General features: G+C 50.4%; 6 protein-coding genes across 6 annotated transcripts; 4 read left to right on the top strand and 2 right to left on the bottom strand.

The window, feature by feature from the left end:
• Window positions 1-8,133: 8,133 nt before the first annotated feature.
• Window positions 8,134-23,151, top strand: C27H6orf132 (chromosome 27 C6orf132 homolog). The gene is given in 6 exon segments (XM_050911578.1): window positions 8,134-8,278; window positions 12,972-13,087; window positions 17,698-17,773; window positions 18,127-18,669; window positions 18,672-21,018; window positions 21,397-23,151. Coding segments are annotated over 6 exon segments (3,333 nt in total). The 3' UTR covers window positions 21,503-23,151.
• Window positions 23,152-28,006: 4,855 nt separating this feature from the next.
• WDR77 (WD repeat domain 77) lies at window positions 28,007-31,503 on the bottom strand. The gene is made up of 10 exons (XM_050911492.1): window positions 31,371-31,503; window positions 31,055-31,240; window positions 30,820-30,961; window positions 30,698-30,747; window positions 29,947-30,017; window positions 29,504-29,558; window positions 29,157-29,228; window positions 28,945-29,053; window positions 28,404-28,472; window positions 28,007-28,191 (listed from the first exon to the last, which is right to left on the bottom strand). The coding sequence occupies exons 1-10, from the start codon at window positions 31,501-31,503 to the stop codon at window positions 28,032-28,034; spliced, it is 1,047 nt and encodes a 348-aa protein (XP_050767449.1). The 3' UTR covers window positions 28,007-28,031.
• A 162-nt stretch (window positions 31,504-31,665) lies between these two features.
• On the top strand, window positions 31,666-35,575 carry ATP5PB (ATP synthase peripheral stalk-membrane subunit b). The gene is made up of 7 exons (XM_050911322.1): window positions 31,666-31,732; window positions 31,832-31,874; window positions 32,282-32,427; window positions 32,943-33,106; window positions 33,506-33,631; window positions 33,854-34,033; window positions 34,620-35,575. The coding sequence occupies exons 1-7, from the start codon at window positions 31,705-31,707 to the stop codon at window positions 34,689-34,691; spliced, it is 759 nt and encodes a 252-aa protein (XP_050767279.1). The 5' UTR covers window positions 31,666-31,704; the 3' UTR covers window positions 34,692-35,575.
• A 291-nt stretch (window positions 35,576-35,866) lies between these two features.
• LOC127026283 (transmembrane protein C1orf162 homolog) lies at window positions 35,867-39,301 on the top strand. Its single transcript, XM_050911456.1, has 6 exons — window positions 35,867-35,995; window positions 36,756-36,818; window positions 37,157-37,247; window positions 37,562-37,662; window positions 38,248-38,327; window positions 38,940-39,301. Exons 2-6 carry the CDS (start codon window positions 36,788-36,790, stop codon window positions 38,997-38,999), a joined length of 363 nt encoding a protein of 120 aa, XP_050767413.1. The 5' UTR covers window positions 35,867-35,995; window positions 36,756-36,787; the 3' UTR covers window positions 39,000-39,301.
• A 4,702-nt stretch (window positions 39,302-44,003) lies between these two features.
• Window positions 44,004-45,947, bottom strand: ADORA3 (adenosine A3 receptor). The gene is made up of 2 exons (XM_050911458.1): window positions 45,598-45,947; window positions 44,004-44,607 (listed from the first exon to the last, which is right to left on the bottom strand). Exons 1-2 carry the CDS (start codon window positions 45,945-45,947, stop codon window positions 44,004-44,006), a joined length of 954 nt encoding a protein of 317 aa, XP_050767415.1.
• A 2,501-nt stretch (window positions 45,948-48,448) lies between these two features.
• LOC127026097 (adenosine receptor A3-like) lies at window positions 48,449-49,770 on the top strand. The gene is made up of 2 exons (XM_050911167.1): window positions 48,449-48,786; window positions 49,155-49,770. The coding sequence occupies exons 1-2, from the start codon at window positions 48,452-48,454 to the stop codon at window positions 49,768-49,770; spliced, it is 951 nt and encodes a 316-aa protein (XP_050767124.1). The 5' UTR covers window positions 48,449-48,451.
• Window positions 49,771-55,139: the final 5,369 nt, after the last annotated feature.

Below are 55,139 nucleotides of genomic sequence, written 5' to 3'. Positions count from 1 at the left end.
TCCACCCAGCTGCTGGGTCCCGTGTTCAGCCGCTCTGGTCCTGCCAGTTGAGCGTTTCTTCCACAGAATCGCCCCGCACACGGCACGTCCCGGGAGCGCGTCCCGGCTGCTGCACTGCCAGAACCCAGCTGATGCCAGTGGAGTTGAATGCAGCTTCGGTTTTCATTTATGATGAATTACCATGAAAAATTCTCCATGTAAATACGACCAAAACCAATGTTGTTTTCATTCTGATGCACGGCATTCAGAGGACTGGGAGATAAAAAAGTATATCGTCGGAAAGTAGCATGGGCCAGATCCTCCACTGGTAATGAAATGGATGTGACTACTGGATCTCTACCCGCAGAGAGTCTGTCCTATAACACTTACTTTTTTACAGCTGACAACTTTAACACAAAGAGCCCAACTTTTATGCGTTGCAGAGCTCGGTATTGCTTCTGCACTGAAGCAAATTAGGAATAACTCTGCTAAAGCAGGTGGCATTACATAAGCGTAAAACAGTTATGAAAAAAGAATTAGATTGAGGAACGCTAATCGGATGTGCTAATCCTGCACTCGCCAGCAGCAGCAGGCACAGGTCCCCACTGTGCACAGCACCTGCGAACAAGGTGAGCCTTCAGCGGGTGCCCTGGGCTCTGACCCACCCACCCAAGGGGACAGGGCTGGGATAGCCTGTTCTGAAGCACAGAGAGGGGTTGCAATATTGAGGCATTCATTAATAGCAGAAGGGCTGCGTATTAAACGTGGATACAGGCTCGCCAACTGTTTCAAGAAGTACTTGCTAACGGTGCATCCAGTTCTCCAGAATGGGCAATGCAAAAGCTGAACCGTTTTATGCTGCCTTCTGGAGAAGAGCTGCAGGGACGTGCCGCCTGAATTTCAGCTCCAATTACTATCTCATTTCTGAGTGCCACAAATGAACCGTGCTTTTCCATTCACTAAGAACAACACTTTGCCTGTGTCTAGGGAAGCCTAGTGAAAGAAGATGTCCTTTCAAAGAAGGAGCAGAATTTAGGCTCAGCCGAAGAAGCTGGCGAAACCTTCCCAGGTTTTGCAGCGTGTGCTGAGGCCAGGCTTGTGCAGACGAGCCTGGCTGAGCGGCCATTTATGCAGTGCTGTGCGCTGCTGACAGGCAGTGCCTCCGTGTAAGCAGTTGGCAATAAATGACAGGACAAGTTTGACCGGGTTTTTAGAGCAAAATCCACGCTGCTTGTTTTTCTGGGGAGCACTGACACAACCTCACCACCCATTCCTCGGCTCATGTGCTCACGGCCGGTCATAACTCAGACACTCGATGGGAACCTGAAGTCACACCGGTCGCTGGTTTCATTGCTTGGGCTTTATTGTTCTCGACTACGGCTTTGTGCCCAGGATGGGTCTCCATTTCACAATGTTTGCACTCGGGACGTCCATCGCCTTCCTGGTGTGATCGGTGTCACGGTGGTAGCGGTACCCGCAGGTTGGCTTCTGCGCAGTGTAGAAGGGGCTGTACGAGTTGGAGCAACTTGGTTTGTAGAAGAGAAACTTGAAGGAGTTGGGCTGACGGCCCCCAAAATGGGCGACAAAAGGAATGAAGTGAGCGGCCAAAGGCTGGTCCCTGTGGTGACATGCTGGAGACTGTGGGCTCGTTGGGATGGGCGGCGGGCAAGAGACCTCCTGCATCGCTTTGGTCTCCTCCACTCCCTTTGGTCTCTTGCGGTCTTGGCCAGGGGCTTCGGGTGGTTTAGTCACCTGTGGAGCAAAAGAGCCAGACAAATGCATTGCAATTGCCCCCACACTTTGCCATCCTCATCAGCGCTTAAGGCCCCAATGCAAGAGTTGTGTCCTGGTGACCAAAAAGCAGCAAGTTAAACAAATCAGGAGAGCTTAGGGAGTGCCAGCCTGCTGACACTCGTTGCAAGGGCAGTCAATATGCAGTATAAATGCTGAGAAGTCAGGTATTTACATTTCTTTAGCTAAAAATCTAAGGTGGTGTTACTTAAAGAGAAAGTGAGTTTAAAATCAAATGATGTCCTGGAAACATGGAAGCGACTTAGTGAAAATAAAACAAAGTATAGCGAGGGAATGCACATGAGGAGACTCGAAGGACTTGATTCTCTCTTGACTTGCATTTCAGCTGGTTATTTGTAACAGTGCAGAGTGAATATAAAGTGCTACCGAGTTTCTGATGTTCCTGCTGTCAGTCTGACCTGGCTCACCCTTCCATCACTTTTCAGGGATACTACATTTTCCTTCTGTGTTTGGCACAGGGGAGCCCCGGTCCCAGATCAGGATCTCAATTATAACAGCTATAAATGACAGCAATACACGGCTCCTTGTAAAGTCGTCACCAAACCACAGCCATGGCAAACCAGCCATGAAAATGGTTGAACCCAGTCTGACCCACAAGACGCAACGGGGTGTATCAGTGATGACAGAAACGTAACACTGTCCTTTACAAACACAGCCTGCGGCATCCGCTCAGCAGGCTCCAGGTCCCTCTGCAGGTACCTAACACCACCCTGCGCCTCGTACTGCTGTGCTAATTGCTCTTGCCGAATCTCTAAGTGGGTTTTTTCCCCCCAGAAATGTGAAGGGAAAAACAGGGTTGTTGAATCTTGTGAGGCAAGCTCTTCCTCGTCATCACTTGGGTCACATTTCTGAAGTCTCGGAGCAAAGTCAGTGCCATCACCTGTACGCACGGCGCGGGGGACCACGGACCGCAGAAACAGCCCGTTCTGCCTGTGCATTTGCAGGAACCCTTTGCAGAGGAGGTGGTGTGGATGTGTGCCCCAACACACACACGGGGCTGACTTGTCACCCACGGCTGCTCCAAGGCTGTGCTTGACTGAGAAAGTATTTCTGCTCCTGCTATTTAACCATGACTCAGTTATCCTGTTTTCATTGACGACACCTCTGTGCTAATGGAAACTGGCTCTTCCCCCAGCAATTAGCTGCTTTACTCCTGGGCGTCCTAAATAAACGCTTTGCTGTCTGGCTTTATTTTTAACATTGTAAAGAGGTTTCCTAGTTTCTGTGACACCCTGGCTTACTTGGTGCTCTATTTCTGTTCCCTGTAGCTGGCTCTGAACACTGGTTCCTAAACCTATTAGGAGGGGGACACCCGCAAATTGTTTAGAAATCTCCTTAAAGGCTTTGAGGGAAACGACCAGATCCCCACAAGTTCACCACCTCTTTTTGTCACTCATTTCCCCAGTACAGCCACCTGCCAGATGCTTGAAAGGCTCTGTTGCTGGAGCTCAGGACAAGTGTTATTTCAGCCATCGCTGCCGCAAGGAAACGTCAGTCCATTTTTTCTGCACGGGATAAAATAATGGGATTTTGACTCCTGAAGAGCAGATTTTGTACCACTACAGTCATTTCAGTGTCGTTTGTGTATCCCTGCTCTGAGCACACTTAGATTTGTTCAGAAATGATTATATTCACATGCATGCATGATTATAGCTCATGGCCTTTCTCGCTTTGGAAGATAAGAGACAAGTATGCACACGACTGCGCTGCTGCAACTGCATCCACCCAGCAGGGAGGCATTAATGTTATTAAAGCAGTGCATTTGGGGTGTGGAGGTGAGGCCATAGTTACTTTGCAAACCCAACTGCTAGGTCACGTAGATGCTTTCGAGATGTGCAAGCCTTGCATGCACTCGGCGATAGAGGGCTGACGGTCATTTCCAGTGACGGGCAGGATACCATGCCAGGGAGTGCTGAGCTTTGGGCTTTGCTCTTGCGATGGGGTTTGTCTGCCCTGGGGGTTCCTGCTCATCCTCTGGGGCATCTAAAGCTTGGCAGAAACACCCTTCGTGCCCGGGTGACTGCACTTGCTTACGTGACCACTGTCTTTGAGGGGAAGCACCAGCTCGATGTGCACAGCGCTATTCCTGGCACTGGCAGAGCTCTGTGCCTGAATTGAGAGTCCCACATAATCCTATTGCATCCAGTCATATGTTTAGAGATCCCTAATCCCTCCTAAATTGTCAGTTGTCCCTCAAAGAAGATCCTCACAGGTGGGGTCACAGAGAGAAGACTGACTTCAGTGATCAAGAAAGCACGAAGGGTTCAAACGTCCACCCCAGATGAAGCGTTCCCCTGGGCGGCTACCGAAGCCCTGCCTGGCTGCCGGCGCTGCCCGTCCTGCCCCTGCACCGCTGCCGCCCCCCTCGCTCTGCAGCGGGGAGTCCCCACTCCTGCAGCTCCTCGCTTGTCCCCGCAGAGCCGTCCCAGGGCTATCACGTGCGGTTTGCTCTGAGCTCTCAGCGGCCACGGGGGCAAAGCCGGCTGACGGCGGTGCAGCCGGGATTTGTGCGGCAGGGGAGGGATGATGCATCACACCGACACCACCAGGACCCTTTTGTCCCGGCCACCCTCAGGGCAAGGGTCTTCCAGCCCCTTAGCCCACAGGAAGGGGACATGGCAAGCGGGAGTCCCTCCTGCCAAACCGTGAGCCCGGGGCTCCCACCTGCGAGGTCATCTTCCCGGCGGGGACCCCGGCATGCAGGGCCGTCTGGGGTGGAGGCTGGAGGCAGCGCTGCCGGGGTGGGCAGTGCCGGCCGTCAGGGCCGTCGGGGTCATCGGGGCCATTGTGACCACCGGGGTGTCACCGGGGTGGTGGCTGTCACAGGGCTGCCCAGGCTGAGCAGGGCTGCTCGGGCAGAGGGTGCGGAGGAGCGCAGGGGCTCAGCCATGGAGATCAGGAGGGTGCTGTTTCTCCTGGCCTGATGGGACAGGGGAGGAGTTGCACCCGACAGGAACCACCGCTGCTGCCCGTCCAGCCGGAGCATGGCTGGGGCTGCTGCGGGCTGCTGTGCTGGCCCTGCCACCCCCACCGAAACATGGCCTTGGCAGTGTGGATCTGCTCCCACCTATAGACACAAGCTGTTTCTCTTTCCATGGGTGCAGTTTGCTGTTCTGCAGCCACGCATGAGGGTTTCTCCTCCCGTCCCTCCTGTCCGCCCCCCCCCCGCCTTTGGGTCCGGCTGGCGAGCTGTGCTGCACAAGCACTTCGCACACCTGCGAGTGCGGCAGGGAAAGATCTGCATCTGCAGGGTGCAGCTCCTCACGCTGATGCGAAGGCAGATTGTTCTGGGGTGTTTACCCACATTAGGATCAAAGGCAGCCTCACACTGCGGTGCGTTACATCAGAGCAGTGCTCACATGGCTATTTCTATGCCATAAAATCTGCTGGCGATCTTCCCAGTGCTTTCCCGTGCCCGGCCCGGCCCGGCCCACCTGTCCCTGTAGCTGTGTGGCCTCTGTCGCTCAGGAGATCACGGCGAGTGGCAGTCGTCCTCCCTTAAAAATACAGCCATGCCACCAAACTGGGCGTCTTTTCTGTGTCTTTTCAGTTTGCACTCTGCAGAAGCCAGCCTGCCCAGCAGCATACCTAGCACGCTCTTCTTGCTAGTCCTGAGCTTTTTCTGGTCTTCTGGGGGAGGTCCGTGCTTTACTGGGAGGTGGAAGGTAAAGAACAAATATTTTTCATCTGGAACAAACATATGGGAGTGTGCCCATGAGCTCTTGCAGGCTTGTTTAGCAGCTTGCGTTCACTGGGACAATAAACTCACCTCAAAACACACAGCCCTTCATGTTGTGAGGAATATGTTTTCCTACGCTCACCACCCAGGGTGAGGCAAAACCATCGTTGGTGGGGTGGCATGGGTACAGCTCACCACCCCTGGAGCTCACGGGTGCTGCTCTGGAGTCGCCCCTGCCCCTGGGGCAGAGGAACACCTCGGGAGCTGAATCACACTTTCCTGTTCCTGCAGAGCATCACTGCAGCCCCGCGGCCCCTCTGAAGTCTCTTCGGTGTAACGACATTTTGTGGGACGCCTTCGTGCACGAGCCCAGGCTTTCTCATTCCACGAGATTTTATTGGCTTCTTAAAATAGTTCCTCTTCTCCTCCCCCTTTTCCTTGACTTTGTCTCTCTGTATATCCTGTTCAATTTGTTCAGTCAAAGACTGTGAATATCAGCGAGCACATATGTCTCGCCTATCTTGCAAAGATATTGTGTCCTTTGTTGTTCCAGCAGTGAGTGGGTCCTTCATTTCATCTGATTTCTGCTTTCGAGAGGTGCCAGTGAATTTTCTTTAAGTGTCTGCGGCTCAGCTAGATGGGTTCCCGTGAAGAGCTGGCTCCAGCACCGCTCTCTCAGGAGGAATGTTGTTTCCCAGTTTCCATCCTATTACTGCTTTTATCTGCAGGCAGGACTATGCCTTTCCCTGCGATCTCGGCTAAAACACGACTGCAGGTCCCTGCGGTGTGTTCCCTGCACAGCGAGCTCAGGGCATGCACGGGTCACACGCGTGCAGATGTTTGCAGGATTGCGGGATTGTTTCCTCTCCCGTCTCACGCAGGCGGCAGTTAAGATAACTGTCAGAAAGGGTGCGAGTCCCACTAATTGCAGGCCTTGTGCACGGCACAGAGCCGTCCCTTCGGCATCACCCGCTGCTCCTAGAGTGGATCTCGGGAGGGCGGCAGGAGCCGGCTGCCCACGGAGCCTCCCCGCTCCCGGCCAGGAAAAGGAGTCTGACCAGCTGGATGGAGCTGCACGTCTGCAGACCAGGCTAAATTCTCTGAAAACTGTCTTAAATAATTATAACCCCTGTGCTACAACCACGGTATTGGATCCACGTGGTACGACATTGTAACTCTCCTTTTCTTTCCCCATTTGCCATTCACGTTAGTTCACTTTATTTAAGCGCTGCCTGACAATTTATGCCTTGATTAGATTTTCCTTTTGAAATATCGTAACAGCGCTCATATTTCATTGTTCACGGGTGATTTAATGTGTTGCTCTAATTTGTACTTTGCAGCAAAAAAAGGTTGTGAAAAGCATAATTTCAAAGTGATTAAATAAGTGATATTTATCACTGAAAAAAGAAATCTATATCATTTTGACTCTCAAGATGTGGTGGAAATAGAAATAGATATAAGACAGGATGACCTTACCCTGAAGCTGTGAGCTGTGTTTCAGAGTTAATGTTTCGACAGCTATTTTGGGTTTAAAGTTCTCCAGAAATCCCAGCATTTATTAATAACCCATGTTACTCATTAACTCTCAATTTTTACTTGTATGACACAGAAAATTGTTGGCAACGCTAGACACCTGCTTTTGTACCTGAAACAAGAAATGATTTGGGGTCAAGTCCCACTGTCTTCAAGATTTTGCATCAAAAATATCCCAAACCCTAATAACATGCAGGTTGCACTGGGGAGGGAGATGTTTCTGGCGGTGCACAGGGCCACCGAAGCCGGTAGGGATCTGCAGAGGGGCTCATGTGCGTGGAGGACGGGGAGTTTAATGCTTAGTAAGACGCTTCCTAAAAACTCAGTGCTAATTTCCTTCCTAGCACGCAGACAGCAGAGGGAAAGGATTACACTTCAGCTTCCCCTGACTCCGGCTGACATTTCCTTGTATTGCAAGGACACCTGCAGATCTCAGACGGGGACTTCGGGTCCCACGGCACTGCGCAAGCGGGTACGCAGAAAGTCTGGGGGCAGGGGAGCCCAGCGCTCGGGTCAGGACTACAGCAGCAGGCGAATGAACAGATGGAACACGGGAGACAGTGCGAGAAAGATCAGAACCCTCAAACCTCAATGCTCAGTATACGACCAGCTTGCAATGACTGATAGTTCGTGCTGGGTTGGGTTTTTTGAAGGGGAACCCGATGTTCAGCTACATCAAGAGTGCGGACCCCGCTGACCCTCGAGGTTATCTTGTCTCATCCACGCTCCCCAGCAGCAGCAAGGGGCTGACGACCCGCCCCGCTCCTGCCAGCGGCCCGGAGACCCCCAGCCCCTTCGCGACTGCAGAAGCCCCTGGGGCTGGGACGCGAGCTCAGCTCCAGGGAAACCCCCCCCCCCCCGCCCGGGGCTTCCTCCGCCGGGCTGGAGCGGGCTGCGGGGTCCCGGGCCGGGCCGGGGCGGGGTGCGGCGCGGCCGGCGGCTGCCGGTGCGGCGGGAGGCAGCCCGGAGGGAGGAAGGAGGGACCGGGGGAGGGTGGGGCCCGGCCGAAGGTGGGGCCCGGGCCGCCCCCGCCCCGCAGCCGCTGTGGCAGCGGCCCCGGCCCCGCTCCCGCCTGCCGCGGCGGGGATGCCCGGCTGGGAGCGCGGCGGGCAGCGCCAGGCTCCGCCAGGATGAAGAAGCATCACTCCGTGCAGGGCACCTTCAGCCGCCTCTTCGGGAAGCGCCACGCCAGCCCCGCCGCCGCTTCCCTCTTCGCTACCAACCCGCCCTGGATCTTCACGCAGGAGGTGACCTCGGAGAGCGCGGGAGGCACCGGTCAGTGTCTCCCCCTCCGCCTCCGGTCTGCCCCCGTGGGAGCTCTGTGCGCGGCCACGCGTGATGGGGGGGGTGGTGTCCGGGAACGGGCCGGTCCCGGCGGGGTCGGACGGGGCCGGGGAGCGGCGGCGGCGGCGGCTTATTCACCGCCTGGTTGGGAAACTCCGGGAGGCGTTTGGTAGGGCTGGGTTACAACAGCGCAAGTTTAAACTTGCGCTCCTGCGGGCTCGCAGCCGGAGCGAAGCCGCTGAGGAGGGCGCGGAGGCTCCGCACCAGCGGCTTAAGACCAGCTCGCCGCTCTCACGGGGCCGTAATCCGCTCCGGGAAGTTAAACTTGAGTAAAGCAGGCTGATAAATAGTTGCGAAGCTGTTTTATTGCTTCCAGTAGCTCTTTCCCACGCCGTGTTTCATCTGCTCCTTCCCCGGTTTTAGTTATTTACTTGCAAACCTGTTTCTTGAAGGACTGTGTGCGAGGGGGGAGTTGAGGGTTGCATATTCCTCACGATTTATTTGTATTTCTTTGTGGTTTTAATTGCAATACTGTGCCCTGGAGGCTCATGTAGGAGGGAGCCAAATTAATAGTAATGGAGCCAGGCAGATAAAAGATAGCAGTTTGTGGATGAAGTTTGGTGGCTGTAAGATTCCAACAAACGCTTCCAAGCTCAAAAATGGAAGCGCTGCTTGCTGAGCTGTGCGGTGTGAAGCACTGTCCATTAAAGCTATTGCAAGGTGGTTACACCCTGCAGGCCAAACTGGTGAAACTAAGATAAAATGAAAATGTGACGGAGAGTTTCACGCAGCTCCTAAACACAAAAGGAAAATTGCTGATTTCTAACTGTCGTAAATCTGGGGAGGACTCAAGCTGCTCTCTGATGTGGTTTGGATTTGGAAAACAAAAAAAAGAAAGTCGCTGTGTCTGCTTATTACCAGACTGATTTCCGTGGCTGCAATTGCAGTACAAAGGTATTCCTTTCAGGTGTGGGGAACTGCTGTGCGGATCAGCTTGCAAAGTAAAAGTCAGGAGTCCTTGAAATTTGATCATAAGTAAAAGCTGTTGAATCACTCCTTAGCATCCTCTTGGCATTTATATCATTAATTTAATTTGTGTAGGGCAGTGTGACACACAGAAGCTGAGTGACCATGTTCAGAGTAAAGCGTGCTGAGGTGTGGGCTCGTCACGAGGGATGGCACACTCACAGCTGAGCAGTGAAGGGGCAGATTTTATTGCACCTTGCTTGCCACAGTGCCACGGTCTCACTCAGTGCAGCCCCATCCCTGGCCCTGTTTCTTGAATGTTTGCTGCATAGCTTCATGCCATTGCTGCTGCCAGAAGGGGTCCACTGCTTCTGCTAATCCCCACCTTAGTTTTTCGTACAAAGTAAACACAAGTTAAGCAATGTGGAATGGGTGTAGGTTTGTGTGTCACTGACTCAGAGATTCCTGAATATAGTGACTGATGCCGCCTCCTCGCTGTGAGCTGTGGATACCCCAGTGTCAAACCTGCTACGCCTACTCCAGGTGATGCAACCCCGAAGTAGGAAGAAGTTCCATTACAGGTGTTGCAGATTGCTTATGTTATTTCACATGACTGAGAGGACAGAAATGTCTCCAGGACAGGCTGAGTGTCAAAAAGTGGCCAAAGCGTAGTTGGGGCCAGCCGCTTCCGACAGCCTCCGAAGGCGTGTTTCCTGATCCCTCCTTCCAGGAAATGAAGCTGGCAGAGCACAGGTCTTACTGGTGACAGGCCCTTAGCAGGCAAGTCCTGTTTATCTAGCAAAGAAAACACAACTACAAGCACTTCATTTTACTTTAATTAAATGCATTCAGGTTAGCGATGCTTAGTAATCTAGGATCAAAGACCTTGTGATCTTTAATACAGTTTCTCACTGAGTTTACCTAGTGTCTTGTTTAATATAAAACTCTCATCGTTTCAAGTCTCTGAACTACTCTATCACTGCTCCACAAAGCTGTCTGAATCCAAACTCTCATGTTGTATTGGCCTTAATTCTTGCTGCTTACTCGCCGAATGTGGGGTCACCCAGGGGTTATGCAAAAACAATAATAATTTGCTGGCATCTCTGCTGTCCTCGGGACTCCAGCAGCTCCTCCTTTGCACTTGGGCCCCTCGCAGGCAGGGAAGTGTTAAACTGTTGGTAGGACCACACTAACTGAAGTGCAGGCTGATTAGTATTTTGAAAGCTGAAGAAAATGTCCTTCTTGTAAAGAATCCCCTGTAGTGGGAGAAGTCTGGGATAAGGGAGAGGAAGTCGTGACTGACTGTAAGGACAGTGATAGCATGGATGGATACTCCTGGGTGTATCCCAGGGTAACTTGTGGTGTAGTGGGTGGGAGAAAGGAAAAGCTTACATGCTTGCTGGACTCATTGGCATGTTTCAAGGTTGTGCGGAATTCATCTGCCTCCAAACCCATAACTTAAGCAGAGGCTGTGGTAGCTCATGCCCAGCCCCTGGCGTGGTCAGGTTCTTCATTCCAGGTGTTCATGCAAGTGCTTTTCTTCTGTGGGAATACACACACAAGTATTTGCTCTCCTCTCTTTTCACTAAACTCAGTGGAAAAGCTCCGTTTCCTTGGGAGCTTCTTGCCTGATCTCTGCCTGTCCAAGGAGGGCAGAGACTTAGTGACAACCACAGCTACGTGCCATGGCACTCCATGATGTGTTGGGGACCCCAGTCATCGGGTCCGGCCGTGTGTGGAGGGCACAGGCTGTGCCTCAGGCCAGCGAGGGGCCGTGCGGGAGCAGGGACACGCAGGAGGGAGCGGGGACACTGGCCGGGGCCGTGGCAGCGGCCGGTTGCTTGCACAGTCTCAGTCAGGGACTCCGGGGTGCAGCCGGCTCCTCGGGCAGGCAGTCCTGCTTCGGCGAGCGCTGCCCTCGGGTTTCAGAGGCTTAGAAATGCAGCCCAGCCCCTTTGCCTGTGTGCGGAGCTTACACAACCTTCACCCTTCTGCTCCTTGGCTTTTAATTGCTGTACGATACTTGACAGAAACTGTTCCTGTGCTTCACACTTTAGCATGGGGTCAGGTTTGAGGACTGCTTCCAAACTTTTTAGAGGGGTGGGAAAAAAAAAAAGCTTTTAACTTCTTGGAGTTTGTGTTTTGGGGCAGAGGGGGAGGTTGTTTGCTTCTTCCTTCTCACTGAAATCACTATCGAAATCTGTTAGGTGGGAACACTCCTGCAGAGTTTTCTCTCTGATCACAGCCATTTTGCTCGCTTTCCCCCTCCTTCCTCAAACCCTCGTATTTTCTCTAATGTTGGTCTCCTTGGCTACGAATTATTTGTGTATCTCCTTCCAGCCAAGGTGGGGTTTACATGCTTCAGTGCTTCTGCTTGTTAATTCCTGCTGTTAATCAGACACAAAGAACGTAATTAAACTAGCTTTATGAGCTTTATTCACTGTTAGAAATAAACTGGCCCAAAAGGTGTGGTTCAAGGTAAAAGCACAGGGCTGGGAACCAGGAGTACCTGATGGCTTCTCCTGCTTGCAACACCAGGGCTCTGCGACTGCTTTCTGCCGTAGCATCTCCATTCATAGTAGTATTTCATGGGAAGACATTCAGAGCACTTCTCTGTAAGGCAGGCTGAAGTGTCAAAGTGTTGTGGCAAGCACGATTTGTCCCCCAGTGCCAACTGCATCAGAGGTCAGAAACAAATTGTTCCAGCAGCATGCCGAAGGATGCTGCGGGCGCTGGTGGTGTCCATCCACAGCAGGGAGAAGAGCTGTGGCACCTCGCTCCTGCTGCCCTCAGCCGCTGGCAGCAAAACATGGAGGGGGAAAAACCTCCTTGGGAAGCCCCTGCGTGTCCCGTTTCCATGGCTGTGTCCGAGCGGTGCAGCGAGGCATTCCCCTCCGCTTGGCACAAGCCAGCGGGCAGCCAGGGGTCAGGGACACCTCCGCTGTCCCTCTGTGCTGCAGAAGTGACAGGGACCTGTTGTTGTGATAGGGCTGAGCAAAGAACCCGTAATCAGCTCTGCACTTTGATGTGACTGCTCTGCCCACAGAGCCGTCGGCAGGCGAGGAAGCGCAGGAGCTCTCTCCCTCCGGTTGGCGTGGTTGGTGGTCAGACTCTGCTGCTGCCTCCCCCTCAATTCCAGCCACTGACGGATCGGCCACGATCAGATCCTGCCCGTGCTTACGAGCTGGTTTGTGTCGCCTCTGTGGGCACCTGCCCGGGACCCACCTCCTGCTCTCCTGGGGGTCGGAGCCTCGCGACACTATAAAGAGACGATCCAGTTGCTCCTGAAGCATTTTCCTTCCCTAAAAGTGATCTGGGTGGGGAGTGAATTGAGTGCTTGTGCTAACTTTTGACCCTCCTGAGGTAAATTTAAGTTAGCTACTGTTAGAAATAAGCCTTTCAGAATAGACTTTGACATCTGTGCTCATTAAACTCCAGTGTCTGGAGCTCTGGGAAGGCGCTCTGCACCTTGCGGGTGTGTGCCAGGGCTGCCAGCGCCTGCCTGGGGGTCCTGCTCACATGGGACCTTTCTCCCTCCATCTCCAGCTCAGCTCCAAAACACCCAGATATTCATCAGAATCTGATGGGGTTTGCCCATTCCTGGGAGCTGATACAGCAAATGCTTCACAGCGCTTTTTAAAATTAGGTGGTGTCCAATGTTGTTTTTCCTGTTGCCTCAAACGCAGTGCTGCTGCTAACAGTCTTCTCTTCCCCTCAGGTGATGTGATTGAAGTGTACTATGGTGACAATCGCTTTGGGACAACGACCGACTCTGGCACAGCAACGCTCAAACCTCGTCCGAGAGTCCGGCCGCTGCTGACTTTCTTACCCCTTGTGAGTATCCGGCTTGCCGCTGGGATTTGTTATGGCAGCGTGTGTAACTGGTGCCCAGAACCAGCTGGGCTGGCTGCTGCTCTCATCCTCTACCCGAGGGAAGAAAATAAATGAAAAGCAAAACCACTCTATAATAATGCTGGATACGAGGGATTAGGAGGTGATCTGAGTTCAAGGCTTGTGTTGGACATAGACAAGATACTCAGGCGAGAGACGTAAGCATCATCAGACTTGTATTTTCAATTAATAAAAAAAATTGCTGAGCATGTAGATGATAGATCTGGCTTGCGCTGCATTTTATCTAACCGCTACTGGCAGTATCTCTCTCTGGATCAGGCGTGTTGCTGGAGAGAGCAATAGCAAAACTGTGCCCTGTTTACAGCAGGGGAAGGAGGAGGCGATGCAGCAGGTGTCTGTGCAGGGGCTGGTTTTCCAATCTCTGTATGAGGGAAACTGTTCCCTGCAGAGCTACCAGTGCTCCAGCAGTAGCTGGGTGCAGGGACCGAAGCCGCACGTGCCAACACAGCTGGACCCAGAGGTGGCTTTAACCCAGCTGGGACGCCCACCGCTGCCTCCGGAAGCCACACACGGTCGTTGCTGGCTTCGATGCTCCGCTGCTGTGTGCGCTGAGCAAGCTTTCCTCCCCCGTGTAGCACACCCTTCCAAAGGTCTTATCCCCTAAAGAGTACAGTGAAGCGCATGATTGCTCAGAGGTGTTTTGGAGATGGCAATAGCTAAATCTGAAGTGATACACACAGGTCAGTGAAGACAGTAAAACACTTAAAAGCCTTGGGTCTCGACAAGGAAATCTTCTCTGAGTGCAAGGGATGTTTTTCCTCGTACATCCTCGTCCTTTAGAGCAGCCACCACCTTCAGCAGAAATTGAGCTGCTCTGCTGTCAGTTGGTTGCAATTAGGAGTTAATGGGGTCGTGCACGTGGCGTTTGGAGGACAGCTGGGGGGAGAGGGAGGTTACGTATCTATTTAGAGCATGATTAGGAAGCTATGGGGTTACACAGGTTCTACAAAAGGGTTGTGCCTTCTGTGATGCCTTCCAAAAGATCACAGCAGGTGAAAAATCTCACCTGGGCTCTGAGTCGAGTGACCGTAGGACTGGTGCCTGAGAAACTCCTCCCAGTAGCACAGGCTTGGGTGTGTGACCATAGCTGGCACCCCATATCACCAGGTTTTTAGAGTGCAACTGGCCTTTTGCATGTTTTTAGAGCTTTCAAATGTTTTACTAGTGGAAGTGTAGGTGGTAGAGGAATAAACAGCACAAATGTCCCTGGGATAAATGCTAAGGGCTGTCACCCTAGCCATGGTGCTCTCCTGCTGCCCGCAGAGGCACAGCTGGCCCTGGGGCTTTTTTTCTCTCGATTGCCCTTGTGAGGGTCCCTCTCACTGTGCTTCTCTTCCAAGAGTAACAGGTTTAACTGAAGAAATTAGTAGGAATAAGCAACGCTTTTGAAGGACCAGTCTGTGTTGGGTATTTGCATTGTTTTGATTAGGTTTGATTATGATTTGATTTGGCACAGACGCTTCTGCTGCCACGCACATACTTGCGCTGGGCTGTTCTGCAGCTCCCGCCTTAACCCTTTCTTTCCACCCACCCACTCTCCTGCGTGGGAGGAGGCTGAGAAGCAGCTGCCTGCGTAGCTGTGAGTCAGGAGGATGCACACACCCTGCCCCGCAGCCGGGCCCGCCGGGCTTCGCTCCTCGCATGGAGCAGCTTCCTTCCCCCAGAACCGCCTGGCCCTTGGCTCTCCCGAGCTGAGTCGCAGCAGGGACTGCAGGAGAGGGAGCTTCGCTGCCTGCCTCTCGGGTACCACCACGTCCCCCTGCCCACCCAGCTTCCCAGGCACTGCAGGTGCAGGCAGAGCTTTGGCATCCTGGGGGAATAAATTCCTTTAGTTAACCACCAAACTGCCCTAGCTCTGCTTCAAAACAAGGAGTTTGGGGGTAGCTCTTCACATTCGGGGAAGTCTTTGGCCTCTCTGAGACCCCAGGATGCTAAGCAGCTGTATTTTGGTGCGTTTTTTGTAACGGGCAGCCTCAAACCTAGTTCATGTAATGGGTGGGAAATGTGGGCACCCGCGAGACTGGGGGAGCTGGGGACCATGAGAACAGGCGGGCTCCCCTTCACTGGGGACAGGGGATATCTAACGCTGTTCCAGCGCTGAAAAGCAATTCCCGGTGGTTACAGTGAAAGCTCCCCTCAACGGGATCCTCGGCACACGTAAATCTGATGCAGGTACCACAAACTGGAAAGGCAGGTTCCTCCCGTACCACCCTGAGCGCAGCAGCCTGCTCTGAATCAGCTGGAGGTTTGCTGGGCCCGTCACACCCCTAGCAAACACAGCAGAGGGAAACAATCTTTCTAGTCATCTCTGGAGACTGGCAGCGTACTGGAGATGCTTTCCATTTTAGAAGCCAGCTCATGACGTGAGGATGAGTGGTTTTTGAGAGAGATGCTGAGCATTAGCAGCTGCCACAGAAATTTTTGGTGTGAAACAGGCTTGTCCGGTTTTTAGGACCTGTTGAAATGACATGTCCAAAATTACTACTCGTTTATGAAATGCGGACTGTTCCCTCCAGCTTTGCATAGATCTCTTCTGACCGCCATTCCCTTTCTACTCCTATCCAAACATGTGATGCATGTGTTGCTTTTAATTCAGCGCTCAGACATCTTTGTTTCCCTGTAAATGAGCAGGTATCCTCACTGTGCTCTGGAGACTGGCAGCAATGAATTTCCATAGCAAATGGGAACTGCTGGGTTTTTTTCTTTGTGGTTTTTGGTATCTCATTGCTCTGGACAATTTCATTATCGGCTCTTGAGGTGCCTCTGTTAGCCTTTGTCTTCCCTCTGGCTTTCAGCTGAAGTTAAGGATCTTTCCTCTGCCTTGTACTGTATCTTTGGGACCAGTAAAGAGGTCTTAGATGAGGCTATGAGGCTCACCTAGTCTGATGTTTTGCCACTAGCAGATCTGTCCTAATGCCTTAGCAGACCTTGGCTTCTCCATCAGCACAAAGTTGTCTGATCAGTTGTTGCAATCCCAGGAATGTGAATTCCCACTCACTCTCTCCTGGCTCGCCAATAACCGGCTCATTCCCTTGTGGTTATAGAGGATCTTTGGTCATCTGCAGGGTGATGGGCTTTGCAAGCGAAGCATGTGTCTTTCCTTCTTATTTTGTCAAAAGCTGGGGGATTCCAGGGCTCTTCTGAAGGAGCCCAGGCTGCTGCTGTTAAAGTCAGCTCTGCTCCGGCAGCTCCTGTGTTCCTGAACTCCCTACGCCCAGGGCAGTGTGTAACGTTAATGTGCTGTCTGAGCCCTGGATGGGCTGGCTGTATAAAGCCAGCTTGACCTTTGATCAAGGAGACTTTGGAATCCTACAGCAATCTCTTGTAAAAATAGTGATAATGCCAGTGAAAGGCAACGGGCACGGGCTCAATCCTTATCTAGGCTTTTGTATGCAGCAAACCACCGCACTGAGCGGTGCAGGCTGATGGTAGGATAACGTTTGCTTTGCGCAAGGGGCTGTTAACAGCTAATGCAAACAGCTGCCTGGGGTGAGCAGGAGTGCAACAGGGTGAACCCTGGAGCCTGGGAATGGGGCGGTAAGTCCCTGACCACTGCCCATGGAGTCTGCAAGCTTCTGCTGCTCATGGAATTTATTTCCTTGCTATGGGTCTCTCCCAACGCTGGTATGTGAAAGTCCAGTCCGCTGCCTCAGTCACTTACATCCGTGCCGACAGCCTGATTCAGCACCAGTTTGTGTTTCGGACATGGGTGCGTTAGTGTACGTTTCATGAGCAACTCCAGTCCCTCTGCAGAGCAATCTTAGCAGTGAGTCACTGGAGGAAGGCGAGGCTTTCTGCTTCTGGCAGGTGTACGAGGCAGGAGCCCTGGTCAGCACTCTAGGTGAGTCACTGTGCCGTGAATATCTCATGGTGGGTGGCTGTAATTATCCAAACTGCCCTAGCTGTAAGCATCCTCGCAAATGTGTAGGCTGCTAAATTGCATGGTCCTGTACCGGCTAAATGCACTGCTGAGTTTCCAGCATGAATGTGAAGGGAGTAATTGAGTGAAAGACAAACCACACAGTAGCAGTTTTCCCCAGAGTGTGTTCAGATATGCTGGTGCCAGTTTCCCAAAAAGCTGAAAGTCTGTCTGCGACTTCAGTGCGGTGTGTACGTGACTGCGACGTGACCTGGCAGTGCTTGCTGGAGAGCAATACCCACACAACCCGTGGGAACTATTAAATTTGCCCGGTACCTGAATGGTGAGAAACTAGTGCTGCTGATTGTGGGCTGGGGAGCCCTAAGCTTGGATGTGAAATAGCCGTGCGCCTTTCCAGCCCCTCTGCACCTGACTAGCACAGGGGAATTGTGTCCATGGCTTGTGCAACCTTGATCACTTCACTCATCCCCTTAAACCCTGTCAACAGCAGCTACCGCAGTGACCTCCATGTCTCGGAAATGGCCCTGGATCCCATCAGGCTCCTGTTTGTGTAGACAAATTACCAGCTATACAGGCTAGGGCCTGCTTGTCAGCGCTTTGCTCTGATACCCTGGGCATAAAACTAACAGCTCCGTTTTCTCAACTGTTGCAGAATGCCCAAGAATCCCACGGAGTGGCTGTGCCAACGCCGTCGGTGCCAGAAGACTTTGAGGAAAAAGCAGCTCTTGGTAAGGGATCTTCTCTGCTGAGTCTTGGACGGTGCTAAGTGCTCAGCAGTACCGTGCCTTCGGGGAGGGAAGCGTGCATATACCGAGCTCTGGAGCAGACAGTCTGATCATGAGATTTTCATGCTAAAATAGAGTCTACTATTAATTATTTTTTGAAGTCATTGAATTCATTGAAAATGAATTCATTTCTAAGGGGGGAGGCATAATGGCTGTTACAGTTCAGCAAGCTTTAGACAGCTGCTGGGCAAAATAAACTGGCTTCCTAGGAGGATAGTTGGCCAGAGGCGATGCTGGCCGTCGCAGTGCTGACGGAGAAGGTGCTGACACCGCCATCCTCTCGCTCTTCCTTGCAGGCTCTGGCTCCCAGATCAATGGAAACTACCGAATGTACAGCTCAGTGGGGGACCTGCGCCCGCAGGCTCTCGAGGGGGATGACCTGGACGAAGACATCCCTCCACCGCCGTCGGTACCCCCACCACCCCCTCCAACGGCACCGGCACCTGCGCCACCACCTCCAGCCTCGCCAGTCCCTCCACCACCCGAAATGCTGCCTCCGCCACCACCGCCGCCACCACCTGAGGTGGTGCCGCCACCTCCTGCCATGGCACCTCCGCCACCTCCAGCCTCTGCCCTCTCCTCCCCCAGCACACCGGCTCCTCCAGACTTCATCCCACCAGCCCCACCGGGTGCCTCGCCGCTCAGCCGGGCCCTGGCACCCTTCACCACCGGCATCTCCAAGTGGAAGTCCGAGACAGTGCTGAACACGAGGCAGGCAGATGCTGAGGGGCCGCTCTCCCCTGCCGAGGCTGGGGTGCCGGCTGTCCCCAGCCCAAAGGAGAGTCTGCAGCCCAAGCACTGCCCCGAGCCCCACCTCACCTTCCCCAGGTCCTTCAAGGTGCCCCCCCAGCCCCAGCCCGGTCCTCCTCCATCCCCGTGCAGGAGAGCCAGCCCACCCGGCAGGAGCCCTTCCCCAGGCAGCCTCACACCCGGCCTCCTCTCCCACCCTGCTTCACCATAAGACCCGCGGCCAAGGCTTACGCAGGAGGAGAAGCCGAACAAAGAAATTCCCCACAGAGACAGGCCATCACAAAGCCGGCTGTGCCAAAACCCCCACCGCTGAGCCCCAAGCCGGATCCAGGGCTCAGCCAAGGGACGAATCCTGCTGGTCACCGGTCCCCACTGCCAGGCTCTGAGATGGAGAAGGTTCCCCAGCCAAAAAGAGCCGAGAGAGACTCTCCTCCAAAATCTGAATCTCTCTCTGCAAACGACCTGGACCTTCCCCCTCCAGACTACCCGACCTGCGAGGATGACTGGAGGGACGCCAGCAACCTGAGCAGGCTGCGGCACGAGCTCTCGGCCCTCCTGTGCTCCCCACGGAGGGAGGAAAGGCCACCAGAGAAGCCGGCTGCTCCCTGGCCTGCGGACAGCGGTGTTGACCGTGCCGGCAGCCATGAGCCCAGTCTTAATGGGCCCCAACTCGCCGGACCTGCCGGGAAGGACATGCGGTTACCCGCAGGAGGGGAGAGTGAGAAAAAAGAGGTGCCCAGCAGTCCCCCCAGTGCCAAGGGGGGCTCTCCCAGCGCGGTGCTCCCCACTCTGGAGAGCAACCCCACCACGCAGACCCGCAGCGTGATGAAAATCAGGAACGAGCTGGAGGCTGTGCTGTCCCTGAAGAAAGAAGGGAAACCTGCTCTGGGGCTCTGCAGCCAGAAGCAGGGTGCCGAGGATGGCGGCAGCACCCCACGTATGAGGAAGAGCCCCCCTGACCCGAGGAAGAGCCCCTCTGACCCAGGTGACTCGGTGCTGCCGAAACTGGCCCCGAGCCCGCTGCCAGCACCAGTGGAGAAGGATGAGGTGGGGCACGAGGACCATCCTGCTCCTGCTGCTAGCAAGGCCACAGAGAACTTGACCCCTGCTCCCGGGTCCCTCGACAGCAGTGCGAGCCCCCCAGACCCACCTCAAGGACCGGTGGAGGAGCCCCCTGCTCCCACCTCCCCCTCGCCCCCCATTTCTCCCACACAGAGCCCAGCACCACAGCCCAACACGGCCATCTTCCAGTACAAAGTGCACCAGGCTGGGGCCAGCTCGGCTGAACCGCCCTGCGCCTTGAGCTCAGCTGAACCGCCCTGCCCCACGAGCTTGGCCAGGAGCCCGCCGGGCGCCTCGGGAGCAGGACGAGAGGAAGTGCTGATCCACCCCGTGACGGGCGAGCGGGTGGAGCGGGGCTCCCCCATGGCGCTGCTCCTGGCAGCCCGGCAGCGTGCCCAGCGGGGCCGGCAGGGTGGTGAGGTGGGAGCCGCGCCGCGGGTGAAGCCGCCCCTGAAACTCGGCAGCGCCTCGTCGGACACCACCTCCACCAGCTTCTACCGCCACGAGTCCAAGCCCTACTCCTTCACTGTGGTGCCCCGGCTGACTGCGGCGGGTACAGCAGAGTCAGGACGGAGCAAACTTCCATCCTTCTCCAGCTCCTCGGAGCAGGGCCGGGATGTGCGGGCAGTGAGTGAGGCGCAGCCCTCGAGCCTCACTGGGCACCGGCGGGCCACCGCCTCCAGCCTGCTGCGGGGCCTCCTTGAGTCTGGGCAGCCAAACCAGCCTGGCCTGCCCCGCCATGGCGTACCCAGGGAGGAGGAGAACGGGGAGACGGTGCTGGACTACGGGATTATCCCTCCGCCCCCCGAATTCAGCAATGAGGTGGACGAGACTGAGGGGCCCCTCCCAAGTCGGGAGGAGAACCCCAAGTGCCCCAGCTTCCCTGACTGCAGCCGGGGCTCGGAGGCACCGCGGTATTTCAGGTGGCCCGGCTACGGCCGCGGCTATGGGAGCAGCCATGAGCCACCAGCCCCGCTGCCCTCGGAGAAGAGCAGGAGGAGCGTTGACTTCACGCCCCAGTACCCAGATTACAGCAGCTCTGCCGGTTACTTCAGCCGCTGCCCGAACCCCCGCCCACTGATCAAGAAGCGCCTGTACGTCTCTGAGCCCGACAGCTCCTACCCCCGGGCAGCTGCAGCCCCCCGGGGCACGGGCACCCTCTCCTCCTACGGCCCCGGGGGATACAGCTCCCCGGCCGGGGAGGGGGTCCGCCGCCTCGGCTCTGGCCACAGGAACGGCCCCACGAGCGCGCAGGGCAGGCGGACGTCCATCGATGCTGCTGGGAAAGCCGTGCCGTACGGCAGCACCGGGGCTGATGCCAAGTACAAGGGGCAGAATGGGGATTTCTCACCCACCAGCGTGGTGGCAGCCAGCAGGTACGTGCCCCCCCATAGGTGACCCCTTCCCTGTCCTCCGTGTCCCTTTGATTTGAAGAAGAGGAGGGCTGGGCCCTGGGCTGGCCCCAGAGCAGCACAGAGGCCCGAGAGAAGACGTTGCCCCTGGCTGTACTTGCTCCCGGCTGGGGTCTCCTCCTGCCACCTTGGTCCGGGGCCGCGGCTGCAGCATGGCTCCTCCCTGGTCCCAGCTGTAACCCTGGCGCCCATCGCCCTTTCCTCCCCGTGTTGCTGAATGGAGATGCGAGGCGACAAAAGTCGCTCTGCTCCACTAGAAAAAAAAATTATATAATTGCAATATTGAATAAAACCAAAGGGTTTCCGTGGCTTTCAGTGACTTTCCCTCTGTTTTCCCTCCAGACCTGCCCACGGCAGCTTGCAGTACAGCGGACCTACCAACACCTTCACGGTCAGGCCCGGGGCACGGCAGCCCATCTCCTATGCCTACCAGAGCGGCCACCGATAGGCCTGTCCGCAGGGCTGCTCCGCCACCTTCATCCGGCTGGGAAGGAGCGAGAAGGCGCCTGGGTTGGTCATCTCCTTCTCCGCGGGCACCAGGGACGGTCCCAACCCAGCCAGCAAACACACTGCTTGAAACTACTGATGGAGAAGGCGGGGAGTGAACCTGGGACTGGGACTCTTCTCAAAAGACTGTCATGGAGCGTGGTTACTACAGAGGACAGGCTCCTGTCTTGTTACGTGAGCAAACACATTTTTCCTTCTCCTATTTCCCCCCCTATATTATTTTCAAAATTGCAGCCTGATAGGTCTTCTAAGAAAGCCAAAAAGCATCCTTGGTTCTCTTTAAAGAGCAGCACCACTGGAGAGATTGTTTTCAGTTTGTTTTTTAATTGGTTTAAATCCAGCACGTTTGGGGGTAGGGAGAAACCAACTGGGAGATGTGCATAATGGAAGCAAGCCAGTGTATAGCTAAATGTAGGGGAATTAAAAGAAGAATGTGAGGCCAATGGGATAGAGTTTAGGATGTCTAGATCCTAACCTCTTCTGTCCTCACCTCCTTCAACAGCCTTGAGCAAATCAATTGTGCCGATGCCTTAAAAACAGCTCCTGGCTTTCAGTGCCTGTCCTGCCAAACCAGGGGCAGCTCTGCCACGAAGGTCGGGCTCCCCTTCTCCAGGGAGCAACTGGGGGGCGGGCAGCAGCTTTGGGAGCATGGGCCCTCGCTTTCCTGCTCCTTTTGGTCACTGTAAATGTTTCTGTTGGTAGTTATTCCTCATGGAAGAAGGCTGTGAGGCCTGGATGGATGGCTGTAGAGCACTTTGGAGACTTAAGACATTATGCAATCCTTTTCCTTTATCAGCTGGTGGGTGTCAGCGACTCACCAAGGTGCTGTGCCGGTGGTGCTTTCCTCGAGGGGTCTCTTGCCACTTCATACCCACGTGAACCCCACCTCTAAAAGCTAAGCCACAGAGTCCTTATAAACCGTTATACTGAGACTTGGCATTAGTTTGTCTGATCTGGGGGACTAAGAAGCTAAATTTCGCTGTGATTGTAGAGTATTTGATGCTCCTGGTGTGTGGAATGCCTGCAGTGACATACCTAAGGGAGCTGGCTCCCGCTGTTTCCATAAGCGCTTGTCTGGGTGCTGGGCGTGTGTGCAAGCCTGTCCCTGCTTCCTGCCAGTGCCTCTCTGAAGGAGCTAGTGATGGCTATGCGGTGGGGTAGGAGATACGAGTAGCCTTAAAGAGGGTATTTTATACTACAGAGCAAGCAATACAGTCTCACGATAGCTGACCAAAGTTTTGTATAGCCAACACCCTGAAATTAGAAATACAGAATCTTCCTCATAGGTAAACTTGCTGAAAATCACTGTAAGATAAGTGTAAAAACTTGTAGAGAATGTTTTCTAATCACCGACAAACTAAAAGCACTTTGAGACATTAGTCTACTTTTATGGAAAGCACTTTCTATTTTCAATACTATACAATATCATTAGTTCCACTCCAGCTTATCCTGCATTGCACGCACGTAGGTATGTGTGCACGTAAGCAGATTTTACTCTACAATTCAACTCAAAATTCAGTGATAAATTTTCCTTCACGGTGGAATTTTCAAAAGAGTTATCTTGATATTAAAGTTATGTTGTTGACGTTCTATGTTTCATGTTATTTCCAACTTTACCTAATAATTTAACAGCTGTTCCAAATATTGCAGCAGCTTCAAAGTATTCTGAACTTTACTTTGCTGTGAATAAAATGAAAACGCAAATACCATAATCGGTCTAATAGCTAATTCAAATGGCATTTTTATGCCAGTAAGTCGCAGTGACTTGGAAGATTTCCGGACATGCTTACCCAGCCAGTATTGAAATAACACGTTTTAAATATCTGGGTGTTGGGTTTTAAAAAAATGTTTACCGATAAAAGTGACTACGGAGTAACAATCTGGGTATTTAAGTGTGCTAGTGTCATGTAGAATAGCCCTTCGCCCCCCCTTAAAACATGGAAGTTTCTCCATGCAAGGAGCATCTTGAGGATTCTTATTTATCTATGGAAGTAAAGCCGTGATCCTGTTTGAGTGGCTTCAGGGTCATGTTTTAGTATTGGATGAAGTTTCACCAGTTTAACTTGAAACAAAACAAAGAAGCCTCTCTGATAAGATTGCAACCCAATTGTTTTTTCTTCCTGATACTTTTTTTTTTTTTCAAAATAATAAGTTACAACTGCAAATTAATTCTCAAAAGCGGATTTAAATTTAAAGGCTTGTTGGGAGACTTCGGCCTTCAAGATTGACTTTGCCCAGAAATGGGGGGTGGGGTGCGTGTGCAATTCTCCCCCTCAAGAATTCTGTTAAATTTGAGCGTATCACCAAGATTTTTTTTTTTTTAGAGCAAAATGTGACACTCCAATGGTGGCACTTGCTTTGAATTTCACATTTACTATTTCACCCAGACACACAATTCATATGTAGTTGTTCTATGGTGTTATATAGTGTGGAGTGTCTTGTTTCTAGCAGACGTCTATTTGTTTATATTAAATATTAGAAGCATGATAATGTAAGTCAGTCAGTTTTATGAAACAGCCATTATTCATTCAAAGAACACCCATTCTGGGAATGCACAGTGGACTAAGCTGTAACTAAATCAGGTAGGACTCTGCTCACAGTTGTAAAACTGGTTAGCAGGAATGTTTTAAGCAGTGGAACTATTCTATTCTTTCAACACTTTGGGCTATCCCTGCTTCTTTTGAATGCATTAAGCAAAATTCTAGTATTTCAGTAACAACTAGACACTTATGCAGGGGCCATTGGGAACTGTTTGTGTTACAAAGAAACCACTGTCAGAGCTGTTGGCAGCCAAAGCACCTAGGGAGAAAGCTAAATCCATAATGAAGAGCACGGGCCTCTCGGCTGCAGGGATGGGGAAGAGCTCCCTCTTCCTTGGTCAGGTAATTTTGTCAGGACAGCATGTAGATAAACTGTACTCCAATTCCTGTTTCTGCTCCTCCCAGCTCTGTTTCACTATAGAAATCTAGCAACAGAAGAGGAAGAAACTAAGGGGTAGTAATGGAGCAAAGCAACCTACCTTATAGCCCAGTCTTAGTGCTGAAAGCTATCTTGAAGCCTGACAATGGAATTATTCTCACGTTAACCCTCTCTGATGCAGTTTGGTCATCACATCTTGATACAACTTAAAATATCCCCTGCAGCTGCCTCATCCTCAAAAGTGCCTGCTAATGTAATATAACTGAGAGCTTTACTTGTAAAGTGTTGAACAAAGTCTCTTATTTATGAGTGCCATTGAACGCCAACCTTCTTGCATTAAATATGTCTGGACGTATTGTTTTATTACTTGTGTGGTCTGACTTTTTTTTTTTAGTGTTGCTGAAGTGGTCTGTCTGCTGTAAGATTGAGATCTTTGCATGTAAGATTAAAAGGACAGGAAAATGTAGCTCAAACTGGCCTCAGCAACAGTCTGAATTTCAGCTTACCTAGGGCTTGGTCCAACTTCTACTTACCAGTTGTTGATATAAACCCTGTGGCAATTTAAGTGTTTTTAGAAGCCCCATCAAGGAATGAACGGGCAGCTAGCCCTAACTGCCCTTGTCACTCTAGAAACACCCCTCACATCCAGCTGGTTAGGCAGGCTGGCAAAGGAGCTTGTGCAGTTCAGCCTGTGCTGCTTCTATAAATAGTTCTTGGTTTTGAGCTGTTCATGAGTAATGAAACTTGCATACTTATTTGCAAGTCCTAACTAGAATGTTGTACTTAAAATTGAAAACGCAGTGTGAGCAATGCAAGCAGCAACATAAAAGGCAGGCTGTCTTCACAGTGGCTTATTCTCTCCACTCCGCAAAATTAAACTTATTTGCATTCTCATCTCTTTAATCCTGCTCTGGCTACAGAACCAGGCTCTTTGTGAGGGAAGTGTGCAATGTGTACCTTGGAAGCTTTTACTCTAGCCACAATGTATTTATAGAAGTGTCCCCAAACCTGAACAGCATGTAGTCCAGAACAGTGTGAGCATACCACAAACCCCAGGGAATTCGCTCCAATTCCTCTGCAGATAGTTACAAAGTCAACAAGCATTGATGTGGTATCGCCAGTGTTTCTGCCACGCTGCCTGTGTGTTGGTGTGACTATTTAATATAGCCTGCTAGCAATGTACACTCAACGAGGAGCCAAGCTAACACAACACGAGTGACTCCTAGATAAACTGTCGCTCTTCTGTGCTTCTCTTATGATGGTGAAAAGTGGTGGGAAAAAAAAATAAGTAGTAGATACTCTTTAAAGAAACATGCAGGTGGTTTGGGGGGATGCTGCCTTGCCACTTGCCAAGCCGGCAGCTGCTGCCCTCCTGTGGCAGAACATAAAGCTTCACCCAAAGGTTTGCCAGATGCTGAAGCATTTATTTTTTTTTTTTTTGTGCTGCCACACTAGAAGTCCTTAGGCAATTGTAAAAACAGGATTAATATATCAATAATGACCTGTAGTCCATATAGGCTTTACCTTCTACTGTTGTGTTTTGCTCACAGGGTGGCAACTTAAATTGGTTTAATACTTGACATTTGAAACTTTTCTTTTTAGCTATGCACAATGGAAACCTTCTGGAAAGAAAAGCTTCCTGAAAACAAGCAGGACTTACAGCCTGCCTTGCACTAGTGCTGAAGAATCATAGTACCCTAGCATTAAACAGTAATACGGTGCGCACTTATTTAAGAACGGTTTTAATTTCAGGGACTGAAATCACAACTTCACTTTAACTGTGTGAATGATCTCAGCTGGCTCTTCAATACTACAGAAGTGGCCCGGTGAGACTTATACCCAGTTACAAATGAGAACTATGGTTTATTTAAAAACTGTCTTCCACTTTTTCCAAAATAACTTTTTCCACAAACAGCACAAGAACTGTTTCAGTTTTCGGTACACCATCAGAGGTCTGTAACAGGTAACTTTTTCAGTTGTTCGAGGGGTACTTTAGAGGAAACCTGTCAGTTTTTATAATAATTTACCTTTTCCTTGTCATACACTGCTCTAGATCAGGAAGTCTGCTCTGTAAACACCTGTATGACATGGGAATTAAAAAAGCAGCAAACGAGGTTTAAAAAGAATACGAGAAAAGTACAGAGCCTGGGAAAGCTTAGTCTGCCTAAAAATTAATTGTGGGCTCTGTATAATTTGGATCAACTAAAACCTATGTTTATGCAGCAATAAGCCCACTGGAAGTGATGTACATTTTAGTGTTGCTATCGTGCTAAAGAAACAGGAGTAGCATTCATTTCAATAGTATTTTTTTCATTTGTCAGGACCTGCTTTATTCTGTCTAGGCAATATTAGGCCAGACCAAGCCATACCTAGAGCAGTGGCAATACTTGCAGAGCAATGATTTTTTTTCCGTTAAATATGTTCCAGGGAAACAGTTTAGTTTGAAAAGTATGTGGTATACTACAAAAAACACCTCTAAGGATTATGTGGAGTCTGTTTGGGGGATTATGGGAATGCTTGGTTCCCTCAGACGCCGGCACAAAGTCACTCATCACAAGTGTGTAAGGAGTCTCATTTATCACTAAGCAGAGTCTGTTTATAGGAGCAAGCAAATGAAAACTGAAGCCCTTAGTCCAGTTTTTCCCTTACATAACTTTTGTTCACAGGTCTTATCTTAGAATAAGTTGTCTTCAGCACAGAGGAGATGAAACGTGGTGTCAAACAGCAGAGCAACTGCTAACTTCTCTTGGCTTTCAGCATGCTACAGTAACAGCCCCTTTGAGCTGGCCTCAGCTGCTAAGCCAATGTTGAGCATCACAGGTTTTTCAGTATTTTTTTCAGTATTTCAGCGTGTCATGCACTATCACAAAGATGTTTAATTACAGGGCTACAGCTGGGATCCTTATCATACAGCATACAAGACTCCTCACAGCAAGCACTGGTATTCCAATACCAGCGCATAAACAGCGTATGCCGTAGGATCCACGCTAGTAGATATTGAAGACCAACCCTCTAAACCACACGCTGCATTAGGGACAACAGTGGAACCCTTCTAGTCTTTAAATGCTAACATGTCTTCCCATTTGGTGGGAAGAACTGATTTACATAGCAAATAACTTTGCTCAAGGGTGAGGCTCTCACATCCAGCTAACAAGAGGTGTTGTTTTTAACCTCCACAAAAAAATGTTTCTATTAATTCCATGGACGGTTTGGAGAACTGAGGGAGGAATTGAGTCTTTTTTTTTTTTTTTTTATTTTTTTTTAAATGATACCTAATTCCCTGTCTCTCCAAGTCTCCTCTGTGTCTGAAGTCAATTTTTTTCTGGGTAAAATACTGAAGTCTTATCAGAGGTGAAGCCAACTCCTGAGGAGAGGGTAAAGCTTGGTTTGTAACTAACTTATGCCTACTTCAAAATTACTACAGGAACCTTCTTAGTCACGAGCTTCAAGGCAGACAACAGACCATACCCGCTCCAGTTCACGCACACACCTTTGACTTCAGCAGAATCAAAGTAATACCAGGAAGGAATTTGGACCATGAGTTTATAAAACTATTCTTTCACACAGTTGACTCCAGAAGCTTCACCAGTTGGTATGGGGACAGCGTGATGTAAAACCTGATGATCCCATCCAACTGTAGTGAGCAAGGCATTGTCTGAAGGAGACCACGATAAGCCTTTTACAAAGTCTCGATGAGAACGGTTTCTGAACCTGGAAAACATGAACACTCCATTAGCCATAAAGCGTCGTCACTAAGACTTTATGGGCTTGTGCAATTCCTAACAGCTAGTTTGTTAGGATGATGCTCCCCTATTTAAGGGGTATTTTCCTCTTCCACTCAGCATATAGATAAATCATTAACTTAATGAGAAGTCAACAAGACAAACAGCCACAGTAGTGAATACATTCTGTCTAGTACTTACACCTCTGAGAGGTCTGAGTCAAGAACAGCTACAGAACAGTCTTCACTGATGGAAGCCAGTAAGGGTGAACTAGAGGACAGAGATGAGACCACAGTTAGAACAATCAAATACAAGAAAGCTTCTTCCTAGGGATAAACTTGTAAAAAGCACACTTCTTAGTGAGCCTGACCCAGGTACAGCAAATTAACAGACACCAAATCTTACAAAAATGTTTTCATCATCATTTGGCAGGTTGCCAGCACACTAAGCGAGAATATTCTATCAGTGTCGGAAAGCAAGTAATCCTTCTTCAAGCAGAGGTGACTGTAATTAGAAAAATCCCCACAGTGAGTGGGTCAATAATTCTGAACACTGCAAAAGCGTTCTCATGTACATTCACACTCATCAAAAGCGAGACATTGTTCGGTTTACTCTATTCTTCACTATCGATCTTCTTGATAAAAAGACCAAAATTAGTACTCTCGTACATTTTACTCTAAAAACAAATAAGGCTTTCAAGTGTATGTAGTCACACATTCGATGCCAGTATATCAGACTGTACCTATGTGTAGAAAATGCAAACCCCGTGATACTTCGGGCATGCACAGTGGAGCTGAGGGCAGAATCAGGATTCTTTGTGTCTACTAGTGCAACTGTTCCATTTTCATCACCTTTAAGAGAGGAAGGGAGAATGAAGTTATTAGCAAAATTGTCATGTGAAAAGAAAGACCTTGATTTGTCTGGTGAAAGTCAAATAATAAGATCACTTCTTACCCAAAGCAAAGATGTCACTTTTCTGTGGATGCCACATGACTGAGGTAGGGAGGTGATTACAGGCACTGCAAACTGCGAGTAAATAAATTGGGATGAGTGTGAGAAGAGTCAGTACAAAGATATTCCTACGCTATCTCATTTAGCACTGCTACTGCACTAAGACAAATATTTAAAAGTTTATTGCACTTCTGTGATAGTGTTAGACTTCCTTAAGTTTTAATAGGCTTTTCTGCCCAAATGGTCACATCGCTAGATTTGAAGTTAGACATACTGAAGTCAGGCATAAAATAATTTATGTCTTCCAACAAAAACTCATACACAAGCAGTGATTGCATACAGAAACATACCAATTCGAGTAGCTGGTTTGGGGCATCTGGTGTCCCAGAGTAAAGTTCTGCTGTCCTATAAATCCAAAGGGAATGAGAAGGCTTTTACAATTTTTTATTGGCAGGGGGTAGGCATAAACCCAGATTCACTGCAGAACTGCTACTGACCCACATTCAAAACCACACCACCTCTTCCTTTGTGTTAAAATGATGCTGTCATTAACTGCAAGTTAGCTCCTTCAGTCATCCCCAGGACAGACCTAGGAGCTCCCACATTTTAATACAAGCCTGTAGAAATCAGCTTGGTAAGCTGATTGTCAGCTTATCAGACTGCAACACTGAAATAACACAGGTATGCAGCTTGTAACACAATAGGTGCTTTCTCAGTAAGTGCATTTAACTGTAAATAACTAAAGTTAAATCTCATTTTTATCAGGTAGATTTAGACAGAGAGTGAGCTTTACCTCAGCACAGGACAGGAACACAGTGTCCTTACCAGGACAGGAAGCCACACATGTCACTGAACCGGAGTGAGCTACCAAAAGCACAAAAGGATAAAGAGCCTCAAAGATTGTATCCAACCTTCCCACATATTCCCAAGGACCTCTGAAGGCACAGCAGTATAATAAAGAATAGTTTATGCCCAGATACAGGGTAACTTCTACTCAGCAATAGCCAACTGCTTCCTACCAAACTGATGAGCTGCCAAATCCAACCAGAGCCACTGCAGTCAAGTCCCTGTGACATGCATAAGCTAGAGGAAGCCTCTCCAGACAAGAGGCCGGTTACAAAGGGGCTGGGGGGGGAGAGGACCAAACACAGAATGGCCTCTGCTGTGGCTAGAGATCACAATGCTACATCTCCAGAGATCGGCATCTCGAATGAGCTGCTGTTCAAAAAAAATACGGGTTAGGAGATCACACGATCATATGCAGGCGGAAGAAAGATTTCAGTACAGAAGAAATACTCTAAAATAAGCTTAGAGATGCAAGGCAAACTAAGCCTTATAGCATTCATTTTGCGGGGAGAAATGAACAACAGACAAAGAAATAAGGCTGTGCCAGAAACTTCACAGACTGGCAAACATTAGATCACGGCCCCAAGTATGGTTTGGCAGACGGGAGATAACCAGCGATGCTGCAGGAGTAAGCTCAGCCTGCAGCAACCAGCGAGGGGCCAGGAGGAGCCGGGCGATGGGGCCGGCGTGGCACTCACCTCTGTAGGAGTGCAGCACCGTTTGCTGTGGGAGGTCCCAGACCTTCACGCTGTGGACGAGAGCGAGCAGTCAGCACCCGGCACCGGCCCTGGCGCACGGCAGCTGGGCTGGGGACACTCACCAGAAGTCCCTGCCGCCGCTGACAGCCTGGGTGCTGCTGGCCAGGATGGCCACCGTCATCACGATGTCATCGTGCTCGTATTTACAGAACTTGTTGACGATGAGAGTTTCATTCTCGTCCAGCTCCCACAGCTCCACGGCACCTGGGGGGAAGCGGCGGGGGGGGGCCCACCTCAGCATCGGGGGGCCCCCACCTCAGCCGGGGGGGGGGGGTCCGGGGGATCCCCGTTGCTTACCGGAGTCGGAGGCCACCAGGATGCCCCTGTCAGCCACCCAGCACAGGTTGGCGACGCCCGCCTCGGTCTGTACGCCGGCGGTGCAGAAGCCCTCGCTGGGGGCGCGGCGGGGGTCGGCGAAGACCCAGAGGGAGCCGGCCCAGCAGCGCCCGCTCAGCCCCGAGGCGCCCAGCAGCAGGGCCCCGTCTGCGGGAGAGGCGACAGGAGAGGCCCGGTGAGCGCCCGCCGCCGCTCCCCGAGGGGCCGGGCGGCCCCCCCCCCCCCCCCCCCCCCCCCCACCCCGCTCCGCTCCGCTCCCCGCCCGCGGCCCCGCTACCTGCGCGGTAGTGCGCGCCCTCCAGGTGCCGCTCCATGCAGGCGGGCGCGTTGGGCGGGATGTTCCACTCGGGGCCGGCCGCAGCCGCGGCCTCCCCGCCCGCCGGGGGCTGCTCGGGCGGCGGCTCCTCCATGGCGGCGGCAGCGGCGGCGGCGGGAGCGGGGCCGGCGGCGCCCCCACGTGCTCCCGCGCCGCCGCCTCTCGCGAGAGCGCCCGCCCTGCCCCGCCGCGCAGCGTCTCGCGAGACCGTCTCTGCCGCCATCTTGGTGCGGAGGCGGCCGGCGGTCACCGGGACGAAGGGGGTCGTGCCGCCGCTTGCCCTGTCCCGCCCGCCATGCTCTCCCGCCTCGTCCTCCGCGCCGGTGAGCCGGGGGGGAGCGCCGTCTCCCTGGGGTTGGGGGGGCGGGTTGTCCTGGCTGAGCTCTGTCCTGACGCGCTCTCTGCCCCTCTTCTTCCCTCAGCCCCGGCCGCGCTGAGGAGCCTGCCGCCTCCCGTCACCGTGGGGTGAGTACCGCGGGGGGCGGGCGGGCCGGGGCGGGCGGCCCGGGGGCCTCGGCAGGCAGCTCTGAGGGCTTTGACCTCTGGCTGAGGCCTAGCGGCGCCTCCGGTGTGCCGGGCTGCCTGAGGAGGCCTGGGAGCACCTCAGAAACCTACCAGTCGTTGCTTTTTAATAACGTTATTCTGGGGTTTTGTCTTTATCTTTCTAATTGAGGTCGTAGGCTTATAGAATAGTTACGGTCGGAAGGAACCTCTGGAGGTTATCGAGTCCCACCCACTTCCTCAGAGGAGGCGTGTCTAATGAATGCCTACCCATTTAATTGGAAATGTGTTTGAGCCTCGTCTAAGGGTGGTTTGTTGTTGGTTTTTTTTTTAAATAAGAAGCTTAATGGAAACTTTCTCATTATTTATAGTGTATTGCACACCACAAGACCACTGCATACAACTCAGCAGTGTTTGGCTCCTTTGCCACCTCTGCCTGAGAAAGGAGGAGAAGTACGTTATGGTTTGATCCCTGAGGAGTTTTTCCAGTTTCTCTATCCTAAAACAGGAGTTACAGGTTAATATATATTTTTTTTTTTTTTTAAATGTGTGTTTAGTCATGCTTATTTAGTTCTGTCCACCACTTCTGGCTGCTGAAAAGGTAAAATATTAGGGAAAATTATTTCTTGCATATGCAGAAGGAGGTTGTGAAGAATGAGCCAGTGCAGCACTTCCTGGCTCTAAAGCTAGGCACCTGTGCTTTAATAAAGGCTAAAAGAATGTCACGAGCTTGATCTTGTAGGAAGATTTATTTGCCTGCTGACCCTCAAAACCTTTAAACAGAGATTTTTGCCTGTTTCTGAATGAGCAGAAGCAGCAGGTCCCGTGCAAGGTGCAGGTTGCTTCCACTTCTGGTGAGCACCCTCATGGTACCCTTCCCCTTGGTGGTGTTGGGTTCCTACTTTTTATAACGGTAAAAGAGAACACTTCCTGATCTTCTTGTAAGCCTTAAACTAGCTACCTCTTAGGTGTTTGACTTTAGTGAGCCTCTTTATGCTTTGTACAAATAATGCTGCTTTATTTTTTCTTTAGGGCCTTATATGTTGGGAACTGGGCTCCTGCTTTACTTTCTCTCTAAGGAAATCTATGTAATTAACCACGAGACAGTTGCAGCTGCCTGCATATTATCAGTCATCATTTATGGCGTAAAAAAATACGGGTCTGATGTAGCAGCTTTTGCTGACAAACTTAATGAGGTAACAAAACCATAATCTAACTTTGTAGTAGTTAATAACTGTTCAAAGTTATCCGCTTAAATATTTAAAAGAATACTGTGTCCAGGCTGTCATAAAAATCTGAGTCTAATATCTTCAGAATGTTGCTTAAATAAGGTATGTTTTAGATCTTAGGTTGGTATTGTTACATAAGTCTTCACAAATAAAACACCTCATACCGGCACAAATGATTTTTTTTAAAGTACGATTGATTGTGAACCCTGATTCTTCTGTCTTGCCATCCTTTAACCTCAACCCTTGCACAATCCAGTTTACGCAGACATTTCTCAAATCTTAATGCAGAACTTTTAATTACAGATCACTTGTTTTCCTTGCGTCTTACTTTCATACTGAAGCATATTTTTTTGTTTCTTCTTTCAGGAGAAAGTTGCTAAAGCTTTAGCTGTGAAAAACGAGGCTATTAAAGATCTTGAGACTGCCATTGAACAGGAGAAGAAGGAGCAATGGCGGGCTGAAGGCCACAATTACCTCTTTGACGCTAAGCGGGTACGCAGTTACAGCTCTTCCGTTCACTTCCAGTGCAATCTCCACTACATAATCTGGGTGCCTCTTAAATTGCTAACAAGCAACAAACCATTTACCCTCTGTGCGTTGCAGACAGGGCCAGTTCCACTGCCTGATCCAGTGACTTTTGCTATAGAACGTGTTCTGCTGCTGTCTTGTATTCTTGCTAAATGTTAACCCTTTGATTTCATCTTCTGTGTCTAGAATAATATTGCAATGTTGCTGGAAACTAACTATCGAGAAAGATTACTGACAGTGTACAATGAAGTAAAGAAAAGGCTGGACTATCAAGTGGCTATGCAGAATTTAAAGCGTCAGAAAGAACAAGATCACATGATTCAGTGGGTGGAGAAAAATGTTGTTCAGAGCATCACACCTCAACAGGTACTTGCTTTTTTAAATCTGCTTTACATTTTAGTCTATACAAATATTTGCTGTCCAGTGATTCTGGCTTAAGGCAGAAGATGATAGGTCATCTTTGAGTGACATCCAAACATGGCTGCAATGCATTCTTGCTGCTGAGTAAGAGCTAAGGAGCCCAGTACTAGGTACCAGATGCTTGTGTTGCTGGTGATTTAAGCTAGAATCACGTGTGGTGTTTGTAGTTGCAGCATAAAGCTAAGCTTGTGATAAGATGTATAGCTAATGGGTCAGGGAACTTACTTGTAAAATTCTCTGTGTAAGACCGTGGCAGCTTAAGATCTGCAGATGGGCTCTAAATGTCCTTTCTTTTAAGGAATGAAGCTGAGAACAAAAAAAGAAAACATGTTCCTAGCACTGCATGCAGATGCTTTAATGCAGGTCACTTTAGTCTCTGACTTCATGAGCTGTAATTATATCCCTTTTAATCTGTAACTCATTTTATGGGTCTAAAAAGGAGTATCTAAAATGCATTAGAATGTGTATTTTGCTTGTTTAAATGTCTTCCATAAAGTCTTTCTTCTGAAAGCTGTTTTCCTGTCTTTTGCAGCAGAAGGAGAGTATTGCAAAGTGCATTTTGGACCTGAAGGCATTATCGAAGAGTGCACAGGCAGCAGTGTAACCACGTCTGATTCCACTGACGTGTGTCTCTACTTACTGTTGGAAACTGTATGATTCTAAAGTATCATTAAACAAACAAACAAAACACTCTGCTGTCTTTCACTAGCAGTAGCAACAGCAATTTCCTTTTTGTGTTTGAAGTAGCTAGATTGGTCACATAAACCACTGGTTTGTTTATAGTGGGGAATTACTTGCAACCACAGTATGTGCAATTGTGTTTGGTTCCTTGTTTGGTTGTGAACGCTTCCGGAGATAAGATACAGAACTTCACAGTGAAAAATTTTGGTGCTAATAGAGGGATCAGTTTTTGGTTTAGAATTCTGTGTGATAATGACCTGTAGATATCTACTGTAACTGTAAACATGTTCTAAAATCAAAATGAGTGCCAGTGCTCCCATTCACCTAGTCCAGTGCTTGGAGGTACTCTGAATGAATGTCCTCGTTTTAAAAATGAACTAAAAAACCACTTCCATAACAAAGCTTAAAGAGTGACAAAAAGCGTCTTTCCTTTGGTGGAAAAGAGGATGTAGCTGGCAGAAGACGTATCAAAAGCTACCAGAAAACTTGGCTCCAACTGAACTCGTCGATAGTAAGTTTAAAACAGTGAAATGGATAAGTTTATTCTAGAGGGTGTTTTTTTCCTGAATTTTCATAGAAAAAAAAGTTGCTTGCTTTTTTTTTCTTTTTTGTGTGACAAGGAAAATAGTTTTATGTGTATTATGAAAATACACAGTGTAAGCCTTTTCATTTTCTTTTTATAGGAAACTTTGTCCCTGAAGGATTTTGTTACATCGCAAATGTCCCAACTGAGCAAAGCACTTACCTATGTGTAATCTCATCGTTTCTGTCTTGGGAAGTGATAGTAAATAAACTTAAGTAAGCAGACTAGGGTGTGCTTACGTGCCTCTCTTATATGGATTGGTACTACGGTAGGGAAATACTTATTTTTAGTGGAGTTGGTAAAATAGCATAGTTTTCTACACTTTTCAATACAACAGTTCAGCAAAACAGGTGTTCTTTAGAGGTAAGAACCTTACTTAAAAGTAAGCTAGCTGAAGCTGACTTACTTTTTTAGATGAACAGATCCTGAGAATGCAGATGTCTTTCATAGTTTCCTGTTTTTTTGATTTAAAAAAAAAAAAAGTGAAGTTGCTCAACTTCCACATTTGTGTAACCCCACGTTTGAATGACACTTGAGCTTTAACTAATTTGACAGATTCTTTTCACAAAGCAAGCGATTAAACTGCCGTGCTAACGCTTCAGGAGTCTTCTACCATCAGGTGGGCAGCAGTCCTATGGTGCGAGGTAAGGTGGAGCTGTACCGCTTATTGTCGTTACTTTTACTACTGCGAGCACAACGCACTTCTCGACTTGGCGTAGGAAACTGGGAGGTCTTCGCCGTTTGACTCTCCTGGAATGTGGGCAGCAACGGGCATGCCGTAGGAAAAGGTGACAGCGGCAAGAACAGGATGTTTACTTTCACGTTGTCAGCAATGCTTTCGTGTTGCTCACGATGTGCAGTTTGCAAGCCATGTAGTGAGAAATACCAGGGCAGGAATTCTGTAGTAGACTGGTATTTCTCTGTCTTTAAGATTCCACCCCCAAATTTGAGAAGAAAGTTATTCCTGCTTTGGTGGAAAAAGACAATGTAACTTGAAAAAGGAAAAGGGGCATTTTTTCAAAGCTGCTTCTGATTATGAAAATGTTCATAAAGTTCACTCAGTTCTAGCTGCTGCAAAAATAATACTGTGGGCGCTTTTTTAGTTACTAAATATACTCCATCCTTTTGAAAGAAGGCAGCGTGTTCATCAAAGCGTAGTGAACATGCACGTGCGTGCACAGGAGCGAGACACGGGGAAGTAGGATTCATGCTGAGTAATTGCTGGGTTTGCTGCTGTGCCTTTGTGCCGGTTGGTAGAAGATGTCTGAAAAACTGATAAAAACTAAATGAAGCCTGTGAGTTAGGAGAGGGTGACAGGTTTGTTTTGCTCTAGTGTGTGTGTGTGTGTGTGTGTACGTATATGTATATAAATATAACACTGTTTTCCCCCTCCCCTCCTTTTAGCTTCTCTTACTGTTCATTAGTGTTTGGAGAGAATGGGAGGTAGTTCCTCAAAAACAAATGCAGGTATTTTCTTCTTTAAGGAATTTTCTTAGATGCACTATTCTTGGTACTGTCCTGACTCAAAAAGGGCTGCTGTGGGGGTAGCTTAGCAGGAGATGTGTGCGTTTTGGGAGGAACTGCATGGCTGCCAAAGGCTGCTGCGGGACAGTAATAATATGAATAACTACATTTTTCTGTCTGGCGTTTCCACTTTCAGCCCTGTGATAGAGAAATGTTATACTTACAACAATATGAGTAGGCGCATGCCTCTGTGTAGTTCTTGTTGCTTGTAATATTACTGGAGAAATGAACACATTTTAAAACCAGTTTTTGATTTTTTTTTTTTTTTAATTCATTTCCAGTTACACCAGAACCCATTTCTACTACTGTCACTGTAGATACCACTGTATATTCCTCTACGGCTCACTTTAAAGCTTCAGAAGTCATATGCTGCCTTGATAAGTAAATGCTCTGCCTTTATTTCCTGACTTCAAACACAGAGTTCTCTGAGACTGCAGACCCCTTCTGTAAGGGAGCAGTTTTATGTAATACATTTTACGTCTTGGGGTTTTAAAAGGTTGCTTAGAATTTCCTAGTCTGTGCACTAGGTCTTTAATTCGTAGTGATGCTTAATGCAGATATACACCTTTCAATCTTCTGGGGCTTGGGGTAAATGATGTACTACATCTCATAAAGTTTTGGTGAATTTGAGCACTACTGATTCTTGAACGCCTCTGTTAAAACTGGGGATTCTGACACTGTTCTCTGTGTATCAACAGCCATGAAATCCTCTACCTATTGCTAGCCTTTCTCTCTGGCGTCCTGTTGGCTATTCTGGTTTTTGCAATCATCTGCCTCTTCAGAAAAAGTAAGTGGCACAGTAGAGGGAATAACGGCAGCACGATGGCAGAGCTGGTGGCAGAGAAGTGCTTAACGTCTTGTGCTGCATGTCTTAACATGGATGGTGCTAGGTTTCCGTGCTCTTCGGGCTGCATCTTACAGCACTAGGGTTTCGGAGTAACTTCTACAGATGATGTCTCCCTTGAATAATTAATGTATTGGGGAACAGGTCATTCCTGGCAGTAACTCCTCACGAATCATCCCGGGGGCTGTTTTCACGGAAGAACTAACTTCAGCACTGATGGGCTGTGGTGGGTTTGGTTTGGGTTGGGTTTTTTTCCGTCCTAACACTGGCCACACCGGGTTCTCACCAAATCTGTCAGTGGCTTTCATCCTGGCCACTCCCAGCAGGAGGGCAGGGACTTGGGCCACCCTCCTGCCTGGCCTGCCGAGCTCCTCGCTTTGCACTGAAGCTCTGGGAGAGATTTTGCAAGCTGCGTCTGAGCCTCGCGCGCTCTGGTGCCGCTCCGTCACCCCGCTCTTGAGCCTCTCTTGCGCTGCTGTCTCCAAACACGGTGCAGACAGCTGAGACTGGTATCCCTCTCCCTCCTAGAGTGTAAGAGATCCCACCAAAATCCACAGGAGCAAGTTCCCTCCCAGACAGTGACTGAGGAATCTGCTAAGAACATCCAGGTAAAAGTCACAACTATTATTTCTAATACTTTATGCAGAGACTTCAGATTCTTGACAGAATGCTAAATATTAAAGGGGGGGGGGAGAGAGAGAGAAAAGAGGTTTGCTCTTGCAAGACTCAAGTGCTAGTCGACAGTTCTTTTGACTAAGGAAAAGTGCTTTCTTTTGTGCATCCAAGGCTTCAGCCTGTGTTTATAGGAGTCCGGGGAGTAACCTGAGGAGGTACCTGGACAGTAGGAGGAAAGATATTCCTTCTCTGTTATCACAGGGCTCAAATGCCATACTCCCCACACAGTTCAAGGATTCTGGGGCTTAACTAAACCACTAATTAGGCAGGTTAAGGGAAAATCTTTTTAAAGGGCAAGCATTTCTGCAGTTTTCCTTCATGATATTTATTCTTTGGAAGCCTCTAATGCAGAGTTGACCCAGGATCATGAGCTAGACTAACAACTGGTCTGATCCAGCATAGCATTTACAAATTTCCCATGTGCAGGGACAGACTGTGACTGCCTACGGTGTGTAGCATTGAGGACAAATTAAAAGCAGGAAATTCATGCTGAGATGCAATGCCTGCACCCTCTCTAATGTTTGCAGCTTCTTTCGCATGCACAGAATGAGGTTGCCTACACCACTCTGGTCTTCCAGCCGAGTCGGACACCGATGGCTGTGTGATGATGAAGTTTCCAGTGAAATGAAGATGCTTGCACTTTCTGAACATCAAACGCTACCAGAACATTATATCAAGGCCTAAGGTGCTCTGAGAAATGCCAGCACTGCCATACGTAACATCAGCTCATTTTATAGTGAAAAGGGGAAACTAATGTCTCCTATTCCAAGCTGCTTGCCAATGGTTGTGGACAAATTGCTTTTTATACTGTATTTCCTCATCTGTAGAAATCTCACTGCACTTGTAAAGTTTCTGTTTGTGTGTTTGCTATTGCTTTGAACTACCAAAGAGAACTGAGAAATGGAAATGTTGCTCTGTGTCTGTTCGTGTCTGCGCCCTTATGTTTCCCTTTTCTGTCACCGACTATAGCATTTTTCTTATTTTTTGGTTGCCAAGTGCTCTGATTAGTTATTTTCTGCTTATTGAAGTTATGATAATGAAAGTTTTGTATGCAAACGTCTGCTTCCTGATTGGCTCACATAAAAGAAATGCACAATCACAGTGTGACAGTCACAATTTCTGGAAACATTCATTCATGTGTTATTACCCGTAGTGTTCTAAATATAGTGTAAAAACTTAAAAATCATCCCCTTTTCATAAGCTGGGCAATAAGTTACCACTAGTGACTCGGTGTTAGCAGCCACGGAGAAGCGGCTCTGCATGTCCCTGCGCCCACGGGTGGGAGGTTTGGTGTCCGCCTAAGCACAGCCACCTCCATCTCTTGTTCAACGCTGCTCGGGCACGGCTGAACCGGAGCGAAGTCCCCTGGCGCCTGCACAAGCCTCCTTCTTTCTGGGCACCGGAGAGCGTCAGATCCTTGCAGGCCTTGCTCTTTGCTGCAAACGCAGGCGTTTGCGTGCCTGCTACTGCAAGCGCCTCTCGGCAGGACTCTCTCCCAGGCAGGACTCTCTCCCAGGCAGGACTCTCTCCCAGGCAGGACTCTCCCAGGCAGGACTCTCTCCTAGGCAGGACAAGCGCCTCGGCTCCCGCAGCCCCCGGCGCGCTGCGGCTGCGGGCGGCGAGGCTGACACCGGAGCGGCTTCCAACGGGCGGGACCGGGCTGTGCCGCCTGATGGCAGCACGGAGCCGCGGGTGGGCGCCGGGGCTGGGCCCGGCTCGGCTCGGCTCGGCTCGGCTCAGCTGGGCCGCGCCTGGGCCCTCGCCGAGCAGCGGCTAGCAGAGCGGTGGCTCCGGGAGGGCTCGCCCCGCCGCCGTGGTGGCCGCGGGCGCTGGTGGAAGCGCAGGGGAGCAGCGCGGAGCCGGTGCCCGAACGGCGTTAAGTTCTGCAAGCTGGCTTGAGAGCCCGGCGGGTGAGGCTGCTGAGCGTTCTGCAGCGCCAGGAGCAGAACTTGCCGTCTTTGTTTTGCTCCTGTCTGCTCTCGTCTCAGTCACGGCAGCTTCTTCAGGCGCTGCCTAATAGAGAAAACAGCATATTACTCCTCAAGACGTGCGGCTGCCGAGAGGTTCGTGAGGGGTGATTGTGGTTGGTGCACAATTTGTTTGTTTAAAATTAATAACAATGTTACTCTGCTGCCTGGCAGCAACTGAGAAATAAGGTGCTCTGAAAATTTACCTGGCTTGCACAAATGTTCCTTCACCATACCAACAAGAATTCTACCTTCCTGTGTCAGATACTGTTAGATCCTGTGTTAGAAGTGCAAGAAAAGGTGACTCACCACAGGCTTCCCTCCCTGCCGAGCCCAGCTAGGATGTTGGGTTTTTCATGTAGGTGTTTCCTCACCGTGAATCGTACTGCGACTTAGCACAACCATTTCATCTACTTTGTGAAACATCGCCAACCGCAGCCCAGCAATTTTGTGTGCCTACCTAGAGAGCTGAGTGTGGTACAGCCCTTGGAGATGGAGCGTGACGGAGAACCTCCGTTGTTGCATGGCTGCTAACGAGCCTCAGACTCATCCCAGAGCACACGTCTGTCCCTTTCCCACGCCAAGAGCTCTGTATAGCCATACACAGCTTTTAATGGTAGCCATCGGCCAACTCTTTGTTTTATAGACAGACGGAGGAATTTGGGACAACTGCATCTGCTAATCAGACTAGAGGAGGGGTTTCACTATTCTGGCTCTGCCATTTTCACTATTTCAGTAGGTTTCTGCTAGAGGTGTTTGTACTTGTGGTCTCCCTAAAGACAAGCTTTCTCAGCAGGAATTTGCAAGGAATTTCCCTGGGTATGGGAAAGTCCAGTACAAATTGTCCAACCCTAGGAGGGTGGGTGGCAACGGCTCACGGGTTAAATGGTGCTTTGAAGGATGCATGGATGGTAGTGGCCTATGCTATTCCCTGGCATTTTGGAATTGACGTCCGGTTGCAATGTGAAAAGGATGGATTATTAGAGCTACAGCGATGATGTTGACGTGACTGTCAGGCTGCGTTTCCCTCAGCCAGCATTGGGTCAGCTCTCGTAGGAGAGCTAAATCCTTTGCTCTCCCTGGGTGATATTTGTATACACGTGGACTGTTGGTACGTGCCTTCACCCATCTTCACATCTAGTTTAAGCGTTATTCAGCCTGTTTGATCTCTGCCTGGGGCTGAAGCCACAACTACTTCCAGAGTAACTGCTAGAAGTGAGAACCAGGGACCTAGACCTGCATGGATGTTTTCCAGCCAGCCCCACCGCTGGCAGAAGCCAGCTGACGAACGCTCTCCCACGGCCGGGGAACTGTTCCTCCGGTGGCCTCGTGGCGAGAGGCTGGGTCCCGCTCTGGTGAGCGTCCTGCTGCATCACTGGAAGGTGAGCTGCTGCCCGGGGTTCCCTCTCGGGGGGCTGAGCGGGGTCAGCCAGCTTGCTGAGACTGCTCTCCTTTGCAGCTTGCTGTCGGAAGGCAGGACGGCTTCCCCTGCTCTCAGTCCTCTCTGTTTCTGTTCTTTCTCCATATCCTTATGCCTTGTTCTCTTGGAGTTTGACAGGCAGCCTGCGAGGAATTTGGTGCGGTGTTGCTCCCTCTTTTCTCAATTTCTCAAAAATACATAGGCAAAGTTTCCTGTGCGTCATTCTAGTGAATAATTTTCTGCTCTTTAGGTGGGACCTGTTTTTTCTGCTGAAAGCAATCAGTTCTATCAACCGATAATGAGAGATCATGCAGCAAAACTCTGGTGTACTTACGCAGTGACTTCCTTTGCTGGCCTGTTTATTAGTAGAGTTGAACAGGGCAGAGCTTTAGCCTGTGACAAGGGGTACATCAGATAATAAATTGAGATGTCTGATCTCAGCTAAAGGAGCAGACGCCAACACTTTCTGAGATAAATAACGGAATGATGCACTCTCTTTTCTGCTTTTTCTAGACCACTTTTATTATTTAAAGATGGAGAAAAAAGAGCCTGGCCTTTAATGACCTATTTTCAGCTTGACCCAGCCTAAAAACAGGCTGTGTGAACTGTGCTGTAATATTTACTGCAATTTCTTTGCTGTCCTAGTCAGGACACGGACTAAAACAGTGTGGAGACTTCATGCAGGCTGCTTTTTTGATTGTCATGGGAGGCGAGCAGGCTGAATTAATATAAAATCCATCTAGTATTTATTATTATTCATGAAAATGTGACAACACTGGCTGCAGCACAAGTTGACCAGACTCAAGTTTTGTCTAAATTGACAGAGAAGACAAAGGGTGTAGGAACAGTCAGTGAGGACACGCCTGGACTGCGAGCTGCTGTATTACCAAAAACAAAGAACACATTTATCCTATTTTTCAGTGGACGCAACCAATCCTTATGTGAAAAAAACCAACACTGGACAAAATTTCTCCTAAGTATCTCTTCTGTATTTTGAAACGGTTTAATACAAAGATTTATATAGACACGTATTTACATACACCTTTGGAGTAGTCTTCAGTTCTGTAACAGGTTGCTACAAAAAGAGCAACTGCTCTTTGGGTTTACAGAGGAGACTTGCAGCAAATTACACTTAAATCAGGTGTTAGGAAAACAGTTTGTGATTGTAGGGAGAATTAAGCACGGGAATATGCTGTGCAGGAAGAATCCCCCAAATGGATGGTTTTTAGTAACAAATTAGGAAAATGCATCCTTGATGGTTTTGGGATAGTCGATTCTGTCCTTGGTCAGGTAGCTGGGGGAGGAGGGAAGAACTTGAAGATATCATTAGTTTATTTTTTTGACAGTGATCTCTTCCTGGCATGCTCCCCGTCCCCAGCGAATCTCATTAATGAATACTTCAGTGTGTTCGGCAGTTCGGCTCTTGCCTGGTGCTCTGTGTCTGAGGTCAATTTTGCAGGTTTCTGGGGTGAGCATTGTCTTGATTTAAAAGCCATGAAAGTCTCCCACTGACAGGATCTCCCCCGAAGAAGAGGAGGGTCGCCAAAGTCAGTGCAGCTTCTGGCCTTTCAGCTGAGGTGGTCAGCAGCGGGCCCAGCGGCAGGTCGCTTCACAGTGCAGGTCATCTGCAGGTGGAGGTGTCGCAGGAGATGCTCTGGTTTTATGGGACAGATGCTACCGGGCAAAAAAAAAAAATTAGGGCAAGCCCGGCTGTGTGTACGCAAGGGGCCTATGGCTGGGCAAAAAGAGAAAGCAAAATTGCAACAAAGACTTCTCAGTCTTGACTTAAAACGAGAAATGAACAAGCAGTGGTTTTTGCCAGCTGGGCATGGATCCGAGCTGGGGAACTAGGAGCAAAAAGTCTGCCTTGTTAACAGTGCTTTGGGTCGCTGGTCTACCAAATAACGCTCAAGCCAATAAATAAAAACTGGAAGGTGCTGTTAAATGAAGATGCTTGCCTGGAAGATCTGGGCTTGGTAGAGCACCCACCAAGCAGAATTCTCTGTGGTACAATAATGCAGAAGATCATACATGATCCTTTCGGGCTTAACGTCAAATGTGCATCAGATTAAGTACGAGGAGCTTGCCCTTATCATAAAACAGTTTGTGCAAGAGTGGGAGTAGATGAAACAGAACATACATCTTCCCATGAGTTTCTTAACAAAGCAAAGTGGTTTATCAATGGTCTGGTATATACTGGCAGGTCAACATTCGTTCTTTATTTATGACTGTTGGTCTGTTGTTTGCTCTGTAAGAACTGAGTCTGGTTTTTTGCACAGGATATAGGTCCTTAAAATTAACAGGTACGTGTTTTTGAACTTCTTTATCTTGCAAGCATAGACAATGGGGTTCATGGCAGAATTGGCATGGGATAACAGGATTCCCAAGTACATCAAATACTGGGGGATCTGACACTCAGGGTAAAAATAGGAAACACAGTTTATAATGCACAGAGGCAACCAGGATATTGCAAACAGGCAGAGAACAAGTGCTAGAGATTTGGCTGTCTTGAACTCCTGTCCGTAAAAACCTCCTGCCCCTCTCACATTGGTTGTACCTTGACTTAGCTTTGTCCGGATGATGTAAAAGATTTCAACATACAGAGCACACATGATAAGCAGAGGGACAAGGGTCCACGTGAAGAAGCCAAAATATACCATGTAATCCATCCTCATCACAGAGGTGAATTGACACCTGAGAAAGTCCGAGTTTCTTGGTTCTGTCTTGTTCCATCCAAACATGGGGACTAATCCTACCAGCAGGGACACAGACCAGCACAAGCTCAGTGCCCACCAAACTCTTCTCTCTGTAGTGATTATTTTATATCTGTTGGGGAAGAAAACCCAGGCCGTGTTAAGCAGAAGTTTTTAAAATAGTTAAGGATGGTTTCAAGAACTCGCATGTTCAAATACTACAGGTTCATTGTCACAAGATGAAGCATTAACTTTTTTGGGGGAGGGAAACCAAATCTTATTTTGAGACAAGCCCTAACTCTTCATTTGTAACAGTTACTTTGCAGCATGTATAAGAACTATGCTTAACTTCCCCTCTCTGTAATTGGATGTTTTCAGCTATTTCGTTTCTTGTTTCATTATCATCTTAGTGCTCCTCTTGCCTAGATATTGCTTTTCTACTGTTAGCAGTCCTATCTTATTTCTCAGCCTCCTTGGGCGTACCTTGGTTTATGCCATTTGTAGGACCAAACTGTTCTTTCATTCTTCAATGGTATAGGTCCTTTCCCCATAAAAAATATGACTTCTTTCATGCTTGAGGTTATGCTTTGCATTTCTATCTTACATACTTTTCCATTCAAATATAAAAAGTGAATGACTCCTTAAGTTAGCCCTTAATAAGTCTTACTTAAGTAAGTGTTACTTATTTTCAGCAAACACTAAAAGGAATTTTATTTAAAAGCCTAGCCTCAGAAACCCAAAGAAGTCTATAGTACTCTCAGCATCCTGCACAATTAACAAAACATCTGAAGAATTCAACTGTTTGACCACAGACTTTTCCTGTGGCCAAATTCTGATCAGCAATAGCACCAAGCTATCGGCCGCGCACGAACACCCCCGGGGTCTGTCCACGCTGCATTATTAACTGCAGGGAGTCGTTTCTGCCCTAGAAAGCTCGTCTTGGGTGGGCTTTTAGGCACAGGTATTTTCTCCACGCGCAAGCATGCATTTAGAGTAAATATTTGTTAGAAAAGGGCCAAGTTAAGGAGGAGCGAGGAGGTGGCACCCGTGGGGCAGAGGCTGGGCATGGGACAGCTGGCAGGAGCGGGGCGAGCGGAGGGGCCCGTGGTGGTCCAGCGCTCACCTGGTTGGCAGCTTCACTCGCAGGTACCTGTCGACTGCGATGGCCAGGAGGGAAAGGATGGACGCGTTAGTGAAAACCACCATCAGGCAGCACATAAACAGGCAGGCGTAGAAGTGGATGCTGATGCCCAGACTCACCACGATGGCCAGGGGCATGACGAGGATCCCCACCGCGATATCAGCCAGCGCCAGGGAAACGATGAAGTACAGAGTCGTGTTCTGAAACGTCGAGTTCAGCTTCACCACCCAGATGACCAGGATGTTACCCACAGTGGCAAACAAAGCAACCAAGCACTCAGTACCGATGTAAATCCCATCCAGGCTGCTCAGCGCCAGGCTGTCGTTTGGCATGATGAGTTGCTGGAGATGCTCCCACGCTGGCTTGAGCTGCAGAAGGGAGCATGGGCGTCAATGACCGTGTGTGGGATTCGTCCTCGGTGTCTGGTACTCAGTTGTTCCAGTGACTCTCCGGCGTGCAAACCTCTTCCAGTGTTTCACATCCTCGGCACTGGGGCAGCAAATCAGCTGTTGCCTTTCCACAGAGCTGCAAATACCTTAGCATCCAGGAACCGTTCCCCTCTCTGGACACATCTCCTGAAGCTCACAGCATCCCTTCAGCAGCCTGGTATCAGTAAAGTACTTTACTTTGGAAAGTTATTTTGAAGGAAAAAAATAGAAAAGCTTCCACAAGCCTGCTTACCAGCAACCTATAAACAAATACTTTAACTGCTTCCTCTTCCAAGCCACGGTTTTAGAAGTGGGAGAACTATAACCAGAGATGACTGTGCAAAGCTGCCACTTATCAATCTAGATAATCATTCTGCAGTCACTATAGGAAATGAGGCAGTTCAGGGGACATTAGAAGGGTGTTTTGTTAAATTCCAGTACTTGATTTAATTCAGGGTATACCATTTCAGTTAAGGCCCTGAGGTGGCTGAAAAATGCTCTTTACTTGGACCTTTCTCAGTCTGACAAGAACAGTCGTAATGCAGGTGACGTTTTCAGTGAGAGCCCTCATTTCTGCGAGAAATCGGTATGACGACCAACCAAGTCATGTTCGGAGAGTGGCATACTTTCCTATGCTTTGTTTATGGCAGACGGAGAAACTGAGGAAAGGTGTAGGAAGTGATGGGAAGTAGCGGGGAGAGGGTGTGAAAGCTGTGATCCGCTTGCTGCGGGTGAGCCCGGCAGCGCGTGGTGCCTTGCTCCTTGACGTGGGTCTGCAGTGAAGGAGCTGCTCCCATTTCAGATGAAACTGAGAAGAGATGCAAACATGTGAGCTCGTGTCAGCCTGCGAGTCGCAGGGTAACCTGGCTCTTGGGCAAACAGAAATGCACGCTCTCCAGGAATGAGCAAATAGCAAGCAAACGATTAGGTGGATAGTGCCGTATTAGCGTCGCGAAGCCTTAAGCAAACATGGGTAGTATTTGGTTTTCTGGGCACCGAGTCCTCCATCGCTTCCGCCTAACTTTCTGGCAAAACTGACAATGGGGAAGTGAAATCAGCCCTGGGAGGAAACAGAGCCAGAAATAAATGAGACTTCTTTATTCTCTGCTGTCAAAAGAGTGGGACAAATTCTGCTTCCACGAAATCGATGTAAGTGCTTCTTGCTCCCTGACTGGAGGGCGTTTTGGTAGAATTACTGCTGGGAAAATGGTGAGCTGTCTATAGACAGTCCCGGTCTGCAACTGAACTAGGCTGTGCTGGTTTTCTAATCAAATCTGACACAAGATATCTGTGGGTGCAGGAGATAAATCCCGGGAGAGGCATGTGAAGGTCACAGCTGGGATGTATGCTAGGCTTTTGCAAGCTGGATGAGTTACTTCTCTGGGAAGTACCTGGGAAGGAGCGGGCAGCCGGCACTTTGCAGCTTTGAGCAGACATGGGAAATGTCTGTGTCCTCCTAGCTGCTGGCCAGGCGTGGGTAAGAGCGCTCCCCGCTTCCTGCGCTCGCTGTGCATCTCCTCTCTTGACCTCAACTGCCAGCTTCCTTTTTCTGTCGTCTCCTCCTGCGGCTGCAGCCAGGCGCCTCTCGCAGAGACAGCTTCTGCAAAGCTGGCTTACAGGGGCTTTAATGGGGCCCACCCTCCTCCGCTGCCCTGTGCCTGCTGTAAACGCAGCTCCTGAGAACAAGAACTTGGTACTGCCTGGGACCTTAGGGGAGCAGCTTGTGTAAGAGAGTCAAAAGAAAATGTTTCTCCCTCCATTTGCCTTTTGCTCACCCAAAATCCAGCTGAGTGTCTTCACATTCGCCCTCCCCACCTCTTCTTTGTGGCAGGGAAACGGACTAGGTCACTCAAGGCCCCTTGGCCCTGTTTTCTCTGATGCTACACCTACACTGCATGTAGTATAGACTGAGCAGGCTTTAAAGAAGCTCAGAGACAGAGCAATCTAGCTGCAGTGCCACAGAGCTGTGCATTGGCTAATTCACCCTGCTAGGCAGCACAGAGCACCCAGCTGGGGAGGAGATCGTGTGTTTGGGGCTAAAATAGACCAGCAAAATTACCACATGCAACAGGTAGCCCTTGTGGTTTGGTCATACTGTGATGCTGCCACGATATAATGTTGACTCTTCTACAAAAGCGTACGTAAATGTGCTGAAACCTCAGGGAGACAGAAGGATGTTACAGGGTTTGTTATAGAAGGTCTGATAAATGGATCTTCATGGACAATTTGCTCCGCTCATCTTTAGAGAGTTGTGTATGCAGATCGGAAAGTGTGCAAAATTCTGAATGAGGGACTAAATGTAAGGCAGATCAGGGAGGAGCTGGCTTCTGACCTGGCTGTTGGAGGAAAAAAAAGAATTCAGCGCAGCATTTCTTAATTTTGGATGTAAACAGCCTCAGACATCCAAAATGTCAGTAGGCAGCCTGGATGCGATCTATATCATGATAGAGTGTGTTATTGGGATATTTGCAGTGGTGGGCAATGCGTTGGTGATCTGGGCAGTGAAGCTGAACCCAGCGCTTCAGAAGACCACCTTCTTTTACATCGTTTCCCTGGCACTCACTGACATTGCCATGGGGATCCTTGTCACGCCGCTGGCTGTCATGGTGAGCCTGGGAGTTGTCATCCATTTCTACTCCTGCCTGTTCATGTGCTGCCTGATGATGATCTTTTCTCATGCCTCGATCCTGTCTCTCCTGGCCATCGCAGTCGACAGGTACCTGCGAGTGAAGCTGCCGATCAGGTGAGTCTGGGCGAAGGTCCTGTCCTTGAAGTTTGAATAAGGTGGTGGTCTTCAGGTTTTCCCCTGGGAGACAACCATACTGCTCTACTGATCTGAGTCAAAATGAACCAGTATTTCTGAGGAAAAGGTTTGACCCTGCATCTGTGGGTTCTCATTTAAAAGGGATCAGTGACCGTTTGGAGGTTCCCCTGTAGTTTCAAAATGCATTTTAAATATCAGAAGCTGCTGAGGACCAACTGCACAGAACTGTGCTTAACTCGAATTAGACCAACCAGAAATGAGTGCTTAAAAGCACAAGTTCCTGAGTATTGTAGTTCTTTTTTCTGAAGAATTGTATCTAACATGGCTGATGCTTCCTGCCCACCCAGGTACAGGGCAGCCGTCACAAAGAAAAGGATTTGTGTGATCCTGGGACTCTGCTGGCTCGTGTCCGTGCTGGTGGGGCTGGTCCCCATGCTGGGGTGGAACCAGCACACGGGCAGCTCCAGCTACATCGAGTGTCACTATCTGGCTGTGATAAGAATGGATTATGTGGTGTATTTCAGCTTCTTTGCCTGGATCCTCCTTCCCTTGCTCATCATGTGTGCCCTCTACACGGAGATTTTCTACATCATGTGGATAAAACTAAGCCCGAGCTCAGCAAGCCCTCCCGGAGGAGAAATGGTTTGTGGGAAGGAATACAAAGTGGCCAAATATCTGGCCCTCATCCTCTTCTTGTTTGCAGTGTCTTGGCTGCCTCTGGGCATCCTGAACTGCATTTTGTACTTCTGCCCCTCCTGCGCCATCCCGCAGCCTCTGATGTACCTGGGCATCCTGCTGTCTCACGCCAACTCAGCCATGAACCCCGTCGTCTATGCCTTCAAAATACAGAAGTTCAAAGAAACATACACTTTCATTCTGAGGACTTACATCCTGCTCCGGAAGTCGGAGTCAGTTATTCCTAGCGCGGAGCACACAGCGGAGCTGGGAGCGAGCACCATCTGAGCTGTGCCCCGCTCCTCAGTCTCTCCGGGCTGGATACAACAACTGAAACAGCGTGGGAGCGACACGAGTGGGCTGAAAACGGCACAGACACCAAGACGCGTTTCTCACACCGCGCATTCTGAAGCAGCAGTTGTGTGTGTATTTCTGTGTTCAGCTAATTAAGCTCTGGACGGTGGAATGCCGAGTTCAGGTGCCCAGCCAGCTCCCCAAACTAACTCCCTCCTTTGCGTTTCCGAGGCAGAAGGTGTGCGAGGTTTGGGACAGGGTGGTAGCTCGACGGGGCAGTGCTGGGGGAGAGGTTACCCTTGCTCATGCTTACGGCTGTTTTGCTCTGTTAATAAAAAGCATTCCCGGGCTCTGCGGGCAGGGTTTGGCCGGGCCTGGGCGGCAGCCAGCAGCTGCCGGGAGGCGGCAGCGGTTCCCCGCGGGGCCGGGTCCCAGCTGGGACCCTCACCAGATGCGGGGTCTTCCTCACCCTCCCGGGGTACCCATTTCCCAAGCCCTGGCCCTCTCTCTTGGGCTGGCCCAAGTATTTCTGCAGCCGCTGGGTGAGCCGGGGCAGGAGCCACTTCTGCCGGAGCTCAGACCGACCACGAAACACAGCGCAAGGCTCTTGCACGCAGCCCACGAGTGGACTCCTGCAGCAAACCACAGGCTGACATTAGCCTTTGGCACTACTTCTGCCCCTGCTAACAGCTCTTCCTTTAAGAGTATTTGCTTTGTCTTTTCAGCTCTATTTAAGGAAACTCTTTCTCAAATTGGTGGAGCTACAAAGAAACGCTCTGGCACGTTGCCACAGAACAAACCTCCCTCTAAATGCTAAGGTACTATAGGATGTAACAAGAAGCCAGACCCTGGCTGCCAGATTTCTGGTTGCACAAAGAGCAGCGCAGCAAAATGCAGTCAAGAGGACCCAGGCCTGGGCGGGGGGCTCAGAGGCGAGCTGCTGGCAGGAGGGTGCTTCACGGTCCGAAAATACCCGCCTCAATGGGACAGCAGCACCCGCTTGTGGAAAGGTGCTTTGGAACGGAAGGAAAACGAGCAGCCTTTGCACGTGGTTTTGCTTGCACCAGCCCATAAAATTTAATAGCATTAGATCGTCCCATAGCTTTTTCTTAGAAGGCAGGTGCTTTCCCATGGGGATGCTGTCTCTGTCTGAAAGATGCCCACAATGCTGCTGGTCCTACCAGGGCACAGGCTGTTGGGTTTCTTTTTGACTGTCCTTTTTAGCAGCTGTGGACTGGAGATGTGTTCAGGAAAACGCCTGTCTTCTGTAAACCTGTGTGCGTGTGCCTGCGTAGGCGTGTGACCTGGGACTGGAAACCTGCCACTGCGCAGAGGGAAGGGGTCTTGCCTCGTACCCAGACTGTGCGGTACACTGAGCCCCCGTTTCCCGGGCTGTAGGTGAGGTGAGAAATGCTTCATCAGCGCATTTCACAACCCTCGGGCCAGATCGCACAAGGGGCTGCTGCAGCCATTGCTGCGAGAGGAGGGGACCATCGCCTTCCCCAACAGGTACACGACTAATCCGTGCTTTCGTTGCCCCAGCTCCCCGTGCTTCTAAGGAGAAATAAAAGACCCAAAGAAAAAAAGCCCTTTGGGCCCCCATCCCTGCTGCTGCAGCCGAGGGCGATGCTGTCGAACCCCGCTGAGCTGCACCTGCCCTGACTGGGGCCGAATCGGGGCGTTTCCAGCCAGCACCCCCTGTTCCCACCGGGTTCCTGCCGGGGAAGGCACAAGGTGCACTTATTTTCTTCAGATGTTTCCTCCGCCAGGCAGCATCTGTTTCCTGTCCTAAATATGAAAGAACCATGCTGCTGTGACTCCTCTGTCACCAGCGGAGCACGAGCCTGTGCCCTTCCGCTGTCTCTGCCCCGCACGAGCACAGCTTCGCCCCCAGCCCAGGGACACCCTGGGGTGCTGCATCCCTCCTTGCGGGCCCGCATCCTCCTTCCGTGGGCACTCAGGTCTTCTCCCGCCGCCCTCCTTCAGCCCCAGCGTCAGGAAACACTGGCCTGGAGGTTTTTACGGCTTGCAAAGTGATTAAATGCTCCCTGCGCAGAGGAGCCAAATGGGGCCGGAGCGTGGGATCAGGGAGCGTTTTGGTGTGGAAACCAGCTCTGCCCTCCCCTTCTCACTATTTATTTACAGGCATCCGACCCCAGATCCCGACCGAAGGGCTCCCTCCTTTACTTCTCTACCAAATTGCTCTCCCGTAAGCATGCGTTGTGCTCCCGCTGAGAGGCTTAGGGAAACATATGGCTGAGCTCAGGCAGCAGAGCTCTGTACATCGGTGTTGACAATCCTCTGCTTATTGCCGCTGATGGCTGTACTCTCTGTGTGTGCGCATGTGTATACATATAAACATATGCTGCCATAATATGTAATCCTTCTGCTAGTTGTGTCGGTGTGGTTGGAGTATTTGGATGCCTTTGCTGCCACATACAGTAATATTTTTTCATAAAAACAGTTGTGATTTGAAGCAGGCTGCCTGTGCAGGCCAATAAAGCTGGCAGCAGGAGGGACTGTGAGCTCTCCAGCCCTCTGATCATCTTCGTGGGCCTCCTCGGGACTCCGCTCCAACAGGTCCAACAGAAGTGCTGGTGTGACCCGGCCCGAGGTGGAGGAAGGGACCAGACCCTTCTTTGTTCCCCACCGCCTTTTACTCCCGATCCTGCTGCATGGCATCCAGCTGGCTCTCCAGTCCCCTGCTCCTGCCTGCCCAGGCTGCAGGCTGGGCTCTTGGAGCTGGGGCCACCCCTGGAGCGCTCGCAGCCCGAGAGAAACTCAGCCGTGGATTTGCTGCCACACAAAACTACCTGCCTGTGAGTGGGCTGCAGCCGGAGTAAGTTTGTGAGCCAGTAATTTAAGGCTTTGGTTTAGATTAGGATTCGAAGGTGTATTTTTAGATCATGTTATTTAGCTGATGCGGTGGTGCCCGCGGAGCTCTGCGGAGAAGGTGGCTCGAGGAGGAGCCCGTGGCCGGGGCAGGTCGGGCTGTGGGCTGGGGTGGCTCCCATGCGGCAGAGCCCAGGGATGTCGTAGTTCGATGGGGTTAAACAGCGTTTCGAATCCTGGTCCCCAAGCGCTTGATGGATTCGCCATTTAAAGGCTGTAGTCAGCTTGCTGGTTTCTTGGATGGCTCCAGCGAAAGGCTTCCAGCTATTCCCCAAGGGTCCTCCTACATCCTGGTGAGATAAGGATCAGGAAGGGAACGGTCTATCTGCAATCTCAGCTGCAGCTTTGAGCACAGATTCCCTTTTCACATTGGGAGGGGAGGAGAACAGATTTTCTAGAAAAAAAATTATTTCTAAGTGACACACAGATGGAGAAAAAAAAATCCCACAACAATGATGTTATCGTGTGAGTCAACAACAGCGACAGCCGCCTTTGTTCTGGTGGGGCTGTAAAACACTTGCAGGGAGAAAAAGGCAGCCTCCTTGCAGGCAGCCCTGCCTGCGCTCCCGGCTCGGGGCTCCCGGCCGTCCCGCCGGAACCTGCGCTCGCACGGTGCCGGTGTGTCCCGGCCGCAGCCGGGCCTCGTCGCTTTGAGGCATCAACATACCGCGCCCTCATTCCTCTTTCCTTACTTCTGCTCTTGTGCCAGGAGGTGTGGAGGAGGGTTTTTTCTGGGACTTCAAAATTTAATGTTTACCTTAAAGGAAAAAAAAAAGCAGCAGCTCATAAACCGAGAGGTGGGGAGTGGGGAGCGCTGTCCTGGCGCTTCCCCGCCTTGAAAGGAAGTGAGAGCAAAGCAGAGAGAGGATGTGAATGTGAAGCAGGGTAACATCTGGTTTAACAGAGAATGATTGTGGTCTGGTGAATAATGAGCCAGAGTGAGAGTCTGGAGCCTGGCGATGGTGACCAATGTCATGTCACTGCTCTGTGCCTCAGTTTCCCCATCCATGGAAAGAGGAGGGTCAATCTGGTCTTGACAGAGTGCTCTGTGAGCTGGGAAGAGCTGGACAGGAGCAGGGTCCTTTTGGTTTCCTTCTGAAACTTCCCGTTGGGGCATTGTTTCACCTGCCCCCTTGGATATGGGGGCACGGTGATGTTAAAAAACCGCTGTCAGTATTTTTCACAGATGGGAAAACCTGAAGAAATCTCTCTCCCCGGTACGCATACAGCTTTGCTGAAAGACGAAGTTCACTGTCCTTAGAATCCAGATTTTGTTCCAAAGATGATTTCAACCACTGTCAAAAGCAAATTGTCAGAGGAGAATCAGATCTGGAAAGCCCTTCTTCCCTTCCACATCCCATTCCCTGAGCTTGAACTGTGCTGGAAATCGGAGGATTTCTCCTGGTCACTCACCCGCAGTGTTTTGAACAGCCAGAAAAGGTGCAAATGTGTATCTGCTGCTGACTGCTCTCCAGTGCAACGGCAGAGCATGGTCTCAGTCTTGGCTGGTCCTGAATGTTATATAAAGCAGAGCGGTAAAGCTAGAGAGTGTGTAAAACGCCGGACTCGGTTAGCACAGCGGTGGCCGGAGCCGGCAGATGGTGCCGTGAGATGTGCCGGTGCCCGCGGCAGCCGGTGTCCGGCCGTGGACGGCCGTGCGGCAGCGTGGGAGCCTCCCGGCCTCTGCTCCCGCTGACCCCCGGCCCTCTGCATCGCCGCTCTGAGCCCCTGCGCCGCCGGCACGGGCGGCCCGCAGCACGGGCGGCTGCAGCCCTCCGGGGCAGCCTTAGCCCGGGGTCTGACAGTGGGAGAGATCAGGGTGGTAATAAAGAGTGCTAATGCCACGAGGACCACGGCAGCGCTGGGATAACCGGCAGCGCTGGGGTAGCCTGCATCGCTGGCGTTCTCTCGGTATTTCAGTTCCTGGGAGACGGCAATTTGTGGCTTTGCCTGATTTCTCAAGGAGCACGTGTGGCGACCTGGGCACCTCCTGCAGAGACAGCCCATCCCTCCTCCCCGCCGTTTGACACTGCGAGTGGGAGTGGAGCAACCGGCATCGCTCCCAGGGCTTCACAGGGCACTGCAGTGGGGATGAGCGCAGGCTGACAAACCTGCCGATCGCAGGAAACACGGCCCCAAACTCTCTCGCTGGGTGAGCAGGGAGACTGCTGTGAGATGTTTCCTGCCGAGTGGGCTTGCACCTCTGCCGAGCAGGCTGCCAGCTCCTGCCCCACAGCCGCCGCAGGAAGAGCTTCGCTCCTTTTAAGTCGAGGAGGCCAGTAAAGCTCCCCTGCAGCAGCCGTCTCCATGTATGGGGATGGCATCCCTTCCCCGGGAGAGCGCTCGCCGCAGCGGCTGCCTGGCTGCTCTCTGCGGGCACGGCCGGCCGGACACTCGCTGCCCTGCGCCCGGGCCGGGGGAGATGCTGCTCCAAACGTGAAACCTGTACTTAGAAAACAGCAAGAACTGGT

The sequence above is a fragment of the Gymnogyps californianus genome, chromosome 27 (genome assembly GCF_018139145.2).
Source record: "Gymnogyps californianus isolate 813 chromosome 27, ASM1813914v2, whole genome shotgun sequence".
Lineage (NCBI taxonomy): Eukaryota > Metazoa > Chordata > Aves > Accipitriformes > Cathartidae > Gymnogyps > Gymnogyps californianus.
This window is presented reverse-complemented; position numbering and strand designations above follow the sequence as displayed.

Coding starts and splice junctions, on each gene's coding strand:
- WDR77 (XM_050911492.1), bottom strand. CDS start 31,503: ATGGAGGAGCCGCCGCCCGAGCAGCCCCCGGCGGGCGGGGAGGCCGCG. Junction 29,559..29,946: donor TGTTCCTGTCCTGTGCTGAG/GTAAAGCTCACT, acceptor TTGGATTTATAG/GACAGCAGAACTTTACTCTG. Junction 29,229..29,503: donor CAAACCAGCTACTCGAATTG/GTATGTTTCTGT, acceptor ATTTACTCGCAG/TTTGCAGTGCCTGTAATCAC.
- ATP5PB (XM_050911322.1), top strand. CDS start 31,705: ATGCTCTCCCGCCTCGTCCTCCGCGCCG. Junction 31,733..31,831: donor CCGCCTCGTCCTCCGCGCCG/GTGAGCCGGGGG, acceptor TTCTTCCCTCAG/CCCCGGCCGCGCTGAGGAGC. Junction 31,875..32,281: donor CCGCCTCCCGTCACCGTGGG/GTGAGTACCGCG, acceptor CATTATTTATAG/TGTATTGCACACCACAAGAC.
- LOC127026283 (XM_050911456.1), top strand. CDS start 36,788: ATGGGAGGTAGTTCCTCAAAAACAAATGCAG. Junction 36,819..37,156: donor TTCCTCAAAAACAAATGCAG/GTATTTTCTTCT, acceptor ATTCATTTCCAG/TTACACCAGAACCCATTTCT. Junction 37,663..38,247: donor CATCTGCCTCTTCAGAAAAA/GTAAGTGGCACA, acceptor TCTCCCTCCTAG/AGTGTAAGAGATCCCACCAA.
- ADORA3 (XM_050911458.1), bottom strand. CDS start 45,947: ATGCCAAACGACAGCCTGGCGCTGAGCAGCCTGGATGGGATTTACATC. Junction 44,608..45,597: donor CGAGTGAAGCTGCCAACCAG/GTGAGCGCTGGA, acceptor CTTCCCCAACAG/ATATAAAATAATCACTACAG.
- LOC127026097 (XM_050911167.1), top strand. CDS start 48,452: ATGTCAGTAGGCAGCCTGGATGCGATCTATATCATGATAGAGTGTGTT. Junction 48,787..49,154: donor CGAGTGAAGCTGCCGATCAG/GTGAGTCTGGGC, acceptor CTGCCCACCCAG/GTACAGGGCAGCCGTCACAA.